Source organism: Coenobita brevimanus, chromosome 53 (assembly GCF_032717465.1).
Source record: "Coenobita brevimanus isolate Jiangsu-jjx chromosome 53, ASM3271746v2, whole genome shotgun sequence".
In the NCBI taxonomy this organism is placed as follows: Eukaryota; Metazoa; Arthropoda; class Malacostraca; order Decapoda; family Coenobitidae; genus Coenobita; species Coenobita brevimanus.
The window spans coordinates 40,213,494-40,285,582 of NC_137006.1; the positions used below are offsets into that span (position 1 = coordinate 40,213,494).

General features: G+C 41.0%; 1 protein-coding gene across 1 annotated transcript; it reads left to right on the top strand.

Moving 5' to 3' along the window:
* Positions 1–12,107: 12,107 nt before the first annotated feature.
* Positions 12,108–56,654, top strand: LOC145400802 (uncharacterized). Its single transcript, XM_080273238.1, has 5 exons — positions 12,108–12,218; positions 23,354–23,432; positions 25,048–25,107; positions 55,190–55,269; positions 56,491–56,654. The coding sequence occupies exons 1-5, from the start codon at positions 12,149–12,151 to the stop codon at positions 56,652–56,654; spliced, it is 453 nt and encodes a 150-aa protein (XP_080129364.1). The 5' UTR covers positions 12,108–12,148.
* The last annotated feature ends 15,435 nt before the right edge of the window (positions 56,655–72,089 follow it).

The following is a 72,089-nucleotide window of genomic DNA, read 5'->3' on the forward strand; positions in this document are numbered from 1 at the left end:
AATCAAGCCGCTGCCTACCAGTGTAACGGGGGTGGGTGTGACGACGGGTCGTTTTCTCTTTCGTGCCGACTGTCACCAGAATACCAAGGAAAAGCACAACCCTCACCCTTAACTCCCGTTATTGCATGCATAAGAAAAAAGGGTAATATAACAGCTAATTACTTTAAATTATATCTTATAAAAGTCTAGGTTGTAATCTTATAAGTACACACTTTCTCCTGCCTACTTAGTACCACCACTACTGAATAATACTAAGAATACTCAAGACACGGGTGAGTGGGGGTGCGTGAGGCAGGGCTGAGGTAGGTGTGGCAAGGTAGCTATAAGGCATGGTTGTAATGGGGTGTATAAAAGCCCGCGTTGCTGAGACACAAAGCGGGGTACCTATCTTTGGCTCAGTGGTAACGTGTGCGCGTATGAAGCGTGAAGGCCCTGAGCTCAAATCCCGGCCAGACCAGTGATTAATTTGTAAAGTTTCAGTTTATTACAGCGGTGTGGAATGTGAGGCGAGGGCCTTGAGGGCAATGATGTTGTTGATAAAAGCCTTACATCCCGAGAGGGAGCTGTCTGGTGTTGTCCGCACCGTCCCCAGTATATTCTGCTGCCTTGTCCCCATGGTGGCCTCCAATGCGCTACGCTACCACGTGTGTTCGAAACTGACCAAATTAATCACCAAGTGGAGAAAAGAGTTGATGTAATGGGGTGTATAAAGGCCCGCGTTGCTTAATGGCAAAGCGGGGATTCTCTCTTTGGCCCAATGGTAACGTGAGCGCGTATGAAGCATGTGGGCCTGATATCAAATCCTGGCCAGACCAGTGATTAATTTTTTAAGTTTCAGTTTGGTTATTACATGGTGTCTCCACCGTAAGATCTCCTAGGGTCTCTTTACCGAGATCATAGTAGCACCTTCCATAGGCATTTCTTCCTCCAGCACCTAACTGTGTCGTGTTTAGGAGGGAAAAATAACCTACGGATCCATTGGAAGTATAAATGTGAGATGGATCCTGCCCAGCTCTATTCCGTGTCGTGTTATAAACAAAGGCGAGGGCAACCCGCAACATGGATGAGACGAGGGAATATTCCGTTTACCAACTTTTTCCTTAGATAATTTGCCAGTATGAAGTTAATATGAGAAGAAGGGTTATCGATTACGATTGTCAATAATTCTTTTTTACAAGGATTTTAGGGAATTGAGGGGAAAATGGAACGTGATGTCATACTGGAAGAAGAGTGACGTCAGGTTCGCGGGTGTTTGAGTTAAGGATGGTGGGCAGTTTGAATCCAATCTCACGCCCATTACATTCATGGAGCCTTGATATTGCAGCAGGTACAAATATTTTTGTGCCCAATTTTTAGGCGATAAGAGAGTGAAGGGAAATGTCGTAATCAGAACTTACCAATGACCTCTACAGAGTGTTGTCACCATTACAAGGTGTACACCCACCCTTTGTGGTTCTGTAGGTAAAATGACTACCCCGGGCAATACCTAACAGGAGGTACTGCAAGTGTGGTGACCTGGAAGCTTGTAGTGGCCTCGTATGCCAGGTTATTGGGTGAATAACCCGCTACAGGCTCAAAGGCCTGCTACAGAGATAAGCACCATGGCTAAGCGCCTCATGGAGTATGTTCCCACCCCTACCTTTGTATCATTACCTAATTCCTCGGCATTGCAACAGTTTACCTTCCAAATTCCAGGAAAGGTAGGTTCTCTGTTATTGAATTGCATTTTCTGTTATGCATTATTAGGGCACAAAGAAAAGCAATTCACCCAGTCACCAGGCAGTTCGGCTAGCCCGAGCTGCCTGCAACCCCCACCTAGCTGCCATTTGCCTCCCTGTGTCCACGACAATTGTCAGGAGAATCCTTCTGGTGGAGTCCATGGGGACCTAGCCCTGCGTATCGATGCTGAATGTCCCACTAGTGTCACCATCCAGCACTATGACACCGACGATGGCGTGGGACACACCTATGGCAAGCACCCCACCCACACCCACAGCTGTGATGTGGCCGTCGCCCGTATTCGCCTGGGGTATCACTCCCCAGGGGAAATCAATCACCGGACGACCGACCGCCAACAGGCCATGTAAACTCTGCCACAGTCCAATGGATGAAGCATTATCCCATCATATCGTTAACTGTTCAGTTCCTTCAGACTCCCTGGACTCTTGTTTTCTTCTTTGTGCACCTACTTCATCACACATCTTGATGCACTCGAAGACATTTTCACCCTTCACCCCGACTTCCTTTCATTGTAATGCTCTGGCACTAGGACAATGATCGGATATTTAGGTGTGTGTGTGTGTGTGTGTGTGTGTTGTGTGTGTGTGTGTGGGTGTGTGTTCTTACCTTACCTAATTGTTCTTACCTAATTGTATCTTTACAGGAATGAGTCAAGCTCGTACTGTCCGGTGTCTTAAACCAAATTTATCGTACATATCCTTAAATTTGTGAATTGTTTTGGCACACACTGTTTCATTCGGTAGTGCATTCCATTGATTAATTGCTCTGTTTGAGAAACTGAATTTCCTTACGTCTTTATCACCTCTCTTCTTGTGCAGTTTTTTGCGGTGTCCTCTTGCTGATGCTTCTCCATATGTTAAGTAATCATTTATGTCTATTTTCTCCTTCCCTGATATGCACTTATATAGCATTATCATGTCACCTCCTTTTCCTTCTCTCCTGCAGTGTTGGTAGATTCAGTTTATTTAGTCTTTCTTCGTAGCTTAGGTCCCTTAAGCTTGGTATCCATCTTGTAGCGGCCCTTTGAACTTTTTCAATCTTGTCTATGTGCTTTTTGAGATGAGGACTCCAGACTACTGATGCATATTCCAGGGTTGGTCAAATGAATGATGTTATTATCCTTCTTAGCATGTCTTCATTTATGTATGTGAATGCTATTCTCATATTTGCAAGCAGTGTATACATGTTCCGTACCTTCTCGCTGATGTGGTCAGCCGGAGATAGACTGTTATTTATAATCACACCTAGGTCTTTCTCTCTTTCTGATGTGTATAGGGTTTTATTTCCTAACTTATAATCCCAATCAGGTCTTTTTCCACTTTTACCAAACTTGATTACATGACACTTGTCCACATTGAATTCCATTTGCCATGTACTACTCCATTCATGAAGTTTATTTAATTCTTCTTGTAGCTCTTTACAAGAGTCTGTGTTAGTAATTCTCCTTTGTATTTTTGCATCATCTGCAAACATATTCAGATAGCTCTCATTTCCAGTGTTACTGTTTATATCATTTATATACACTAAAAACATGATTGGTGCCAGCACTGAACCCTGTGGTACTCCACTAGTCACTTCTTTCCATGATGAGTAGTTTCCTCTTAGTACTGTTCTCATTTCTCTTTTTATGAGAAAGTCTTGCATCCAACAAAACAGTTTGCCTCGAATTCCTCCTTGATGGTACAGTTTCCATAAAAGTCTTTGGTGTGGTACTGTGTCAAAAGCTTTCTTGAAATCTACATAGATACTGTCCATCCATCCTTCCCTTTCCTGTATTGTGTTTGTTACTCTGTCATAGTAGCTCAACAGATTAGTAACACATGATTTTCCTTTTCTGAAACCAAACTGTCTTTCTGTTATCATACTGTGTTCTTCTACATGATTTACCCAAGCTTTTCTTATAAGCTTTTCTAATACCTTGCTTACAACACTGGTCAGTGATACTGGTCGGTAGTTGAGTGGATTTTGTCTATTTCCTTTCTTGAATAAGGGGACAATATTTGCTTTTTTTCCAAATATCAGGTAGTTTACCTTGACTCAAGGATTTCTTGAAAATTAAAAATAATGGTTTACTTAACTCCTTTGCACATTCTCGTAGTACCCAACATGAAATTTCATCAGGACCACTTGTTTTTCCTCTGTCTAATCTACATAACTCCTCTTGGATTACTTTTACTGCTATTTGTGTATCTGGTAGTATGTGTGGACATGCATGTTCCACATAGTCCCTCTCAAAATTTTTTTCTTCTGTAAAAACTAATTGGAAATTCTTATTTAGTGCTTCACAAATATCTTTCTCTTTCATCAGGACCACTTGTTTTTCCTCTGTCTAATCTACTTAACTCCTCTTGTATTACTTTTACTGCTATTTGTGTATCTGGTAGTATGTGTGGACATGCATGTTCCACATAGTCCCTCTCAAAATTTTTTTCTTCTGTAAAAACTAATTGGAAATTCTTATTTAGTGCTTCACAAATATCTTTCTCTTTCATCAGGACCACTTGTTTTTCCTCTGTCTAATCTACTTAACTCCTCTTGTATTACTTTTACTGCTATTTGTGTATCTGGTAGTATTTGTGGACATGCATGTTCCACATAGTCCCTCTCAAAATTTTTTTCTTCTGTAAAAACTAATTGGAAATTCTTATTTAGTGCTTCACAAATATCTTTCTCTTGTGTATAAGTGATTCCCTCGTCCGTAATTGATTGTATCATATCTTTTACTTTGGTTTTGCTTCTGATATAGCTGTAAAACAGCTTTGGTTGATCACTACTTTTATTTATTATATCCTTCTCAAACTGTTTTTGGGCTTCCCTCATTCTTGTATAATCGTTTCTTGCCTGTTTGTAATTATTATACGCCCTTTCACTATTGTCTTCTGTATCTATTCCACAACAAATCTCTTCTTTCTTTTGATTTTTTACATTCTGTATTGAACCATTTCTGTATTTTCTTATCTGCTTCTTTGTGCTGTGGGATGTACTTCTGGACTCCTATTTCATAAAATTCACAGAATTTTTTCTATACAGCATTTAAATATTGTCCTCTAAGCTCATTTTCCCAATCAACTTCTAAGAAATACTTCTTTAGGTCTTGATAATTTCCCTTTTTATAGTTTAGGCTCTTTTTGTAACTGTCATTGCTGTTTACTATGTCATATGCTATCCTGAAGTTGTAATTTAGTACTGCATGATCGCTTTTGCGGAGTGGAGGGTGATATATTAAACTGTCAATATCATTTTCTTGCCTAGTAAATATTAGATCTAGCACTGAAGGTACATCAAGTCCTCTTTTCCTGGTGGTTTCCCTCACATGTTGCGTTAGGAAGAACTCTTGTACGAGATCTAGGAGCTTTTGGTCCCAACAGCTCTCTTGGCTAATTATGTCTAGAGTATTCCAATTTATATTTGTATTGAAATCCCCAGTTAGTATAATTCTTTCTGATTTCTCTTCCATTTTATGTAGTAATGATCTTAAACTCTGAATTGTACTCTCTGCCAGGTCCTCATATTCATCTCTTTCCCATGTGTTTGATCTGGGTGGCATGTACAAATTGGCTACAATTACTTTACCTTCAGATGTGTTGATCTCTACTGCAATCAGTCCTACTTGTGATGGTATATCTAGTTTTATTTCATTGACTTTTAGATTTTTCTTAGTTAATGTTATAATTCCTCCTCCTTTTTTTAAATTTCTCTCTCTTCTCCATATATTGTATTCCTCTAAATTTAGTATGTCATTGGATATCCTTGGTGTTAATTTTGTTTCAATTAGGCATATTATATGTGGTTCATTTTCTCTGACATAATCATTCATCTCTAGTAATTTAGATACCATTCCATCCACATTTGAGTACATCAACTTTATCATCTTGTTTATATACTTGTCATGACATGGTTCTACTACCTTCCTCCTTTTTATTCCATCCTGTTTGTGTACCACTTTCGTACCTGCAATCTTATTACTTTGTAAAAAAATTTCTTCTTCTCCTCTTTTGATCTTCCCTCATTTTTTGTTTTTGCTTCCTCCCTTTTCTCTTTCAGTAATTCCAGTTCCTCTTGTGTTAGGCATCTTTTTATCCATACATTTTTGAACTCCTCTTTTTCCATAAGATTCTTTGCATTTTTTAGTATCTCTTCCACAGTGTTTACACTCTGGAAAGTCACCTTTAGAGGTCTTGTCTTGCTTTTCTCGTATTTCCCTAACCTTTTGTGTTCCTCTATGTCTTTACTACAGATTTCCTTTGATACTTCTTTCAGTAAGCTCATTACATTTGCCATCTCCTTTTTGTCTCTTGTGATCTTGTTTTTTACTTCTTCCTCTTCTATACCAGTGATTACTATAGATTTGTTTATATCTACTGAATCTCTGACTAACTTTGGATTGTTTTGGATTATTTTTTTCACTTCCTTTTTAATGCTTTTTTCCTCCACCCTTGTTTCTAAGTCTTTCTTTACTTTCACCATTTCAGCATACGTGGTTTCCACATCATTTTTGTAGCTTTGCACAGTTTCATTCATCTGTGTTATCTTCTCCTCAATATCACTGCTATGGTCTATAAGACTGCTTACTTGCCTAATTGTCTCTGTGTCATTTTTGAGCTCTTCCATAACACTCTCGTGATTGACTAGTGTACGTGCCATTTCACTCATTTTCTTCCTAAGTGTACTCAGTTCCACTGTTAGTTCACTGATGGTTGTGTCTTTCTTATTGGCCTCCCTTCCTAGTTTTTCTATTTCTTCCTTTTGCAAGTGCATCTGCTTCTTTATTTCATCAATTTCATTTTTGAAAGCCATTTCTAGTTTGTTTACACGTTCAACCAGTCTATTGTGAGTCTCCACTTCAACCAGTTCTTGGCAGAAATCATCATTTTGCTTTTTACCTTTATCCCTTTTCTTTTCCAAATTTGCTTTACTAAAGTATGTATCCATTTTGCAATACTAAAAGTGCATAATATGTACTTACAATCCCCGTGTTGTTGTAGTCTAACAAACCTCAGATGACTCAGCGTATTCTTTCGTCTTGGTTCTCTTTCATATTTCAGGAGGTTGGTAGCAGCTGTACCGGTAGTAGTAGCAGCAGCAACTCGAGTCCAATGTCACAGGCCCAGTGGTAGCAGCAGCACCAACCGGCAACTGCATCACCAACCAACCCCAGCGACAGCAGCAGCAGTGACAGCAACAGCCCTAGTAGCAGCACCACCACCTCCAACCACTTTTTGTTGGCTTCATAGGGCTGCAGTTGAAGCTGTTTTATGGTCCTGAAGGGCACAGATCTTAATAAGCCATGGTTTCCTTATGCTGATCTTCTGCTTATAAAGACTCCAGCATCCATGCGTCGGCCTTGTTCACCCGATGCCAACTCTCCGTGCTGCTCGATTTCTTGCGCCCTGTCTGTTCAGTCACTTATCCCTGGTGTCACGCTGATGTCCCAGCTTATTTTTGGTGTACCTTTCAAGATGAAGAGATGGCAGTTTTGGGCACTGTTAAAGAGGAGAGCATAGGTAAAGCCTTTCCATGCACCAGCACTTCACTCTGTGAGGGACAACAGCCAAATGATCATGTGTGTGTGTGTGTGTGTGTGTTTGTGTGTGTGTGTGTGTGTGTGTGTGTGTGTGTGTGTGTGTGTGTGTGTGTGTGTGTGTGTGTGTGTGTGTGTGTGTGTGTGTGTGTGTGTGTGTGTGTGTTTGTCCACGCACACGCGCACACATCAGGTGCATGTGCATGTAGTGTCCTAGTGCTGGGATTTTGAATCAAGAGGTAATTTTATAATGCATATCGTTTCTCTCTCTCTCTCTCTCTCTCTCTCTCTCTCTCTCTCTCTCTCTCTCTCTCTCTCTCTCTCTCTCTCTCTATCTATCTATCTATCTATCTATCTATCTATCTCTATCTATCTATCTACCCACCTGTGTATTTGACTATGTATATGTATCTACTTAGGGTGTATATGTGTATATATGTCTCCCTGTCTATGTATATATGAATATATCATATATATGTGCATGTTGGATATGTATATGTATGCACGCCTGTACACATACCCGCATCTTAATACGTACCTATCCTGTACATGCAGTATGTCTGTTGCTAATGTGCATGAATATATACATATATGTATAGATATATACGTATATGTATGTGTGCATATGTGCCTCTCTCAGCATATGTATGTATATACGTGTGTATCTATGTACCACTTCACTCATGTCAAAATATGTATTGATAATTACTGTGCCATGAATGTATCATTGTATGCCTTTGTTCATTATTGTGCTTGTATTGATAATTCCTTCCGCACCTTCTATGTCCTGTGATACTGATTTTGTTTTCCCCATCCACCTCTCCCTGCTTGGCCTTCAGGGACAGTGTTCCCCAGAGTGTTGGGGCTTCTACTGAATGGTAAATAAAGAACCTAAAAAAAAAAAAAATCCTTTCTTCGTGTGTGTGTGTGTGTGTGTGTGTGTGTGTGTGTGTGTGTGTGTGTGTGTGTGTGTGTTGTCCATACACGCAGGGCCGGATTTACCAATAGGCCAAGTAGGCCATAGGCTTCGGGCCCACAGGTATCTGGAGGCCCACTGAAACTAATTTATCGCGCAGTGTGCCAGCGTAAAACATGTTTCAAGTGTACACCGAGGATTTCATTATGTAATATACCCACAAACATAAGGGCCCCTGTACAATAAGTATAGGCCCGCAGTGCGCTGTAATCACTACCATTTCCTCCATACTAAAAACACTATAAAGATCATAGCACCAAGTCCTCTCTCTCTCTCTCTCTCTCTCTCTCTCTCTCTCTCTCTCTCTCTCTCTCTCTAAGCGTCCATTGAGGGGGACGCCAATACAATGCTTCAAGATAGCCACGGGATTCGACAATGTAAACGTAGATAATATTTTCACATTTGCCCCTGATATGCTTACAGAGGATATAGTTTAAAATGATAAAGGCATCGAATTCACCTAGACACTTCCAAAAATTTGCACACCAGTGATGACATCAGTGAATGGAATATGCTTCCGGAATGTGTTGTTAAAAGCACATCCATAAATACGTTCAGGAGCGGGCTAGATAATTATTTGTCTGCTGTCGGTGTTGACTGAGGAAAATTAGCATCTCAGACAAGGAGCTCTGCCTGGGCCAACCTGGGAGGCAGGAGGTTAGATTGTCCACCTGTAACAGTAGCCCATACCCTAGGAACACGAAGCCGTGTTTGTGGGATTCGTGTTTCTTTGTTCGCCTTGTACATATAATAAAACTAGAGGGACACTCAGTGGAGCGCACCTCTCCGACAAGGGCAACATAATTTCCAAACCACTATAGTCGTGGCGCACGACTCTCAGGTTGTCATTATCATACCCTGGCATCCTACCATTCAAAAGTGCCTCCGATTTCGTATCATATTATACAGGAATCATGTGATTGTACACGAATATATTATACACGAATATTATTATACACGAACATATACATAAATCACATGCGTCTCATATTATACACGAAAACAGACGCACTTTTGAATGATATGTTGCCAGGGCATGATAACAACAACCTCAGAGTCGCGCGCCGCAACTTATAATAGGTTAGGTTTTCTCGGTTGGGTTGGTGGGATATTCTCCCCACAACATGGTGGGGAACGGGCAAACAAAGAGCCCGTCAGAGAGTGGCGAAAAAAGCTCCATATACAGGAGCAAAGCAGGGACGAAGACGTGCAGACAGGGCAAGGGCGGCAGAGGAAGGGAACGTGGCGGCGATGGAACAACCCGATGATCGAGGAGGCAAGGGGGAGAGCGGTAGACAGCACGGCGCCGATGGAGAGGGCGCCGGCTTGCTCAGGTCGAACCCCCAAACGACTCGGATGGAATGCGGCTGGCTGCTCGGATGTTAAACAGAGGGCAGAGAGGGACGAGAGCGATGGACAAAACGGCGCCGATGGTAAGGGCGCCGAAGCTCAGGTGGAAAGTCCCAAACTCTGCCCTCAACCCCCATCGGACTCGCTCCAGCTCTCCACAGCAGCAGGTGGTGGCGTGGAGGGTAGGCCCGGTCCCGGTGGTCACGTAGGGCACAACCCTGGCCAAGGTAGTGTCGGAGGAATGGCGGTCGGCCATGGAAAGGGCGGACGGCCTACATCTCCTGGTGGGCTGACCAGGGCACTCCCAATGATGGAGAGGACAGGCCCGCCCCTTGGCTGGTGCGGCTGCTGTGGAGAGCTGGTCCCGCCGGGAACAGCGGTGGAGGTGTTGCCTCGGCGAGAGGTGGACTGCGAGTGAGGTTTTCTCATCACTGATTAGGATTTCGCAAAAACTGTTTCCCGGATCCATAATCTGTAATACGATCCGGATCTGTCCCGAAAGTTAATCAATTGGTTCCTGGGACGTGGGCTATCTTCCCACCAAATTTAGTCCAAAGCTCTCTTAGTTTTAGAAGAGTCCTGCTAACAATCAATTAAACAATCAAACAAACAAACTGAGATGAAAATATGCTATCCAGGTCGGAGAGACGAAAACATAAGTAAATATAAAATTTAGAAGATGCACGTCTGGAGTAAGTTTATATACGGAACACGTAAGAATAAAAAAAAAAATGCATGTTCAGAGCGAAGAAAGTTTGTATTTTTACGAAGCATTTTCCTATATACAGATTTTATTTTTTCAAGTCCTACAAGGTGCTGTTTCCATCTTTTTCCTGTAGCGTACTGTCGGAGGCTGTTGGGTGTGGTGGAGAGATTCTGTTGTAATATCCCCTTGTTATACTCTTGTGACCAAAGTACTTCTCTCTCTCTCTCTCTCTCTCTCTCTCTCTCTCTATCTATCTATCTATCTAACTATCTATCTTACACACACACACACACACACACACATACTAAATACGAATAACTTTCTGATAATTATCACAATGTCAGTGTGGCATACATACATATTAGAGAGAGAGAGAGAGAGAGGGAGGGAGGGAGGGAGGGAGAGAGGCGCTGTTAGATGTAAGGAAACATCGGTCTACTGCATGGGACAGCCCAGCAAGGGCGGGTACTTGCCGAGGGTTGGTGGGTCTGCTCGGCCAGTCAGACTGGGGTTGATCAACAACAACAACTACGAGTACGTCATTTGTATTTCATTCTTCTGGCTACCACCAGACGGTTTTATACATCCTGTGAGGAACTTTTAGAACTGGAGAGATTCAGGGTAGCCTTCACTAACCCACTGAATCCTTGGACGTCTTTTTCATTATAGTTTTACTTTCTTAAATTATTATTATTATTATTATTATTATTATTATATTTTGAGCAAGATAGGGTTTCCTAATTGGAGAGGTTAGATATGGCCTTAGCAGATCCCATGTTGGTGTTGTTTGTAGCACAGTGTCAGTGTGGCACAGTGTCAGTGTGGCACAGTGTCAGTGTGGCACAGTGTCATTGTGGCACAGTGTCGGTGTGGCACAGTGTCAGTGTGGCACAGTGTCAGCGTGGCACAGTGTCAGTGTGGCTCAGTGTTGATGTGGCACAGTGTCAGTGTGGCACAGTGTCGGTGTGGCACAGTGTCAGTGTGGCACAGTGTCGGTGTGGCACAGTGTCAGTGTGGCACAGTGTCGGTGTGGCACAGTGTCAATGTAGCACAGTGTCGGTGTGGCACAGTCTCGGTGTGGCACAGAATCAGTGTGGCACAGAGTCAGTGTAGCACAGTGTCAGTGTGGCACAGTGTCGGTGTGGCACAACATCAGTAGCGCTGTGTTGGCGTGGCATAATGTTGGTGTGGCACAGTGTCGGCGTGGCATAGTGTTGGTGTGGCACAGTGTTGATATGGTACAGTGTCACTGCAGCACAGTGCTGTTGTAGCCCTGTTTTAGTGAAGCGTAATGTTGGTGTGGCATAGTGTCACTGTAACACAATGTTGGTGTGGCAAAGTATCAGTGTGGCAGAGTGTCAGTGTGGCACAGCGTCGGTGTGATACGTGGCAAAGTGACCAAACTACACAATGTCAGCGTGATACAGTCTTGCTGTGGTTTGTCGTACAGTGTCAGTGTGTCACATGTCTGTGTGGTACAGTGTCAGTGTGACACAGTGTTGGTGTGGTGTGTGTTACAGTGTGGCACAGAATCGGTGTGGCATAGTGTTGGTGTGGTGTGTTATAGTGCTGAGTGACGTGACACAGTGTCGTATGGAATGATATAGTGCAGGATGCTGTGTGGCAGAGTTTCGTGTGTTAAATGAAATTTTCTGTGATGTCATGCTCGTGGTCCCGGATGTGGCATTATTGATACTCTGAACAATGACAACACAATAGAACAAAAGCGTGCCAGCAAAGCCATAGTCTTGTACACCTATTTATTCTCATCCGTCAGTCGCATATCCTTTAGTGTGCGGTTGGTAGCCGGACCAACAGCTGCTCCTCCCTAACAGCGCTCAGAATATAGAGATCTATGATGAAGTTCCAGGCAAGAGTAATAATAACACTTTCCTTTCTTGTGATAGCCTCAGTTCTCTGTCAAGGTAAGTATTTATGTTTTTTAAGAATTCCAAAAGACTGTTAATGTGTGTCTTTTAGGTACGGTAGTACAACCCAAACATATATATAGTCTCTATTGATATAATCAATCTCTTGGCTCATACCATTCATCAGTCCAATGAACAACATGGAGAATCCAATGCAGTAGCTTTTGATATTTCTAAGGCTTTTGACACAGTATGGCAACGTTCCCTGCTATCCAAACTCCCTTGCTACAGCCTATCATTTTTTGTTCCATCGATTTCCTCATATCTCAGTGAAGGAAATTTAAGAGATAAAGTAAATGATGTATAATCAGTTTCAACTCGATTAATGGCGGCGTGCCACAAGGACCAGTTCTGACTCCAACCTTATTGCTAATATATAATAAAGACATCTTGCCTATCACCCACAGTCACATGCATTCATATGCAGATATATGAAGGCTTTACAGTAGCTTCTTCACACTTAAACACTCATTCATAAAGTTTGATATCTCTAACTCAAAACTCAGTGTGGGAGTTTCCTAAATCAATACTTTTTTAAGATAAATGAATGGAGCCAAAGAACCTTGTCTCATTTAATGCTAGGAAAACCAGATAAATATAATTTACTAATAGACAGACAATTCCGTGATTCCTATATTACCTTCAGTGCAATCGATATTCCTACTTCTAAACGTACTGAAATTTTCTGTATTTCGCTTAACAATATCCTCAGTTGGACTTCTCATATTACATCACTTGCTAAAACCGCTTCACTGAAGCTTTAATTACTGTACAAAACCCGCAACTTCTTCACTGACGAGCAGTTGGCTGTAATGTGCAAGACTCATGTGCACTCTCAGCTCGAATATTGCTCACCCTTGTGGAGTGGATGTGAGAAGGCTTCACTAAAACAACTGGACAAAATTCAAAACAAAGCTATATAAGAAAAACTGATAACCATGCAGTTACAAATGGACTACCTCCCCTACAAGTAAGAAGGAATGTTGCCTCCATTGCATTATTTTACAGATACTTTTATGGCAAATGCTCAGATGAAATTGTATCTATTGTGCCACCTCTTCAAGCCTTTCCCCGTGCTACACGGGCATCTGGTAACGCTCATAACTATACTGTCACACTGTCATATTGCAGAACTTTTGCCTATCGGAGTTCTTTTATTCCCCGAGCTACTTCTTTTCGGAACTTGCTTCCCCAGAATTGTTTGCCTCCAAACTTCAACTTTCAGCTGTTCAAGTCCAACTGCTACAGATTTTTTTATGAATAGAAGACACCTGTAATCTGGTGTATGGATTAATTTTACAGTCAGTCTGTTTTTCTTCTCATCTTCCGTTAAAAAAAAAAAAAAAAAAACAGTAGTCAGTGATCTCGAAACACGAGGAGTATAGTATGCTTGTTATCGTGTCTAATCAACGGCGAGTGCTTTAGGTGCGATCGCCCCCACTCAGTACAGTCGTGGAAAGAAAATGATAGAAAGAAAGAAAAAAAAAACTAATATCTCACCACTTCTACATCTCACTTTCATTTGCTGGCTGATATTCCTCACCCGAGACTCCTGATTTGATTCTCTGTCCATAGCTAATCACCTTTCATATGATACATCTGGTAGAAAGGTGACTGACATGCCTTAAATATGACGTAGACGCAGTAGAATAGTAGGCGATCTTCCGACAGCCTGTACACTCCCCGCTGTGTGTACCCAGGAGCTGTCAGTTGGAGATACTTTTCCTGAACGGAGCAATTAGGTATCTGTCGGAGGTAACGAGTAGGTTTTACATATTAATCGACCGCTCGTTGAACACGCATATTTGTTGACTGCGTACAGCCATGAGCAATAGTAGTTCGACGATATTCCTCTGTCAGCATTGTGTGTTTGGCCTTCCATATTTCTCTGTCCTCCCCAGATGACAGAGAGTATCCTTCCTTTCTATTCCGTTTTGTTGCGTGATTCCTGTTGATAGCACACAAAATGGTTCACGTACCACCTTCCATTAAAACAGTTGGCAGAAAAGTGTCGGCGAACTTTTGCAATCGTTCTATCTGTGTCCTGTTGCCAAAACCATCACCGGGTATAATGTTCAACCAGGATTGCCATTAGAAATGCAAGTCAAGATAGTCCACGAATTCCCTGCATGATATACTTAAGAGTATATTGGTCCATTCTTCCACTGGTGTGTTTTGATCCATCCAGGTGTTAAGAGATCGGCTGTTTTGGATATCAGCCATGCGCAGACCCATTCACAGCATTCATGGTGCACTTTGTCTAAGTCAGGTCCCGTGAGATTAGTTTTCGTATATTTCAGTCAGGTCCACTTTGGTCCATCGGGGCCATCTAACCTCGCCAGTCCCATCACCTAGTTTGTATTTTATTCTTTCTGCCACTACTCGATTTTCATTTAGCTTTTTTTTTGGGATTATATTGTTGAAGAGTTTAGTTGAGGCTTTATCTAACCCTCTGTAGTTTATATATATATATATATATATATATATATATATATATATATATATATATATATATATATATATATATATATATATATATTGTTACGGAACAGAGAAAGATAACGTACACTTTAAGTGAGAATGCTAAAAATCACTACTGTCCCGTAAAGTTCCAGGTTCAAAACAAAAGAGTTAGGTAAAATTACAAGTTAAAGTTTAATCCTCAAACTAACAACAAAACATTCAGGACTCATAAGGATAATGTAATGGCAAAAACAGGTTAAATATATGGTTAACTGCAATAGCCTCTATTAACACGAAATTAGCAAGAATAAATTTATCTAAGTCAGCCCTGATAAAATGAGATACCAGATAATACTCAGTGAATGCCAGATAAATATTTACAGATACAAACTATTATAAAAAATGACTGCCATAAAGAACCCCACACGAATTACAAAAACTTCACTAGGCCTACAAATTAAACTTATGCTATACAGTACAAGAAAAAAATGCAACAACAGTTATACTCAAATTACACACAGCTGCTAGATGGTTGGAGATTTCTTGAGCACTCACAATAATAATATCTGTACAGGGGAGGACAGAGATGTGAACAAAATGAGGAGCAGATCTAAGTGGCAATGATGCAGAGACTGAGCTCATTATATAGGGGCTGGCAGAGCTTGATACAACTTGTAAGAGGGACGCGCCAATGAAGCCATGGGGACAGAGAGCTGAAAATCCCGCAAAGTATAACAGAGAGAACGACTTACTCTACTATAACGGTAGAAGGGGGGGACTGAGGCAGAACACGCTCGTGATCAAACATGCAGCAACTGTGCGTTAAAATTACACAAAGGATGATGAAATCATAGGCTATGTAACACCTCCCCACAAAGGAAAAAGAAATTTACAAAGGAAATTTCTTATTACTCTAAAACAATCTGTCTAAAGTCTAGATAAGCAATCTGCAATAACATTTTCTTTCCCCTTGACATGTTGTATGTCTAATGAATACTCCTGAAGAAGTAGACTCCATCTTGTCAATCTCTGATTTTTATCTTTAAACTTACTAAGGAATTTCAGTGGGTTATGATCGGTATAAATGACTATGGGGTCAAAACCAGAACACAAATAAAATGAAAAATGCTGTAAACCCAAAATCAAGGCCAAAAGCTCTTTTCTCAATAGTTGAGTAGTTCTTTTGAGGTGGAGTGAACTTCTTACTGTAATAAGATACAGGATGTTCAATACTCTGATCATCCTCTTGCAGCAAAACAGCCCCAGCTCCTGTATCACTTGCATCAACAGCCATCTTAAAAGGCTTAGCAAAATTTGGAGTAGCGAGCACTGGCTGACTTAATAGAATAGCTTTAAGTTTGTTGAAAGAGGATTCACAGTTATCGGTCCAGACAAATTCAACTCCCTTTTTCAGTAGGTCTGTAAGTGGTGATACAAGAATAGAAAAGTTAAGAACAAATCTCCTGTAATAACCTACCATTCCCAAAAATCTTTGTAGCTCTTTCCTACTTTTAGGTCTGGGAAGATCACTTATAACCTGAACCTTAGCTCCTGGTGGTGCAACATGTCCATCACCAATTACATACCCAAGGTACTGAACTTTAGCTTGACCAAACTCACACTTTGACAAATTAGCTACAAGATTAGCATGAACTAAACGGTCAAGAAATTTACTGACATGGCATAGGTGATCTTTCCAGTTGTCACTGAAGATTAATACATCATCAATATAAACAACACACCCTGCCAAACCCTCTGTTACAACATTCATGAGCTTCTGAAATGTGGCTGGTGCATTCTTCATACCATACGGCATTACAGAACATGCAAAAGCCTTTCCTAGTATTACAAAACATGAGATCTCCCTAGCACGTTCAGTCATAGGTACTTGCCAGTATCACTTTAACAAATCAAACTTACTTATGTACCTAGCCTTTCCGATCTTGTCTATGCAATCTTCCACACGAGGGAGAGGGTAAGTGTCTGTTTTGGTTATCTGATTAACACGTCTGTAGTCGATGCAAAGCCGCTGTGACCCACCTGGCTTAGGGACTAGAGTGACAGGAGAACTCCACTCGCTCTGACAGGGCTCAATCATCTTGTGGTCCAACAGGTAGCCAAGCTCCTTCTGGATGAGAGGAACTTTCACTGGGTTCACACGGTAAGGAGGCAATTTAATTGGCTTTGCGTCTCCAACATCGACATCATGCATCAACACAGTGGTTCTTCCTGGAGTGGCACGGAACACTTGCGGGTACTCCTGCAGTAATGCCGAAAACTCCTACCTTTCCTTGGGTGGTAGATGAGAAAGCTTAGTCTGGAGATCATTCATGATATCAGGATTCTTCCCCAAACTATCACTCAGGCTCATACTGCATGGGAGAGCTTCACTTGCAGACTCGGGTGGAACAGCTACAGTGCAGACTGGATTATTTTCGTCCCGCCTGTGATATAACTTTAGCATGTTGATGTGACATAGTTGCTTGCTCTTTCTACGATCTGGTGTGGCGATGACATAGCTGACATCACTGAGTTTCTTCTCCACGAAATAAGGGCCACTAAACTTGGCTTGAAGAGGTTGCCCATGAACTGGTAGCAGAATCAAAACCTGATCTCCTGGCTGAAAGTGGCGTAACCTGGACTTCTTATCATACCAAGTCTTCATCTTCTCCTGAGCAGCTCCTAAATTCTCTCTCGCCAGCTGTAAAGCAGTGGACAGCCGTTCTTTGAAATTCATCACATACTCCAGCAGGTTGACGTCATCTTCCTCCGACAGCCAGCATTCCTGGAGTAGCTTAAGGGGTCCTCTTACTTCATGGCCAAACAGTAGTTCAAAAGGTGAGAAGCCCAGTGATTCATTTGGAGATTCTCTTGCAGCAAACACAACGAATGGAAGACCTTTATCCCAGTCTTTCTGATGTTCCAAACAGTATTTCTTGAGCATCGATTTGAGTGTTTGATGATATCTCTCCAACGCTCCTTGGGTCTGGGGATGGAAAGCTGAAGACGTGATCTGGGTGATGCCCAACTCTTTCAGAGACTGCTTGAAAACGTTTGACATGAAATTACTTCCCCGGTCTGACTGTACCTCCTTGGGCAGACCAAACTTTGTGAAGAACCCTAGCATTTCCTTAACCACGTTCTTTGCTGAGATATTTCTAAGTGGAATGGCTTCAGGATAACGAGTAGCCATATCAATCATGGTCAACACATAAGAAAATCCTGAAGAAGTCTTAGGAAGAGGGCCCACAATATCCACCAACACACGGGTGAAAGGCGCCTCAAAAGGAGGAATGGGAACTAGAGGTGCAACCTTTTCGGTCTGATTACACTTCCCCACAACTTGACAGGTGTGACAAGGCTTACAATACCAGGAAACATCCCTGAAGATACCTGGCCAGTAGAAGTGTTTCAAAATGCGTGCCACAGTCTTCCTCACTCCAAGGTGTCCTGCCAAACTGGAATCATGAGCCACTCTAATGATATCCTGCCTACAAACACGAGGGATGACAACTTGATGTACAACCTCCCATTCACAGTCGGCTGATGCTGTTGGGGGTCTCCACTTCCTCATAAGTACTCCTGACTTTACATAATAACAAGTAGAAGCACCAGCTGACCCTTCCTCACTGCAAGCAGAGTTAGCTAGACCTTTCAACTCAGGGTCAGCAACCTGCAACTCAACCAACTCTTGACGAGACAAATTATCAACACTACGGGGTACTGCCTCATCTGGTGAGTGGTCCAAATTAGCAAGAAAAGTGTTAGCTAGGATAACATCATCATCATCATTATCCTCTAAATCACCAGTAACTTTAGACTTAGCCCTAGTGACAGCACATGCAGGGAACACATCAGGGACATCACAATCCTGGGACGCAGCCACTGGCTCACTAGACAACTGAGGAGCTGGACACACTTGACTTCCACCAATATCATTTCCAAGTAAGAAAGTTACACCTGACATTGGGAGTGTCTCAACCAACCCAACCATAACAGAACCATTAACAAAACCAGACTCTAAATTAACTCTGCACAGAGGAACAGAGAAGTAATTATTCCCTACACCTTGTAAGATTACAGTTTCATCAGAGGAATTAAAATTAGAGCCTAGAACACTGGTCAGCATAAGGGATTGGCAAGCACCTGTATCACGATATATTTTAACTGATTTCCTGTCATTACTGTCCAGAGGACTGACAAAACCATCAGACAGGAAATTAGCACATGAACTCTTGAGAGTGTCACCCACGTTACTGCTCAAAAGAGGAGCTCCATCATGAGAATTTAAGTTACCCCTCAAAGCAGGTTCAGTTAACTCAGTTAAAGAATTCTGGGAACTCTCAAGAGTGGACACTAGACCAATTGACTGAATATTTAAAGACTCCTTTTTGTTCACATCACGCGGTCTCCTGAAACATCTCTCCGTAGTATGACCAAGCTTATTACAATAAGTACATTTACTTTTCTGAAATCTAGAGGTGAAGCTGGTATTTACTTCCTGAGAAACATCATCCTTATTCTCTTTCCTGTTACCTGTACTCTGAGTAGAGGCAACGTACTTACTCTCAGCTTTCCCTTTTTCTCTAGAATATCTCTTGTGAGTGAGAACATACTCATCAGCTAAAACTGCAGCATCAGACAAATTATCTATTCTTTTCTCATCAAGATATAGGCTTACATCTTTATAAATACACCTTTTGAAATCCTCCAGCAAAATCATCTGCTTAAATTTACCAAAATCAGAATCCACATTCTTAGAATTTAACCACTGCTCTAACAGATCTTCTTTGATTTTTGCATACTCAACATGGGATTGCTTATCTTGCTTATAAGTTGTCCTAAATTTTACTCTATAAGCTTCACGAACAAGCTCATAGGCCTTAAGAATCAAGCTCTTAACTACATCATAATTATCAGACTGATCCTGAGGCAAAGATGCATAAGTTACTTGAGCTTTACCGGTGAGAACAGTTTGAAGGAGTACTGGCCAATACTCCTTAGGCCAATTAAAACCTGTAGCTACCCTCTCAAACAACTGAAAATACTTTGTTAAATCAGATTCATTAAAAGGAGGGACAAGTTTAACATTTCTAGCCACATCAAAATCATCAGAGCTAGATGATCCAGTTCCACCTTGTTTCATGCGATACTCATGGTCTGCCTGAATCCTAGCAATTTCAACTTGTGCCTCAGCCTCCTTAGCTTTTGCCTGAAATTCAGCCTCCTTAGCCTGTGCTTGAAATTCAGCTTCCTTCACACGAGACTCCGCCTCCTTAGCCTTAGCCTCCTGCAGAGCTAGCTGTAACTTAGATAATTCAATCTGCGTTTGCTCATTTGGAGGAGTTACATTAAACAAGCTTTTATTAATCATGCCAACAATTTGATCTTTAGAATGATGAGAGTGAACTGCAATTCCCAATTGTTGAGCAACAAGCTTAAGTTCATTCTTTGTTCTGTTTTCTATATCACACACTGTTTGCACATTTGACAAAAAATCTTTGGCTTCATCAAGTGTAGAAATAGTAGCCATCATGAATATATCACAGTCACAAAATATCAAACAATATCCTTATGATAATATCCCGAATATCCTGATATGAGGTCGCCAAATTTATGTTACGGAACAGAGAAAGATAACGTACACTTTATGTGAGAATGCTAAAAATCACTACTGTCCCGTAAAGTTCCAGGTTCAAAACAAAAGAGTTAGGTAAAATTACAAGTTAAAGTTTAATGCTCAAACTAACAACAAAACATTCAGGACTCATAAGGATAATGTAATGGCAAAAACAGGTTAAATATATGGTTAACTGCAATAGCCTCTATTAACACGAAATTAGCAAGAATAAATTTATCTAAGTCAGCCCTGATAAAATGAGATACCAGATAATACTCAGTGAATGCCAGATAAATAATTACAGATACAAACTATTATCAAAAATGGCTGACATAAAGAACCCCACACGAATTACAAAAACTTCACTAGGCCTACAAATTAAACTTATGCTATACAGTACAAGAAAAAAATGCAACAACAGTTATACTCAAATTACCCACAGCTGCTAGATGGTTGGAGATTTCTTGAGCACTCACAATAATAATATCTGTACAGGGGAGGACAGAGATGTGAACAAAATGAGGAGCAGATCTAAGTGGCAATGATGCAGAGACTGAGCTCATTATATAGGGGCTGGCAGAGCTTGATACAACTTGTAAGAGGGACGCGCAAATGAAGCCATGGGGACAGAGAGCTGAAAATCCCGCAAAGTATAACAGAGAGAACGACTTACTCTACTATAACGGTAGAAGGGGGGGACTGAGGCAGAACACGCTCGTGATCAAACATGCAGCAACTGTGCGTTAAAATTACACAAAGGATGATGAAATCATAGGCTATGTAACAATATATATATATATATATATATATATATATATATATATATATATATATATATATATATATTTGATGGCAGCAAGAATGAAACATGAAAGCACGTTATTTGATTGAAAGGATTATTGTTCAGTGAAGTCCTACGCGTCCAACTTTGATAAATTCACTTTCATTTAAGGCCAGTTAGGACCACTTATCACTAATTAGGACCACTTAGCACTAATTAGAACCATTTAGTACTAATTAGGACTATTTAATACTAATTAGGTCCATTTAGAGTCATCAGTTCCACTTCAAGACCGATCTGGCCCATAAGATCCATTTCAGGTCAGTTTTTGGAGATTCAGGTCTAGTTAGGCCCATCCAGGTCCAGTTAGGTCCACCCAGGTCTAGTTAGTTAGGTCCATCCAGTTCCAGGTAGTTAGGTCCGTCCAAGACCAGTTAGTAAGGTCCATCCAGGTCCAGTTAGTAAGGTCCATCCAGGTCCACTTAGGTCCATCCAGGTCCAGGTAGTTAGGTCCATACAGGTCCGGTTAGTTAGGTCCATCCAGGTCCAGTTAGTTAGGTCCATCCAGGTCCACTTAGGTCCATCCAGGTCCAGTTACTTAGGTCCATCCAGGTCCAGTTAGTTAGGTCCATCCAGGTCCAGTTAGTTAGGTCCATCCAGGTCCAGTTAGTAAGGTCCATCCAGGTTCAGTTAGTTAGGTCCATCCAGGTCCAGTTAGTTAGGGACATCCAGGTCCAACTAGTTAGGGCCATCCAGGTCCACTTAGGTCCATCCAGGTCCAGTTAGTTAGGTCCATCCAGGTCCAAGTAGTTAGGTCCATCCAGGTCCAGTTAGTAAGGTCTATCCAAGTCCAGTTAGTTAGGTCCATCCAGGTCCAGTTAGTAAGGTCCATCCAGGTCCAGTTAGTAAGGTCCATCTAGGTCCAGTTAGTAAGGTCCATCCAGGTCCAGTTAGTAAGGTCCATCCAGGTCCAGCTAGTTAGGGCCATCCAGGTCCAGTTAAGTCATTCCAGGGTATTTACATCCAACCAGGTCGTTCACATACACATTTCTTTCAGGGATGTTAAGACCCAGTTAGGTTCATCGGGGTTCAGTTATTCCGTCTCAGGTTCACGTAAACCCACTCGTGTTGTTTCCTTTCACTCAGGCTCAGTCAGGTTGGCTTAGATCTGTTCAGTTCAGTTTGGTCCACTTAGTTCCACTCAGGTCTAATTTGGTCCAGTCACGTCATTTAGATTTATCCTGATTGTTCACGTCTATCCTCGTGCCAAAGGAGATTTGTAACACCTCTTCCTTAGCGATTTATTCCCCATAATCCACTTCAGCAATTTCATCTGTGCTTATTTATTTCGTTTTAATATTAAGCATTACACCAATAAATTATAAGAGCGTACTGAGGTGCAATGTTCTGAATAAATCACTGAGGAAGAGGTGTCACGAAGGCTCTAAAGCCACTCAGAATACGACCCCATTCAGATCAAATTACGGCCGTCCTATTCGTGAATATATCTTACTTATTAAGGTATTATTAATTTTCATATCACCGTTTTTTCTTTTTCTATTTTTTTATATCCATCAATCCAGTGATGTTCTTTATAATTTGTTTTTGTTACCTCCATACTGTTCTACTCGACATGATTACTGAAAGACTTGATTGAGACTTACCTAACTCCTCTAGGTTGAAAAGTCTCTCCCAAGCAAGATACCATTGTCTGGAGGCGACAGGAATAAAATCGAGGAATACGTCATCACACTGAAGGCGTCACATGAACTTTACTATCGAACCTTATTGTTAAATTACTTATTAAAGGGCCAGACCTAACATAACCTTGTCCGATCCATCATTACCATTATTTTTTATTTTTTTTTACTTTAACCTGACCTAAAATTGCCACCATCTTCAATGCTGTGTTGTAATTATAGAATAACACTAGAATATGATACTGACAAGAAGAAAGTGCTTTGTAAACGATGTAGAGTAGTAATATTGGCTTTTTGCCACTGGACTCTGTGAAATAGGTAAAAAAAAGGACAAAAATCTGTGCAAAGTTAAGATGAAATGAGTATAGATCTAACCTTCCTTACACTAATGAAACCTTGCAAGGCCTAACCTCATCAAACTTAACCCCTTCTGTTATGTAACCTGAATATATTGCCTCACCAAACCAAACCTAACCGAACCTAACCAACTCTAACCTAGTCTAACTTTACGTGGTCTATACCCTCCTATTACGTGAGCTGATCTGACCTGACCTGACCTCTCCCACAGGCCAACCAGGTCCGGGGGAGCCCTGTGAGGAATCTAGTGACCCTGTCTCCTGGACCCTTCCTGATGGCTCCTGTTGTAGGTAAGGTGGTGTTAATGTGGTGTTGTGGTGGTGTAAGTGTTGTGGTGTTGTGGTGTCAGGGTGGTTGTGTGAGTGTCGTGTTGAGGTGTTGTGATGTCAGGGTGGTTGTGTAAGTGTCGTGTTGTGGCGATGTGATGTGGGCAGTGTGACGGTTGGGTGACGTCACTGTTGTGGTTTGTTGGTGGTAACGTGGTGGTGTCAGTGTAGTGATGTGGAGGTATAGGTGTGTTGGTGGTGTGGGTGCCAGTGTGATGATGTGGTGATATCAGCGTCGTGGTGTTAGTGAATTTGCCTTCTTTGCCAGTATAAAAATTCCATGTATTTTCATATTCCGTATGAAAGTTTTGCTCACTCTTCTACGTCAGTTTGGCTGAGAGGAATTATTATCAGTTACATTCTGCTCTGCAAACAGCCTCTTCACGAAATCATTTCCGTATTATGTCCTCTTTGCAATCCTTCGAAGAAGGTGTGAGTGGATGAATGTTTCAAACAATGGTATTTTTGTATTTTTGTGTAAATGTTTTGACTGCGTCTCATTTGTGTTGCCACTAATCGCTAGTGACCTCAGTGGATAGCATAAATTATTCAGTTTACATTGCAGCCACTGAAGAAGATTTGTATAATGTTAGAGACGAACATATGAGTCATTTATAATCAGCTTAAAATCTCACTGCCACATTAATGTCCCTCGTTAGTGACAGCATTGCCATTACCACTAATTACCAACCCGCTAATGTGTTTTGACTCCCTGGCCTCCCGGTGCAGAGGATAAATTTTCAATTAATGTTTCACTTCCCTCTTCTAGTCATCCAACGCTGAGAGAGATCTTGTATGTTTCTTTGCCAATAGATACTTCTTAATGATGAGTCAAAGAGGAAGGTGACCGACATGCTTTATATTAAGTGTGCAGTTGATGGAGTAATAATTATAATAAACCAAGTTTTGTCCCTGACTAAGCAGTATATTCGTGAAGATGTTCATGAAGTGTCCTTTGCTCCTTAGAGAACTCTTGTATTTCGGTTTGAACGATGTATTCTGAACATTACTTTTTAACTCCTTCAGTACGATGACGTCGTTTCCATTTTATTCTTGCTCTCACAGACTATTATATTAAAATCAAACGAGACTTTTCGGACTGGAAGATCTGGATATACCCTTCAATAACCACTTCGCCATATGGGTGCTGTCCCGATAATCTGGCAGTACGAATATATATATATATATATATATATATATATATATATATATATATATATATATATATATATATATATATGAAAGGGGCCTCCATGCCCTTGGATATTATTGATGCAAATTATAGCGTACAAGGGAATACTGAGGAGCAATAAGCAAAATATATCGCTCAGATAGAAATGCCACGATGTCCCTTTTGCCAACAGCAACACAACCCATATATATATATATATATATATATATATATATATATATATATATATATATATATATATATATATATATATATATATATATATATATATATATATATATATATATATATATATATATATATATATATATATATATATATATATATATATATATATATACAGTATATAGTCCCCAACCTGGTACAACTCTTGGCCTCCCTGTACAGATGTGAAGACGATGAGGTCGCATGTCAGCTGTCCACCTCTCCGGTACTCTCCTCCATCCGGTACGTCACTCGGTATTGCCACAGTATAACTTACGGTAACATTCCTTTCGTTACTAAGATTTGTGTTGTAGGAAAGACAAGGAAAGGTAAGTATAGAGGCTTTCTACGTCCCTCGTCCCTCATGTAAAAATAAATCCCACGAGGGGAAGATTATCGCATTTTACTCTCTGTATCTCAACCAGTCACGTGGTAATTTCATCTCTCACAGCTTCGTACCTGAGTAAAAACACATCTGTAACTCTATGTCTCAATCAAACCGTTTTAGCACATCAGAAATCTTAACTATCTCATTCTTTCTTACCATTAGACGATTTTATATAGCCAGGAGTGACCATTCATCATCTTAGGCCACGTCCACTCCAAAATCTTTCTAGTACAGGCGGGGACGAGCGAGAACTACGTTGGATTAAAATTTTGCAGAACTCCCGCCCTTGCCAGCAAGCATTTGTTATGGACATGACCTAAGAGTTAAGACTACCTGTTGATAAAATATTTTTTACCATAAGTGTACTAGACTCCAGATAAAGAAGCACCCACCAGTTACGTAGCCAAGGTAGCGTATATTCTCACTGTTCTTTGTGTGCTGGTTAAACGGTAGAGCATGATACCCACACAAACTTGCTGACGATATTAAGAGTCTGTGGTACAATTACAGTAGTTGAGAAGCGCCATTCTTTTGCACTTGCAGGTCTTCGTATTCTGGAGTCAGTGTGCAGGTCTATGTATTTTGGATTCCACTTGTAGGTCTATGTTTTCGGAATTCTACCTGCACGTCTGTGTATTTTGGATTCCACTTGTAAGTGTATGGATTTGGGAGTCCTCTTGCAGGTATAAGTATTTAGAATTCCACTTGTAAGTCTACGTATTGTTGTGTACGCATCCCCACACTGTCACAGACTCCAACAGCAGTAGTTCAGTACAGGAAGAACGTTGCCCAGTGAGTTGTTCTTATGGTCAGCCTTTCGGTGTACAGCACACAAGATTAGCTGAGGCGAAACTGAACACTGGCTTCTTAAAGTTCATTGTCTATATTTTCCAAATAATTCCACTTAATGCTTTCCAACTTCACTGTTCTCACTAGTACTGGTGCTATACAAACTTTACTAACGGCTATTACACTTAATGCTTGACAACACTTCGCTTTTATTACACGTAATACTTGACAACACTTCACTGTTATTACACTTAATGCTTGGCAACAGTGTTTTCACAAGTACCGAAAATATAGGCTGCAAACTGACACTGCACTACCCTCAACTGAACAGAAAACCAACTGAACTTGTTCTAGTCTCTTATCCATCGATTCGTAAGCTTGCATTGTTCGAGAATGATCTACTCCACAGTTCTGGTGTGTTCTAGTGAGAGAGTACAGTTACCAACTCGGAGACAACCAAAACATGCAAGAGTTTTCTTACATTACATAACAATGTAAATTATTTACCATACAAACTAATCACATAATTTAACAATCACGTAAATAAAACATTATTGAGAAAAACAGCATAAAAACTAATGTATAAATTACGAAATAACTACTCTCACAAACAGCAGGCAATCTTGCAACTCTGACTAGTACCGAAACCTACGATACGGGAAACGCCGAGAAGCTTCTCGAGCACCTAACTGGCAAATCCCGCTTCTTAACGGTGTTCTGGACACCACTTGCAGGCCTGTGTATTTTGGATTCCACTTGGCAGTTCTATGTATTTTGGATTCCACAAGGAATATATAAGTTTGTTTTCATCACGTCTTTGTTAATTTATCTGTACAACTGAGAATTTGTATAGAAGTCGATTACTGTGTGTAGTATTCCTGAAGACGATTGTGACTGAAGAAAACTTGTCTGCCTTAATAACCCCCGGACAGTTGATAGGCATTACTCTAAACCTCGTATTCTGGTTGGTTAGGGAACCTTCCTTACACCTCTTCGTTACCGATTTATTTTTGGACATGGCTGGCTGATATCACTGAGTACGTTTTTATGCAGAGTATGGTTATATTAGAAATTTTTGAGACTGGAGAGGACGGCAAGGTATAATAAGCAAAATATATTGTCTAAGAGGAGGTGTTGGAGACCTTCCTTATCCGACAACGATACGGACCTAAGTCTTCTAACTGATATTTGTATATTTATTATGAATACTGCAACTGTAATGACGAATTCTACATATAACCCCATTAATGCTTTAAACAATTGCTCTTGATGCCTCCGGACAATTTTACTCGGCTTTGGAAACCTCTCGTACTGAAAGCATTAGCACAAGCCTGTAATGAAACCTCCCCAGTTGGAATAGTTATAGTCCATTTGATTGAGCTGTGCACTTGAGATGTATAGGGGATGTAGGGTGTGTTTGATTCGCGACTGCTGATTGGCCGCCAATGATGTCATTGACATAAATGCAGACATTTACTGTCGTGCAACATGGACGTAGGTGTACGCCGTGAGTGGATACTAGTGCAACATGCGGACGTGGGTGTACACCGTGGGTGGATCATTTACTTCAAACGTTACTCATCGTTTTATAAAACTTCACAATCAACATTAATTTTCTTTGATAACAGTAAACTTTTAAAGCTAATTTTGACCTCTTTAGCGTCGGAAATTATTCCATATTTGAACTGGCCGCTTGCTGTATATTGCAAGCAATTGAAATATATAAATATATGTGTTTAGATAAGAAGAGCTGTAGATTTACATCATCGGCGACCAATCAGCAGCCGCGAATCAAACACACCCTACTCTCCCCATAGCCTACATTTCAGCTGCACAGCTCAATCCAATAATGTATAGTTGCTGGGCTGAATTAACTTACCCATAGGTGACAGGAACATATCGAAGAAGAAGTATTCATAGTCAAGGGTTTACTTTCGAATAATACTTAGCTCCTCCCAATATTCGTCAGCCTTAAAATATGCTATTGCTCTTTAAAAATTACAGCAAGAAATACCTGTATCTCATTCGTTAAAAGATCACATAAATGTACTATATAATTCAGTATCTCCACATACATTAGATGGCCAATGATACTTTAACACTATCTGTGTAAGTCTTGGGGACAATGATATGGTGATAACCCGAAATTATTATTATTATTATTTTTTTTTTTTAGGCCTATCGACCATCAGGTCCAAAGCCCGTGGTCATTAATGTGATGTATTGTGATAGACTGTGGCAGATATTTTGCTGTACATTGTGGTACAAAATTGTGATGAACGATTGTAGTGGACATTGTGATTGAAAATTATAGAGGGCAATTGTACCTGACACTGTGATTGACGATTACAAAAGACATTGTTTGAGGTGTTGTGAAGGTCGAATGTATGAGACAATATGCCGGAAAATATGACAAATTGTGACTGATCGTTTCGTTTGTATCGTTTATAAAGGCTCCATCATGCTTTCATGCTTCGGCCTTGGTCACCTAATGGCGGCTATCCACGCTGCCCGACCTCTGGCAGCCTCCCTTTTCAGCCCTTTAGGGAGATTCTGATGTAGATAGTAGGGTAACATGAGACTGGAGGAAACAGCTGGGTCGTGGAGAGCTCATTCAGTGCAATTAAAGGATAGTTATGTGATCAGCCTTCCCCATATCAGACTTAAGAATCATACTTAGCATTCACTGGATAAATGAGGCATAACGTGATACACTGGTGGGAAGGCATATTATCTTTGTTCGATGTAAATACTCTAAATTTGTTTTTGATAAGCTGGCATGACAGACCCGGGGAGAAGCTTGCTAATTGGCCTTATCTCGTGGTGGTTAGCCTTTTTTTTTTTTTTTTTTTTAATGCATTCAGAATTAGATCATTAAACAATAATTTCCCTTGCTATCAAAATAAATAATTTAATATGTTAAATAAATAGCCAATACTCTCTTCAGACTCAAAATGATCCAAAGGTATACGTGGCATGTGATCAGACGGGTGGGTGGTGAACTGAATGAACTGACGGCAGTGATTGACTCTGTGTGTGTGGATGATAGGATGAGAAGGTGTGTAATGGATGAAGGAGCTTCTAGAAGTTGGGGGAGATGACTTTCTGACCACCACTTGGTGGTGGTAAGAGTCAAGGTTCAAATGAAATGGAGGAGGAGGAGTGACTCCTAAGTCTAGATCATTTATACATATAATAAATAATAAGGGACCGAGTAGTGAACCCTGGGGTACACCGCTAGTTACTAATCCCCAATCCGACTTAGTTCCATTTATTAATACTCTCTGCTTTCGCCCTTTCAGCCAGGATTCTATCCATTTTAAGATATCGCCGTCTATACCGTGTGCTCGAACCTTTCTAACTAACCTTTCATGTGAGACCCGATCAAAGCTTTATTAAAGTCCAGATAAATAATATTGTAAGCTTTATCGCTATCTACTGCCTCATAGACCTCCGAGTAGAATGGCAACAAGTTTGTGAGGCAGGATCGTCCTTACCTGAATAAGTGCTGACTTTCATTTATATGATTAAATCTTTCTAAATGTTCTCTAATCTTACTGCCAAAATTGACTAACATTTTTCCTACTATTGACGCTAAACTTATCGGACAATAATTCGACGCAGCTGATTTATCACCCTTTTTAAAGATGGGCACTACGTTTGGGGTCTTCCACGCCTCTGGAACTTCTTCTGAAACTAAAGAGTCATTAAATATCGTTAAAAGTGGCTGACATAATTCTTCTTTGGTTTCTTTTATAATTTTTACAGATATATATCGTCTGGACCTGGCGATTTTTGAGGTTTTAACTTATTAATTTCTTTCAATACGTCATCCTTACTAATGTTTATTTTACTAAGATTATTTTCCGTATTCTCATGGTAAATATTTGCTGCTTGAGGGACCAGGTCTAGATTTTCCTTGGTGAATACTGATATAAAATAATTATTCAGGATGGAGCACATTTCTTTATCTTCACTGGTAATGTCACCTGATTCTGTTCTGAGTGGTCCTATCCTATCTTTACTTTTCGTGCGGTACATTTGATAAAAACTCTTGGGGTTTTCTTTCCATTCACTAGCAACGTTAAATTCATAACTTCTATTTGCTTTCCTTATTTCCCTCTTTACTTCTCTATTTAAAACTGCGTACCGGTTACGTAAGTGTTCCTCTCCACGTTTTATTTTTCTATATATTCCTTTCCTTTGGCCTATGAGAGATTTTAATCTATTGTTTAACCATGTTGGTTCTGAAGTATTCGTTCTAAACGGTTTTGAAGGGACATATGTATCTTAGCCTCAGTGTATTATATTTACCAACTCGTTATATTTCTCACTGGCCGAACGTCTGCTTGGTACTGGACCTGAGTCAATCCTCATCACAAGAGCTACACTTCCACCTGGAACCTGACCCTCCCTATAGACCTGGGGCACATTCCAACCTATTTCCTGCCCCTCACCTATAACCTGGGGTTCCCCACTGCACCGGCACTCCCTAAAATAGCTATTCTCCCTATGGAATACCGTTATAAAATAAGCTCTTAATCCATCAAAATCTCCTACAAGATGATTAGGAACTGTGGAGGTATTTTCAGTGGAATAGACATCCCAAATAAATCTGAACTTAATTTCTTCATGATAACTATTACCACGTCGTCCACCAACCTCTATATCACTAATGACATTTTCTTTGTTAGCTAAAACTAAATCTAGTATATAATTACCTCTGGTGAGTTCCATGATATACTGATAAAGGAAATTATCCTGTACTACCTCTAGAAATTCCTCTGACTCTGCATCCTCTGTCTGATTTCCCCAATCTATCCTTGGCAAATTAAGGTCCCCTACAATTATTACTAAGCTGGACTGTGACGCTTTCCTAATTTCCTCCCAAAGGTATTTACTAACTGCTCTACTTAATTTTGGAGATCTATAAATAGCTCCTCAGACTAATTTCTCCCTATTGTTACTAATTTCAACCCAAAAAGTAATGCTAGTATAAGTAGCTGGGGAATGGTTGAGAAAATGAGGGATGTGAGAAGAAAGGAAGAAATCAGTTAGATGGAAGTTGTCGAGCAATTAACCCCCTGGGGGTAGGGGTTTTTTTCAAGAATACTCCCCCAGTATCCCTGCTTGTCGTAAAAGGCGACTAAAAGGGTTGGCGGAGGGTTAGTGCCCCTCTCCGGAAAACAACTAACTAAAAAAACAAACAAGAAGCCTCGGACAAGGACTGACCAAACGTTGACGACCAAGGACCGGACAAAGGACATTGCAATTGGAACTTGGAATGTAAGGGGAGCAAATGATGAGGTGAAAGAGAGAGAGATTGTCCAGGTGCTTGAGGATGCGAAAGTGGATGTATGTGGAATAACTGAAACAAAATGGAGAGGAGAAAGTGTGAGAGAATGGGAGTATGGATGGGGTATATGTGCAGGAGTAGGTGAGAATGAGAGGGCAAAGGAAGGAGTATGTATAGTTGTGAGTAAAAGATGGAAGAGGAGCATAAGACAGTATGGATCAGTTGGATCAAGGATTGTGTGGGTAAAGTTGAAAGTTGGAATACAAATGTGGGCGATTGTGTGTGTGTATGCGCCAACGCAAGATCGTGCTAGAAGAGTGAGAGAAGAGTTCTGGACAAATGTGAAAGTGTGCATGGAAAAATTTGGAAGGAATGAGAGAGTGTTTTTGATTGGTGATATGAATAGTAAAGTTGGGAATGTGAAGGTGGATGGAATAGTTGGTGAGTGGGGTGTGCCTGCTGAGGTAGATGAGAATGGGAGTGCGTTAGTGGACATTTGTGCTGGGAGGGGGTTGGTGATAGCTAATACCCTCTTCAGGCATAAAATGATCCACAGGTATACATGGCGAGTGATGAGAAGGGTGGGTGGTGAACTGAGGGAAAGGAAGGCAATGATTGATTATGTGTGTGTGGATGAAAGGATGAGAAGATGTATATTGGATGCAAGAGTTTATAGAGGTTGGGGGAGTGGACTTTCTGACCACTGCTTGGTGGTGGCCAGAATTAAAGTTCAAGTAAGATGGAGGAATAGAAGAAGGGAAAGACGAGAGGAAGGAGTAGTTGTAAGGAGAGTGGAAAGGTTACAAGAGGATGAGAAAAAGGCAGAGTATAAGAGAGAAGTGGAGGAACGATTGGGCAAATATGAATTGGAGCAGATGGGGGACGTGGAAGGTGTATGTAGAATATTTACAGAAGAAATATGTGCAGCATGTGATGTGGTGTGTGGAAGGAAGAGAAGACGGAGGGGGGTGCAAGGAACAGCGTGGTGGACTGAAGAGGTGAAACGGGCTGTGGCACAAAAGAAGAAAGCATACAATGAATGGATGAGAAATAGGGGCGTGGAAGAAGTTGAGAGGCGGAAGAAAGAGTTATATGTAGAAAGAAAGAGAGAGGTGAAAAGATTAGTAAGAGAGAGTAAGAAGAGAGTGGATGAGGAATTTGGAAGGAATTTGAGTGTAAAGTGGAGGGACTGTAAGAAAATGTTCTGGAAAGAGGTGAAAAGAGTAAGACAGGGTGGAAGTGAAGTTAGCAGGGGGGTGAAAGATAAAAATGGTAGATTACTAGTGGAGAAGGGAGAAAAAGTGAGCAGATGGAGAGAACACTTTAAGGAATTGTTGAACGTGGAGGATGGAAGTAATGCGAGTATAAGTGGCTGGGGAATGGCTGGGAGAAGAAGGGAGGTGAGAGGACAGGAAGAAATCAGTAGGATAGAAGTTGTGGAAGCAATGAAGAAAGTTAAATCAGGGAAAGCCCCAGGAATTGATGGAGTGTGTGGTGAAATGCTGAAGCATGGGGGAGAGATAGTAGTAGAATGGATGTGGAAGATGTGCAGATTGGCCTGGGAGGAAGGTAGAGTCCCGGAGGATTGGAAGTCAGGTATAATTATTCCCTTGTACAAAGGAAAAGGGGAAAAAGAAGTGTGTGGTAATCATAGGGGCATTTGTCTTCTTAGTATAATAGGAAAAGTGTATGGTAGGATACTTATTGACAGAGTTAGAGAAAGAACAGAGAAATTAGTTGGAGAAGAACAGGGAGGTTTTAGGAAGGGAAGAGGTTGTGTAGACCAGATATTCATTCTCAGATCTTTAGTGGAAAAGTTTCTAAAGAAGGGAAAGAAGTTGTATGCGGCTTTCATGGATTTGGAGAAAGCATATGACAGGGTGGATAGACTAGGATTGTGGAAAGTGTTAAAAATATATGGAGTACATGGGAAGTTGTTGAATGCTGTGAAGAGTATGTACGATGGTGCGAAGGCTGCAGTGCGTGTGGATGGTGAACTAAGTGAATTTTTCTCTTTGAAAGTTGGGTTGAAACAGGGATGTGTCATGTCTCCATGGTTGTTCAATCTGTACATGGATGGGGTAATAAAAGAGGTACAAGGTAGGGTAGTGGATGTTGGAGTGGCCCTGGTGAGAGAGGATAGTGTTTGGAAACTCCCTGTACTGTTGTTTGCAGATGATACTGTGTTGTTGAGTGAAGACGAAGGGGAGCTGCAAGGCTTGGTGGATGAGTTTGAGAGAGTGTGTAAGAAACGGAATCTAAAGGTCAATGTAGGGAAGAGTAAAGTGATGGTCTTTGAGAGAGGTGAAGTCAGTGAATGTACAGCGAGGTTGGATGGTGAGGAATTGGAAAATGTGAGTACGTTTAAGTACTTGGGTAGTGTGATGAGTAAGGATGGAGGTTTGGAGGGTGAAGTGCTTGAAAGGGTACAGCAGGGAAGAAAGGTTGCTGGTTCTTTGAAAGCAGTGATAAGAAACAGGGAAGTGAGCATGGAAGTGAAAAAGTTACTACAAGACAGTATTGTGGTACCAACTCTAACGTACGGAAGTGAAGCTTGGACGTTGTTGGAAGGACACAATTCAAGAGTGAGAGCAGTGGAAATGAGTTATTTAAGAGGAGCCTGTGGAGTCACATGGAGAGACAGGCTGACGAATGAGGATATAAAGGAGCGTTGTGGTGTTGATGTGGATGTGATAGGAAGCGTTATGAGGAGCACACTGAGGTGGTTTGGCCATGTGGAGAGGATGGAGGGTGAAAGACTGACGAAGAGAGTGTATGTGCGTGAGGTGGAGGGGGAAAGAGGGAGGGGGAGGCCGAGGATGAGATGGAGAGATGGGTGGAGAGGTATATGAGAGAGGGGGGTGTGAGTTGGGAGCAGGGGAGTGAAATGGCGGGGGACAGGGCGACTTGGAGGCGATTTGTTTGTGGCCACCCCAAACGGGATTGAGGCGTCTGGCAATAGATAGATAGATTGATAGAAAATGGGGAAAGCCCCAGGAACTGATGGAGTGTGTGGTGAAATGCTGAAGCATGGGGGAGAGATACAGTAGTAGTAGAACGGATGTAGATGTGCGGATTGGCCTGGGAAGAAGGTAAGGTAAAGTTCCGGAGATATAATTTTTCCCCTTGTACAGAGGAAAAGGGGATAATGGAATGTGTTGTAATCTTAGGAGTATTTGTCATCTTAGTGTAATAGGAAAAGTATATGGTAAGATATTTATTGACAGAGTTAGGGAAATAACAGAGGAATTAGTTGGAGAAGAACAGGGAGGTTTTAGGAAAGGAAAAGGTTGTGTAGATCAGATATTCATTCTTAGGTCTTTAATGGGAAAGTTTCTAGAGAAGGGAAAGAAGTTGTATGCGGCCTTCATGGATTTGGAGAAAGCATATGACAGGGTGGATAGACAAGGATTGTGGAGAGTATTATGAATAATTATGGAGTAGACAGGAAGTTGCTGAATGCCGTGAAGAGTTTGTGTGAGGGTGCTGTGAGTGCGTGTGGATAGTGAAGTGTGTGAATTTCTCTATATGAAGGTTGGATTGAAACAGGGATGTGTCATGTCTCCATGGTTTTCAGTCTGTATCTGGATGGGGTTATAAAAGAGATACAACGTAGGGCAGTGGATGTTGGAGCGGCCCTAATGAGAGAGGGCAGTGTTTAGAAGCTCCCTGTACTGTTGTTTGCAGATGACTCTGTGTTGTTAAGCGAAGACGAAGGGGAGCTGCAAGGCTTGGTGAATGAGTTTGGAAGAGTGTATAAGAAACGGAATCTAAAGGCGAATATAGGGAAGAGTAAAGTTATGGTCTTCGACAGACATGAAGTCACTGAATGTTCAGTGAGGTTGGATGAGGAGGAAATGGAAAATGTGAGTGCATTTAACTACACACTTAGGTAGTGTGATGAGTAAGGATGGAATTTTAGAGGATGAAGTGCTTGAAAGGGTACAGCAAGGATAAAAGGTTGCTGGCTCTCTGAAAGCAGTGATAATAAACAGGGAAGTGAGCATGGAAGTGAAAAAGCCACTGCATTACTATAGTGATACCAATTCTAAGGTATGGAAGTGAAGCTTTGACCTTGTTGGAGGGACACAAGTCAAGAGTGAGAGCAGTGGAAATGAGTTATCTGAGAAGAGCATGTGGAGTCACATGGAGAGACAGACTGACAAATGAGGAAGTGAAGGAGCATTGTGGTGTGGATGTGGATGTGATAAGAAGCGTTAGGCGAAACACACTGAGGTGGTTTGGCCATGAGGAGAGGATGGAGAACGAGAGACTGACGAGGAGAATGTGAGTGAGGTGGAAAGGGGGGATAAAGAGGGGAAGGCCAAGGATGAAATGGAGAGATGGAGTGGAGAGGTATATGGGAGAGGGTGTGTGAGCTGGGAGTACGACAGTGAAATGGCGGGGGACAAGGCGACATGGAGACAATTTGCTTGTAGCCACCCCTTACGGGATTAAGGCACCTGGCAATAGATAGAGAAATAGCAGATTAAAAAGTCCTTGCTCAGTCTGGTCCGTGGGTAGAGGAGGATAGGGGGACAAGGAAAACAAGACAGCACTCCAAGTGCAACACCCAAGCCCAGCATCTGATCTCTGGGCTGAATTATGCCTTTGTCTTGTGACCCTGACCTTCGATAGATTCGTCTTTGGCTCCAAAGACTTCGTCCTTGCCTAACCCTTTTCACTGCCAACAACTTTGGTCCAGATCATATCAGACTGTTTAAGTTGACCTTCCCCAGTGACCTTGATCATTGACCTTTCCCGAGGACCATGACCATTGACTGATTGTTCTCAGAATCAAATTACTTAAGTCTGATTTTAACCTGAACCTTCCACAAAGGTCATTCCTTATCGGTTAAAACTGTTTAAGATGACCTTGCCATGTGACTTTAACCTATAACATGTTGTTCTGAAAAATAATATGCAAATTGGGTGATCCTCAACTCATCCACCACGCTTGATCCATATAAAATGAATATTCATTTATTTTGTTCACACACAGAAGTGAGTCGAAATTTGTCCTTTTCCTGTCTCCTTGGCCTTTGACAAAGTGTAATCCTTTCATTCTAGCCTGACCCTCAACACTTCCATCAACTTAGTTCAAATCAAAACAAAACTGCTTGAGCTGAACCTGCCCTGTGACCTTAGCCTTTGACCTTTCTCTGTGACATTGACCTTTGGTTGATTTTTCTCAACTGAATCCTATTATTCTTCCATTATCCCCAACCGTTCCACGATGATTGGTCTAAACTTGAGAAAAACTTTAAGTTGACTTTGTCCTGTGACTGTGACCTATGACCCACTGTTCTCAAAATCGATATGTATACTCCTTGGCTAACCCTCAACAATTCCACCAAGTTTGGTGCAAACATGTCAAATAATCTGAGTTATTTTATTAACACACACACACACACACACACACACACACACACACACACACACACACACACACACACACACACACACGTCGCTAAAAAAGTAACACCCGCTCTCGCTTCGCGACCACAGGTACACTAATCTCTCTGCCTCAGTCCTTACTTCTTTATCTCTTTTGTAACCCACCTGCATCATCCCGTAAGCCATGGCAGCTTGATTACTTACACTACAACACAGACCTTGACAGTGTGAGTAATATTGTGAAGGTGCCATTACAGCGTAAGGTTGTTAATTTTGTAGGCTGGATTTTAAATGATCACTTAACGCTAAACAAATATATCTTACTGACTGCGGAAAGGTTACTAAGATAGATGACCAATATGGGTTTTAGATTTCAGGAGGGAGGGTGTGCAGACCGCTCCTCCCTCCTGATAAAATAGGTTAAAATATGGTGATGCAAATAGTTTATTACAAATATCGACTGACCACAGTAAGGTTTGGCATCACTAAATCAGAGAATATATAACCTGAGCGTAGTATTAACAATTTTAGTTAACTGTTTGATTTTTCTGTTGAAATGCACTGATTAGCGATTATGGGAAATATAAGTGTGAAATTACAGCATCGAAAAACAAGGCTTAAAATCTTTAATACATGTTTCTCCAACGTTTGTGATGTTCTATCTTGTTAATTCTGACTTTTAGTGTACACCCCTACTTTCTACCCCATTTTTGTGTTCATTTCTCCTACTATTCGAGGTGCTGTGAAACTGCGTCGAAAATTCTGTAATTCTAGGTAAACACTCCCTCTCATTACCCCTGTGTTGTGGTGCTGACGAGAGGTCTACAAACGGTCGCGGTGTGCACCTTGGGTGGAGTGAAGCAACAGCAGTGCTCACTCAGGGGCCAAACCCCTTCATATTTCCTTACCCTTCGCTGTAAGGAAGGACTCAGGCCCGAACCTGGTGAGGTACTGTCTACTACAAGGAGGCACCGGTTCCCTAAACAATGCATTCGTATATGCTGAACTGTACCTGTAGGATGACCCCACAAAAGAGGTTCCTTACCTGTGGTCGACAAGTCTGATTGGCAGACAGACTGGGGTTAAGCAATAATAACAGCAACAACCCCATTGTTGGGTTTGAAACCTTTCTGGACTAAACGTGAAGCAAGACAAAATGGGAAATGCAGACTCAAAGAAATACGAAGAATTAAACTCCGTGTTGGCTGTCAACATTACTTTTTTCGACATTATACGATCAGTGTTTCCCAAACTTTTTTGGCCGCGACCCTGAACACAGATTTTTTTTTTTTTTTTTCTTTTTTTTTTTTTTTTTTTTGCCTGGCGACCCTCAGGGAGGAAACATAATTTCAGTGTTTTACATTTACCGATGCTTTATTATTCACAATTATTTCCTTGTTGCAGTGTCTAAGTGACGCTTTACATTCCAAAATTATGATGTAAGTACGAGTATATTTGCACTATTTTGTAATTTTAACTTTTTTTTCAGTCTCCATTATTTTTTAGAAACCATCCCACGACTCACAGAAGCATCCTTGCGACCCTCAGTTGGGTCGCGACCATGGGTTTGGGAACCACTGCTATAAATCATAACACCAGCCTACCTTTGTTTTCGATGAATGGAAGGAATGTCTGTCAAAGAGCCTACATCTGATGAGTATAGAGCATGGATCACGACTGGTAGTTCTGGTGCTTTGAAATGCCACACAGAAGGACCTCGTATTTCATTCACATAATATTCTTAAATCTATATATAAGCAGTATGAATTACTACCAAATGCAAACACATATTCTGGTTACTTAGAAAACCAAAGAACTACTAGAAATGACAGTTGTTCTGAGCATGAAGGGTCTAAAAATTAGCTCGAAAATAAATATGGAGACTTTCTTTTTTACAGACATGATCAGACTTTTCCAGCAAAAACTGGAGATAATATACCTGAGGCAGGCGGTTCAGACACTGTCAGTCAATGACTGCAAAATCAAGTGAAAAATAAGCATGGGTTGGAGGACTTCTGGTGAACTAAGTAAGTGCATGAAGGATAAGCTATTGACTATGTCAGAGGAGACTATAGTATATTATTAGTGTGTCCTTCCTTTTCTAACTTACGGATCGGAAACGTGAAGTCTTATAAAATCCTTAGAACGTAAACTTGGGATTGTGGAGAGGAATGGAGGAATTGCATTAAAATATCACACAGAAAAAGAAAGGTTTCTCAATGAATAAATCGAAGACTGTGGGGGATATAATCCCTTCAATTAAAAAGTAGAAATATGACACTGTGACAGTCCAATCATCAGCGCTACCAGATGCCAGTGTAGCACGGGAGAAGGCATGGAAAGGCGGCACGATGGATGCAACTTTGAGCATTTGCCATAAAAGTATCTGTAAAATAATGCAAGGGAGGTGACATTCTCTCTTACTCGTAGGGGAGGTAGTTCATTTGTAATAACAGGGTTATTAATAATTCTGACAGCTCTTTTCTAAATTTTGTCTAGTTGCTTTAGCGCAACATCTCCACGGCCATTGCACAAGGAGAGCAATATTCCAGTTGAGAGCACACATGACTCTTTTAAATTATAGCTAGCTGCTCGTCAGAGAAGAATTAAGGACTCTGGACAATAATCCAAGCTCCTCTGAAGCAGTTTTAGCAAGTGATCTAACATGAGAGGTCCAGCTTAGGGCATTGTTAAGTGAAACACCCATGAATTTCAACACTTTGAGAGATAGGAATTTTAGTATCACTGAAGGTACAATAGGAATCTGGCAATATCTGTCCATTACTAAACTGTATATACTTGGTTTTACTAGCATTAAATGAGACAGTGTTTATTTTGTCCCCATTCAGTGATCTTTGATAAGCCTTGATTTATGGAGATTGTTGACTGAGCTGTGAGTTAGAGATACTGGACTTTGTGAGTGGTTGCTTAGGTGTGAATAAACTGTGAAATGTTGAATCATCTGTATATGAATGGATTGGATTATGGGTGACAGATAAGAGATCATTAATATGAATTAAGAATAGGGTCGGAGACAGAACTGATCCTTGTGGCACGCTGACATAATCAAGTGGAAACTGGAAGACAGATCGTCTACTTTAACTCTTATCTTTTTGTCACTAAGATGTGAAGAAATCAGAGGAACAATAGATGTTAGACCATAGCAAGGGAGTTTGGACAGCAGGGAACAGTGCCACACTGTCAAAAGCTTTAGAAATATCAAGAGCTACTGCATGAGTTTCTCCATGTTGGTCAGTGTAGTGATGGATGGTATGAGTCAGGAGATTGAGCATATCAACAGTGGATCTTTCGTGGCAAAAACCATCCTATCACTAATTACTGTAAGTAGTTGAATTCAAGATGTTTAACAGTGTGCTTATTAATTACTATCTCAAATACTTTACTAAGAGAAGATGCAATAACTACTGGTCTGTAATCAGAGGGATCAGAGGAACTTCCTTTCTTCGGAACTGGGTGGAAATTGGCTTCTTACCATGAATTAGGAAATGAAGAAGTATGTATACATAGTCTGAATAATTTAGCTAGAATAGGAGCAAGTTCTGGGGAACTATCTATCTATCTATCTATAGCCCGACGCCCTAATCCCGCAAAGGGTGGCCGCAGACAAAACGCCTCCAAGTCGCTCTGTCACCACCATTTGAATACCCTTCCTCCAACTCACTCCCCCCTCCCTCATATACCTCTCAACTCCATCCCTCCACCTCATCCTCGTTCTTCCCCTCCCTCTCCCTCCCTCCACCTTACCTACATACACCCTCTTAGTCAGTCTTTCATTCTCCATTCTCTCTTCATGTCCAAACCATCTCAGTGTATTTCTCCTAATCTCCTCAACCACATCCACATCCACCCCACAACGTTCCTTCACTTCTTCATTCGTCAACCTGTCCGTCCATGTCACTCCACATGCTCCTCTCAAGTAGCTCATTTCCACTGCTCTCACTCTTGACTTGTTCCCCTCTTGCAAGGTCCATGCCTCTCTTCCATACCTCAGGATAGGGGTCACAATACTATCGTGCAGTGACTTCTTAACTTCCATACTCACCTCCCTATTTCTCATCACTGCTTTCAGTGAACCAACAACCTTCCTTCCCTGCTGTACCCTTTCACGCACTTCATCCTCCAAAGTTCCATCCTTACTCATCACACTACCCAAGTACTTGAATGTACTCACATTCTCCATATCCTCGCCATCCAATCTCACCGTGCATTCTGTGACTTCATTCCTCTCAAACACCATAACTTTACTCTTGTTTACATTAACTTTCAGATTCCTTTTCCTACTTACTGTCCCAAATTCATTCACCAAACCTTGCAACTCCCATTCATCTTCATTCAGCAATACCGTATCAGCAGCAAACAACAACACCGGAATCTTCCAAATCTCACCCTCATTCATTAGAGCCACCCCCACATCCACTGCTCTACCTTGCATCTCCTTTACAACCCCATCCAGGTATATATTAAACAGCCATGGAGGCATCACACAACCCTGTTTCAGTCCCACACTGAGATAAGAGAACTCACTCACCTCACCATCCACTCGCACTGTAGCCCTAGCTCCTTCGTACATACTCTTCACAGCACTCAACAATTTCCCCTACACTCCATATATTCTCAGTACCTTCCACATACCTTGTCTGTCTATTCTGTCATAAGCTTTCTCCAAGTCCATGAAGGCAGCATACACTTTCTTTCCCTTCTCTAGATACTTCACTAAACATCTTAGAACAAAAATCTGATCTACACCCTTTTCCCTTCCTAAATCCCCCTTGTTCTTCTCCAACTAGCTCCTCTGTTATGTGCCTAACCCCATCAATGAGTATTCTACCATATATTTTTCCAGTCACACTAAGAAGGCAAATACCCCTATGGTTACCACATACTTCTCTCTCCCCTTTTCCTTTGTATAAAGGAACAGTTATACCTGACTTCCAGTCCTCCGGAACCCTTCCCTCTTCCCAAGCCAATCTACCTAACTTCGATATCCATTCCACTACAATCTCACCCCCATATTTCAGCATTTCACCACACACTCCATCAATTTCTGGGGCCTTTCCCATCTTGATCTTTTTCATTCCTTCCACTGTTTCCGCCCTACTAATCTCTTCCTCCCTCCTCTCATCTCTCCTTCTCGCAGCCATTCCCCAACCACTTATACTCGCACGGCTTTCACTCTCTACATTCAACAAATCCTCGAAGTGCTCCTTCCATCTCCTCAATTTCTCTCTCTTCTCCACCAACAATCTATTATTCCTATCTTTCACTTCCCTACTATTTCCCCTTTCACACTGCCTTACTTTCATTACCTCCATCCAAAACAATTTCTTACGCTCCCTCCATTTCACACTCAGATTCCTCCCAAACTCTTCATCCACTTTCTTCTTACTCTCCTTCACCAATCTCTTCATCTCCCTTCTCCTGCTCACATATACCTCTCTCTTCTCTCTCTCATCTTCTCCCCTACCTCTACTCGCTAGCCATTCACTATATGCCTTCTTCTTTTGTTCCACAGCTCGTTTCACCTCATCATTCCACCATGCTGTTCCTTGCACACCCGTGCATCTCCTCCTCACTCCACAAACCACCTCACACGCTGCGCCTATCTCTTCCGTGAATATCTTACATACGTCTTCCACCCCTTCCATTTGCTCTAACTCATACCTTCCCAATCTTTCTTCCACTATGCTCTTATACTCTGCCGTTTTCTGACTGTCTTGCAGTTTCTCCACTCTTCTCACAGGAGCTGTTTCCTCCTGTCTTTCCCTTAGTCTCTTCAACCATTTTCTTTGCAGCCTTACCTTGGCCATCACTAAATGATGGTCCGAGATTCCATTCCCTCACCCTCTCCACACTCTTGCATCCACCACTTGTCTTCTCATTCGCTCATCCACACACACATAGTCTATCATTGCCTTTCGTTCAACAAGCTCTCCATCCATGCTCCTCATAACTCTCCATATATACCTGTGGATCATCTTATGCCAAAAGTAAGTGTTGGCTATTGCCAACCCCTTACCAGCACAGATGTCCAACAATGCACTACCATTCCCATCTACTTCAGCTGGCACACCCCACTGACCAACCACTCCATCCACTCGTACATTCCCGACTTTGCCATTCACGTCTCCAATCAAAAACACTCTCACTCGTCTCAAACTTGTCCATACATATTTCAACACTCGCCCAAAACTCATCTTTCACTCTTGCCACTCGGTCCTCTGTCGGCGCATACGCACACACAATCGCCCACGCATGTATACCTACTTTCATCCTCACCCATACAATCCTTGCACCCACTGTTCCATACTCTCATATATTCTCCTTCCACTTCTTGCTTATCACCAGACATACTCCCTCTCTTGCCCTGTCATTCTCATTAACTCCTGCACATACAGGTATTCCTAAACCGTATTCCCATTCTCTCACCCTTTCACCTTTCCGTTCAGTTTCAGTCAATCCACATCTATCCATTCTTGCATTCTCAAGCACCTGCACAATCTCTCTCTCTCTTTCACTTCATCATTCACTCCTCTCACATTCCATGTCCCCACGCTCAGAATGTCCTATGTCCGTTCCTTAGTCAAAGTATGGTTGACACTTTTTCAAAACAATTGGAGGAATTCCATCTGGACCCGGAGCTTTGTTGGTTGGTAAATTGTCTAGGATGGATTTTACATATCTAGTCTGTATCGGAAGTGGAGCATTTTGGGGGGAGTCAAGTTGTGGTACTGGAACGTTATGGGTGACTTCTTCTAAAGTAGAATTGTTGGCAACTGTATTGGCAAGGATGTTCATTTTACCATGCAGGTCATTTAAAACGTTAACATCTGAAGATTATAGTGGGGGAATGGGTGACGATTTGTAAAAGTTATATATATATATATATATATATATATATATATATATATATATATATATATATATATATATATATATATATATTGAGAGAGAAGGTGACTCACAGTGCGATGTTGCAGTGAATGGAGAGAGACTGGAATTGGTGAGAGTTCAAGTACCTGGGTACAGTGATAGAAAAGATAGGAAAGTGTGCAAAAGAAGTTGAAAGTAGAGTGACATAAGGAAGAAAGGTAGCTGGTGCAATGAAGGCCTTGATGAGAAAAAGTGGCTTGAGTGTTGCAGCTGCACGAGGGTTACATAAAGGAGTGTTAGTGCCAACTTTAACATATGGATGTGAGACTATGGTGTGGCATGAAAATGAAGAGTCAAGAGTAAAAGCAGTGGAGATGGGACTGCTGAGGAATGTATGTGGAGTACAGAGGGTGGATAGGATACGAAACAATGTGATTCGTGAAAGATGTGGAGTGAGGAAGTCGGTGGACACCAGAATCGAGGAGAGTGTACTGAGATGGTATGGTCATGTGGAGAGAATGGATAACAATAGAGTGGTGAAAAAGATGAATCTGAGCGAATTTGAAGAAGGGAGGAGGCTAGGTAGGCCAAGTAGAAGATGGAGAGATATGGTGGATGAGTGTGTAAGGAAGAGAGGTTTGGAAGTCGGTGAGGCTAGGGCACTGACAAGAGATCGAGCTGGCTGGATGAAAGTTGTGAGAAGTGCATGATCAGGGATTTTGGCACCCTTTTTTAACGTGGCAGCGTCCGGACTGACTCAATCGGATACGTTTGTGTGAAGCTTCGCAATGTGGTGAATGTTTCTGGCGTATCCGATAGAGCCAGGATTCCGGGAGATTGAATGATGAGTGAATGGAGGTCCAAATGATGATGATGATGATGATGATGATGATGATACATCTATCTGTATCGATATCTATATCTATCTATATCTATCTATCTATCTATCTACCTGTCTATCTATCTATCTATCTATCTATCTATAAATTTCTTAAATTCTATCTCATGTGAAATTAAATTGATGCAGTCACATCTTCTAGTGCAAATAAAAAACAATCATTTGAATTTAAAAATGATGCACATTTTACGAGTTAAAAGTAAGTACCTCCTATAACTTGCAATTAAAATTACTAGTACCCTAAAAATGTTTACATTTACAAACCTGTCCCACCACATACGTAGACATAGTCACAGTAGTCAGTACATACAGTACAGTAGTCTCCTACAGAGTATACAGAGCTCAGATATACAGGTACAGTGCTGCACGACGGACGTGTCACGTCTCATGTTTATGGAATACTCTCTCTCTCTCTCTCTCTCTCTCTCTCTCTCTCTCTCTCTCTCTCTCTCTCTCTCTCTCTCTCCCCTCAGTATATCAAAATAATATATGTATCATGTAATTTCTCTCTCTCTCTCTCTCTCTCTCTCTCTCTCTCTCTCTCTCTCTCTCTCTCTCTCTCTCTCTGTTTTCATTATATCAAAGTAACATCTATATGATGTAATTTCAATTATTATGCATCTAAACAGTCAACTACAATTACAGATACAATTACTTTATGAATTTAAAGCTCAATTACAATTACTGATAAATAAAATTCATTAACTACAATTACAGTTACAATTACCAGAAAAATGTGTAATTAATTACATTTCAATTAAATTATAATTACTCCAAGCTTGGCCCCAAGTAGCCTAATTGTACTCCTCGACTTCTTCAAGAATTTCTTAGCTTATTCTGATGCCTCTCTTTGATGTATTTGGATTAAACATTGTTTTACTTCGATTCATCTTTAGTCCTACTTTGAGAATTTCGCTTTTTAGTTCATTTAACATTTCTTGCAATGTCTCTGCTATTTCTAATATTAGAACAACGTCATCTGCAATCTTATATGGTTCAGGTTTTCTCCATCAATGTTTTCTCCTTTGTTTAGTTTAGGTTTTCCCCATCTATGTTTACTCCTCTGTTCTCCAACTCTAGCTTTCTGAAAGTACTGTCTAGGCATGCTGTAAATATCTGTGGTGAATTTGTCTCTCCCTGATGCACGCCATTCTCAATCTTCATTTTTTCTGAGTCTTTAAGTAATTACCTGTAGCAGCCCCTTCTTTATAGATGTTTTCGAGCAGTTTTACAACATTCCCATTTACTCTTCGTTCCCGCAATAAGTTTATAGTTGTTATGTGTTCCACTGAGTCGAAAGCCATTTCGTAATCAACATAACCTAAACACACTGGATTATTCTGTATTTTTTTTTTTTCCATTAGCTGATTCGTTGTGTGCAGATCAGTAGTCCACTACCCGCCTCGGAATCCTGCCTGTTCACGAGGTTGATTTTCCTCCAATTTTCTTGCTATTTTATTCGTAACGACTTTAGTGGAGAGTTTGTAAATATCTGGTTATAGGCTAATGAGTCAACAGCTATTAAGATCTTCTGTGTCGCCTTTCTTCCAGAGCAAAATAACCATTGCATTACACCATGTTTTGGGAATTTTGTTCTTTATTCACTGAGTAAACACGAGGGCGAGCCTGTTTTGTCCTTGAGCTCCTGCATAAGACAGTAACTCTTTTACCATCCCATTTTTTCCTGTGGCCTTCCCTCTTTTCGTACTTTTAAGAGAAATGTTTACATCGTCTGGCGTTACCTCTGGTATTTCACTTGTGTCAGCTGAAAAGTTAGCTATTGGTACTATTGTCTTTGATGCATAAAGTTCTTTGTAAAATTCTTCAAATCTCTTCACCATACTAGCTCTGCATTTAATGACATCACCGTTCTTGCCGTTCAGTGATGTAATTTGTTGCTTTCCTAGTGCTATTTTACTTCAGACCTGTTTCAGACTTTTTTCTTTTTTGATGGCTTCTTTTATCTGATACATGTTTCTCATCCTTGTTTTCATCTCTCCGTCTCTTTATTAATAAACTTATTTAATTCCAGTCTTTGTACTTCATCTTTGTTTTTGTTTTCATTTCATTTCTCATTTTCATTAGCTCAAAGATCATTTTTTTAATTCTTGTCGACTTTGGTTGTACAGTATTAGCTTTCCCTTCTATCTCCACCGACTCTCTTAGCAATTGTTAGTCTTTCATTCATCATATCATTGTCACACTCAGCAAAACTCAGGGCATGAAGTTTGTTCGTTATTTCTAACTAAAAGGCTGCCTTGTTTTTGCATTCTTTTATCTGGCATATCTTTTATTTTAAATCAGCTTCTTTCTTTCACTTCTGAAATAGAATCAAGCTGTGCAACCCACTATTCTATGGTCACTTCCTATTTTGACTTCGTTATCACTGTGATATTTATGGTCATGTTATGCTAATCTTCTATAATGAAGTTCATTTCATTCTTTATTTTTCATTTAGACTTCTCTAAGCCCATTTTTTCCCCGTTCTCTTGTGAAAAAAATGTGTTCATTATCCTCATGTTATCCATTTCAGCAAAATTTACCACCATATCACCTTTGTCATTTCTTTCTCCCACTCCATATTTTCCCATACATGCTTCTCCATTTTTCAGTTGGCCAACTTTTGTATTGAAGTCTCCCATGAGCATAATATACTTGGTCTTTTCTTCTCCCACAATCTGGGAGATGTCGCCACAGAATGTTTCCATTTTTTCATCCACATTCACATGTTAATTAGAAAATAAAGGAAGTATATAATTTTCAGATAAAAAATGGCTAAAAATAATAAAGGACTAGGAACAGAGGTGTACATAGAAAACCAAGTTTAACAGGTCAAGGCTTAAATTGGTATAACTTTTGTTGATATACAAAATTAATTCATTTAGAGCCTTATAGAATAGATCATACAATGTTCATTTTAATTATATAACTTTGCATGAATGATTTCTTATAATAAGAATATTTTCTGAACAATAATTATTAGATACACATATCTTATAAATATTTGAAGTCTTTATACCAAATTAAGAAATAAATCTGTATGCTTTGAGGTAGAAAACTGGTTAATTATGTTAAGATGCCATTATGTGGTAAAAAAAACTAGCTATGAATTTCGCAATTTAATACAAAAAGAATGAAAAAACAGTTTCCCATCTGTAAATTTTAGGATTATACTTACTAATGACTTTAAGATATGGAATTTTTTCAGTCACAAAGAGAGCGTACCTAGTCCTCTATGTTCAGATGTTGTTGGGTATATTGGATGTATGAATCGTTCATTAAAATAAGAATATCTGAACATATGAGAAAGAGCTACAGAACAGGACAATATTTGCAGCAGACAACACTTTCAGCTACCAGAGACCATTCATCAACTCACGACCACTCTTTCTCTTATAATGCTTTTCAGGTGGTAACTAAATTCAGCAATTCATGTGATGCAATACTAGGAGAAAAATTAATAATAGAAAAGTATAGACCTGAAATTAACGTGGCTGATAATACACAATGGATTTTTTGTTCGAACATATGAGTTGTTTTGGTTTGTTTGCTTCTGTCTGAGGTGTCTGAGTTAAGTGTTCGAACATATAGGTTGTTTTGGTTTGTTTGCTTCTGTCTGAGGTGTCTGAGTTAAGTGTTCGAACATATAGGTTGTTTTGGTTTGTTTCCTTCTGTCTGAGATCTCTGAGTTAAGTGTTCGAACATATAGGTTGATTTGGTTTTGTTTTAGTTCTGGATCTGAGTAAGTTACTTCGGTCTACTATGATTTGTTCTTGGCATTTCTCTTTGAACTTTTATATTGGGGGTGGGACTGTTTTTCTTTACTTGGTTTCATAAATTCAATAATGTCCTTCTTTGTAGGCTTATCATGTCACTGTTAACAATATAGACAACTTCAGTACCTGATGATGGCCTGAGGAGGGCCGAAAATTCCTAATTGATTATGTATGGGAGAGTATTTACCACATCCGTTTGATACCTTCTCTGGAAGTTCCCATGTCCAAGATCGCCTGCATAATATTACAGTATCTCTTACCTGGTATATATATATATATATATATATATATATATATATATATATATATATATATATATATATATATATATATATATATATATATAATGGAGTGGTAGGTCGTGGCGACCAACATCCACTCACTTGATGTAGTGCTGCCTACTCCTTCCTAAGCCTTTATCATTCTTTTTCTATGCCTGCCCTCCTCTCGTCCTATTTCTCCCATCGTTCCTGTTACTTCTTATTGCTTTTCTTTCCTTTACAGGTGGCTTTACATTGAGTGACAAGCCAAATTGTTTCCTGTAACCCAAGAAACCATTTACAACGCTGGGTGGTACTGGTAACCATATAACCAAACCATACGTGATCCCTACATGTCAACAAGTGGGTTGTTGGAGGGTTAGTGCCCCACCCTGTAAAACAGATAACTCAAAGTAAAATGGCCACCCCTTACGGGATTATGGCGTCTGGCAAGAGAGAGAGAGAGAGAGAGAGAGAGAGAGTTTAGATAAATGTACAGTATATACATTTATAGATATATATATGTTTATAGATAAATTTATATAGATTTATAGATACAAAAATATAGATTTGTAGACAGATAATTATAGATTTATAGGTAAATGTATATTGATTTATAGATAGATGAATAGACAGATAGACAGATCGAGGGAGGAAGTAGACTGTAGCACCATACGAGCAGGGCGGTACTCCTAAGGTAGATGGTAAGCTGATGACTGGGAGAGTGAGAACTCCCGTTTCATCTGCCCTTCAGACTAGCTCCTGACCATCCCCTTTGGCTGAACTTTTTCAAGTGTTTCAGTAACACAGAGAGCAAGCTAGCATGCTCTCGAATACAAGTTCCTCTTAATGTCAGCACCAAACTACGTGCATGTTAGATACTACACTTCCTAGTCAAAATTCGGCAAAAAGGAGTCTTATGATCAAGCCTCGGAGTCCCCAGGGAGGGGGACAATAAATGCCCCCACCATCAGCCCCTCTCCCTAGGACGACTCAACGAGATGCCTGGAACCATTGTCTGACTCACGTCTTTATTTCTGCAACATTCACGGCCTTTCCTCTAACTTTATCTTTGTTGAGCACCACTATTCCTCTAAACCTCACCTTCTCTTCCAAACAGAGACTCAGATGTCTCACACGACTGATAGCAAACCCTTTTCCGTATCCTCCTACTATCTCCATACTCATTTCAAAGCCAGAGGTGGTTATTTTTTATATGTACGCAACGACATATCTTGCTCTCATGTTCCTGAACCTAAATCTTGTGAATTCTCTACACTCTGGCTTCAGCTTTCCTGTCATTCTCTGACTAAATATATGTGTGCTGTTTACTTATCCCCTGATTCAACTAACTATAAAAAGTTCTTCGACTCTTACTTCTACGATGGAACACTTCCTATCCGTTTCTCCTTTCTCTGAAATCTTCATTCTAAGAGATTTCAATGTTCACCACCACCTTTGGCTCTCCTGTCCTTTCACAGATCCACCTGGTGAACAAGGCTACATCTTTTCTATCCTTAATGACCTACAGCAGCTTGCACTGCACTCTATCCGTATCCCTGACTGCTTTGGAGAGAGTTCCAACATACTTGACCTCTTCCTTACAACTAATCCTTTTGATTACGCTGTTAATCTTCCCTCTCTTTTGATCTCTGATCACAACCTTATCACCTTAACCTGTCCCACCGTTCCAGTAAGGCCTGTGGACCCTTCAAAGAAACAGCGGCTGTGGCACTTAGAAGCTGCTGATTGGGAGGCCCTCAGGCAGTACTTCTTTGCTTTCCCTTGAATGATTATTGCTTCCATGGCCCGGAACTATCTGAGTGTGCCTCTCACATTACAGAGGTTATTCTCTCGGACACTGACGCATATATTCCTTTCTCATATCCTTTAACTAATGCAAAAAAAAAAAAAAAAAAAAAAACTTGGTTTGATCACTGTCCACAACAAGGAGAAGGCCTTCAAATACCGGAGCCAACCCACTCCTGAATCTCATTTCTTTTATGTTTTTGCTTGGAATCGTGCTAAGTCTGTTCTTCACTCTGCTAAAAATAATTTCATCCGTAATAAATGGTCTCAACTCTCCAACTCGAATTCTTCCCGCTCCTTCTGTCATCATGCCAAAAACCTTTCTAAGATCTTTACACATCACCCTTCCCTCCTCTCTTCCACTCTGATGGCTCTGCAGCTGTTTCTTCTACTGATAAAGTAGATCTTTTCAGTCGGACTTTCTCCTCCAGTTCCACTTTAGACGGTTCAAGTGCTGTTCCTCCAACATTTCCCCCTTCTGACTTCCTCATGGCTGACATTAAAATTCAACTGTTGTATTTTCTGCCATCAGTGGCCTCAATACTAACAAGGCATATGGGCCCGATGGGGTCCCTCCTGTTGTCCTCAAGAACTGTGCTTCTGTGCTTACACCCTGCTTAGGTAAACTCATTCGCCCTTGTCTTTGAACTTGTTTCTTTCCTTCTTGCTGGAAGTTTGCTCTCATTCGGCCAGTCCTAAAGAAGGGTGACCATTCCCAGCTCTCTTACTATCGCCCAAGTCCTGTGTCTCAAAAGTTTTCAAGTCTCTTCTTAACAGAAAAATTTTAAAGCATCTTTCCTATCATAACCTTTCTGATCGTCAGAATGGGTTCCATCAGGGTTGCTTCACTGGCGATCTTCTCACCTACCTTTTAGACTCCTGGTCATTCTCCTTTCAAGACTTTGATGAAAGCTTTACCATTCCACTTGACATCTCAAAAGTTTTCGATCGAGTCTGGCATAAATCTTTAATTTCCAAACTGCCCTCTTACAGTTTCTATCCTTCTGACTGTGCCTTCATCTCTAGCTTCCTTTCTGGACGTTCTATAGCTGCTGGTGTAGACGGCCACCGTTCTTCTCTTAGAGCCATCAACAGTGGTGTTCCTTAGGGCTCTGTTCTATCACCAGCTCTCTTCCTTTTCTTCGTCATTGACCTTCTAAGGTGTACTGTGCATTTAATCCTATCTACTCATACACTGATGATTCCACTCTTCACCTTTCCATTCGCTTCAACAAACAAGAGACGAGGCTATGACACACCTAATGTCTGACTTGGCTCGTATCACTGACTTGGGTAAAAGTAGTCTTGTTGTTTTAAATGCTTCAAAAACTCAGTTCTTATACCTATCAACCCGACAAAATCTTCCACATGAGTACCAGCGAAGTTTTGGTAATATCCAGCTCAGTCCTGCATCATCTTTAAACATGCCTGGGGTTTCATTCTCTCGGGACTTATCTTGGAATGGTCATATTACATCTCTTGTAAAGTCTGCTTCCAAGAGATTAGGTTTGCTAAGCCGACTGCATACCTTCTTTACCTTTGCACGGTTGTTGACTTTATACACGGGTTTTATTCGTCCCTGCGTAGAATACAACTCTCAAGAGAGGGGAGGCTCAACTCATACAGCATTTCTTAACAAGGTGGAGTCAAAGGCTTTTTGTCTCATTAACTCTCCTCCTCTATTGGTTCCCTTCAACCTTCGCCTCTTCGCTGTGCTGTTGCATTTTTATCTCCTTTTTATCTCTAATTCAATGGTCACTGCTCCTCTGAACTATCTGTTTGTATCTCTCCACCACTATGAAGGTTGCGTAGCACCCATCTAGCAACAAAATCTCATCTCTTTTCTGTCCAGCTCTCTGATGAAAGAGTTAACTCTTACTCCCAGTCCTTAATGTATATGCAACAGGTCAACTCTGGAACTGTCTCCTCCTGTCTGCACATCCTGCTTCCTATGATCTTCCTTCAAATGCAATGTGTGGACGCATCTCATATTAAACTGATCTTGAATTTGGCTCTCTGTTGTATTGTTTTTGCTTTTTCTTGGAGGGAAAAGTTTGCGAGCTCCTGGCCTTTGATTTCTTCTTTCTTGCATTTAAAAAATATTGACATACACACACACATGTATCTCTCTCTCTCTCTCTCTCTCTCTCTCTCTCTCTCTCTCTCTCTCTCTCTCTCTCTCTATATATATATATATATATATATATATATATATATATATATATATATGGAGCATCTGTGGTACTGTGGTAGATATATATATATATATATATATATATATATATATATATATATATATATATATATATATATATATATATATATATATGGAGTGGTACTGTGGTATATATATATATATATATATATATATATATATATATATATATATATATATATATATATATATCTGCTGTTTGCTGATGATACAGTACTGTTGAGTGAAGATGAATGGGAGTTGCAAGGTTTGGTGAATGAATTTGGGACAGTGTGTAGGAGGAGGAATCTGAAAATTAATGTAAACAAAAGTAAAGTTATGGTGTTTGAGAGGAATGAAGTAACACAGTGTGCAGTGAGGTTGAATGGTGAGGATATGGAGAATGTGAGTGCATTCAAGTACTTGGGTAGTGTAATGAGTAAGGATGGAACTTTGGGGGATGAAGTGCGTGAAAGGGTACAGCAGTGAAGGAAGGTCGTTGGTACACTGAAAGCAGTGATGAGAAATATGGAGGTGAGTATGGAAGTTAAGAAGTCACTTTATGATAGTATTGTGATCCCTACCCTGACGTATGGAAGTGAGGCATGGACCTTGCAAGAGGGGAACAAGTCAAGAGTGAGAGCAGTGGAAATGAGTTACTTGAGAGGAGCATGTGGAGTGACGTGGAGGGACACGTTGACGAATGAAGAAGTGAAGGAACGCTGCGGGGTGGACGTGGATGTGGTTGAGAAGATTAGGAGAAATACACTGAGGTGGTTTGGACATGTGAAGAGAATGGAGAATGAAAGACTGACTAAGAGGGTGTATGTAGGTGAGGTGGAGGGAGGGAGAGGGAGAGGTAGACCGAGGATGAGGTGGAGGGATGGAGTTGAGAGGTATATGAGGGAGGGGGGGGTGAGTTGGGGGAAGGGTAGTCAAATGGCGGGTGACAGCGACTTGGAGGCGTTTTGTCTGTGGCCACCCTCTGCGGGATTAGGGCGTCGGGCTCTATAGATATATGTATATATATAGATATATATATATATATATAGATAGATATATACTGTATATAAATATATATATATATATATATATATATATATATATACTGTATATAATCTCATCAGCCGTTTGAGTGTCCACAGCAGGACCGGCCTATCCCGACCGAAGTGGGAACGATACAGCCAATGTATCTCTACCAAGTGGCTTAGGCTGTCTGGTAGAGATTGTATGTAGGGTGAGAAGTGCTTGTAAGTGTAATTGTAGTGCTGGAGTGGCTTTGGATGTGTGTGTAGCCTGTGAACTAAGTGTAATTGGCCCGTGCAACCCGACTGGGTGCAAGCATACTTTATAGTATGCGACACTGATTCAGCCACAGCACCCCTTGTGTCTGGCAAAGTAGTACATGGCCAGAAGAACGCTCCCAAAGTTTATTACCCTGGCGGGGTGCGAACCCTCGTTCTTCAGTGTACGAAACGCACACTTTACCACTGTACCACAGAGGCTCCATATATATATATATATATATATATATATATATATATATATATATACAGTATTTATATAGGACCGGTCTATCCCTATCAAAGCAGGGACGATACACCCAATGTATCTCTACCCAATGGCTTAGGCTGTCTGGTAGAGACTGTATATAGGGTGACAAGTGCTTGTGAGTGTAATTGTATTGATCGAGTGGCTTCGGACTTGTGTGTAGTCTGTGAACCAAGTGTAATCAGCCTCCCTTAAGCCGACTGGGTGCAAGCATTCTATAGTCGTGGCGCACGACTCTGAGGTTGTCATTATCGTATCATGGCAACCTATCATTCAATATGTGCTTCCGATTTCGTATCATATTATACACGAATCATATTATTATGCACGAATATATTATACACGAATATTATTATACACGAACATATTATACAAGAATCACATGAGTCTAATATTACACACGAAATCAGACGCACTTTTGAATGGTAGGTTGCTAGGGCACGATAACAACAACCTCAGAGTCCTGCACTGCGCCTATAGTATGCAACACTGGTTTAACCACAGCACCCTTAATGTCCGCCAAAGAGGTCGGTGGCTCTGTGAATGCTTCCCAAAGTTTTTACAACTCTGGCGGGAGGCGAACCCCCGTCCACCAGCGTGCGAGATGTACACTCTACCAGTGTACCACAGAGGCTCCATATATATAGATAGATATATAGATAGATATATATATAGATATAGATAGATAGATAGATAGATATAGATAGATAGATAGATTGATATATATATATATATATATATATATATATATATATATATATATATATATATGCACACACACAATCAGAATACCATTTTTTCCAAACACGCCAGGTATGAGAACCCAAGTAGAGGGATTATCGGCAGGCCACTCCTCAATACTCGCTACGTCTTGCTACACACAGATAAGTAAATACACAGACAGACAAATACATGGACCAAAAAAACAATTTTCTCCAATAGTACAGCTTAGAGAGCCCAAGCAAAGGGATGCATGAAGGTCTACCTCATACAATGCTGTGTCAGGCAACAAACAGGTATAGATACAAAAAGATGTCTACACTGACAGTCAATGGCATAATTTTCTTATACTTCAGGTGTGAGAACTCAACCACAGGGATAAACGACGGCCCAGCCAAGAGCAGGAAGAAAAGGCAACGGCCAGACGGAGGCAGAGGTAGAGGAAGAGGCAGAGACGGAGACAGGGGCAGAGGCTGGGGACGGTGGGGTTGCAGGAGAGGCTGGGGACGGTGGGGTTGCTGGAGAGACTGGGAATGGCCATTCTGGTGGTGGATCATAATTATAACGACCAATGGAACCACCACTGAAACAACCAATGGAACCACTACTGAAACAACCATTGCAACCACTACTGAAACAACCAATGGAACCATCACTGAAACAACCAATGAAACCATCACTGAAACAACCAATGGAACAACCACTACTGAAACAACCGATGGAACAACCACTACTGAAACAACCAATGGAACAACCACTACTGAAACAACCGATGGAACAACCACTACTGAAACAACCGATGGAACAACCACTACTGAAACAACCGATGGAACAACCACCACTGAAACAACCGATGGAACAACCATTACTGAAACAACCGATGGAACAACCACTACTGAAACAACCGATGGAACAACCACTACTGAAACAACCGATTGAACAACCACTGAAACAACCAATGCAACCACTACTGAAACAACCAATGGAACAACCACTACTTAAACAACCGATGGAACAACCACTGAAACGAACAATTAAACTTACTCTGGAACAAGCAATTGAAACAACTCTGGAACAAATAATGGAAACAACCCTGGAACAAACAACGGAAACAACCCTGGAACAAACAACGGAAACAGTGACAACTAGAATGGCACTCAGTAAAGCACATTCCTCCGCCAGGAACCAGGTGTAGCCTCATTTGTTAGTGTACGGCAGCTGGAAAAAGAGTACACCCCTACAAAAGCATATTTAAATCCTCTAGATCAGGAATTTTATATGGATCCGCGCCAAACTGTACACATTCGCCGATACCAACATCCTAAATATCCCTGACTTTTTTCGTCAAGATCCATCCAATATTCACTGAAAAATTTACGAAAATGTCGAGAAACGCCCTATCTTGAAATGTTAAAGAAAGTGAAAAATATTCCTGGATCCTCACCTTAATCCTGATCTGCACCAATATATAAAGGAGTCTATTCTGGGCCAAGGCCCATTCTTCTACTAACTTACGTGGAAATCCGTCCTGTAGTTTTTGGGTGATCTTGCTCATAAACCATCCAACCAACCAAAACAAACGGACAGGAGTGAAAACATAACCTCCTTGGCGGAGGTGATAATGGTGTGGCCCCTGGACTGGTTGGTGGGTAAACAGGTAGTGTGGGCGGTGGGAGTGGGGGTAAGGATGAGACTGTGATGGAGAACTCCGGCAGTTCAGGCGGAGGGGACCCACCTATCAGGCTGTCACGGTCTTCTGTCGCTGACGATTTATGGCTGACCACCACCACCCGCTGCATTAACCAGTCCCTTCATGGCTAACCATCAACACCCACTGCATTAACCAGTCCCTTCATGGCTGACCACCACAACCCACTGCATTAACCAGTCCTTTCATGGCTGACCACCACCACCATCCACTGCATTAACCAGACCTCTCCCGGCTGAGACCCGCCTCCCACTACGCAAAAAAAAAAAAAAAAAAAAAAAAAAGAAAAGAAAGAAAGAAAAAGAAAGAGATCCTTCACGACTGAGACCCAGCATCCACTACACTAACTCTTCATGGCTCATACCCACCACCCACTGCACTTAACGAACCCATCACGGTTGAGGCCCGCCACCCAGTACATTAACCCGTCACTGTTGAGGCCCGCCACCCACTGCACCAACTCTTCACGGATGAAGCCCACCACCCTCTACACTTACCACCTGGCCTTTGAGAGTTGTCATACCTGCAACAGTATATCATTTACTAGTTGTCAGACCTGGTGCCAGACCCACCATTCTACAAGCAACATAATACCATATATCTCGTAGTACGAAAGACAGTCAGTTCCTTGGATATAAAGTCAACATATTGTCTACCGTTATAGTTCAGTTTTATCTTACTAATGGGGTCCAGAACGCATAGTAATCACGATGTCTTGTGTGATGATATTCGGTAGTTGTAAAACAGATGGTATGACTAAAACAGAAATCTGGCCATCATACACATTTACTGTTAATGGTGACAATAAACATGTGATGCTTATTTGTGTTTTGCATATCTGTTGACCACATTATGACCTGTTGCTATTGCTTAACCCCAGTGTGTCTGATCGAGCAGATCCGTCAACCACAGGTAAGAAACTGCTTCTATGGAGCCGTTCTACAATACGCACACGGTGCAAGAAACCGGCACCTCTATGTAGCAGACACGCCTTGCCAGGGTCCTTCCCACGGTGAGGTGCAGTGAAGTATGAGTAGGTTTGGCCCATGGGTGAACGTCGCAGCTGCTCCACCTAGGGTTACAGAGCCACCACGTGCAGGCTCCTCTCCAGCGCCATTAAGTTGTCTGTAACTTCTCAGTACTTGGATGGTTGGCTATATTCTTAACAAGGATATTAGGCTACATTATAGGCCTTACTGACTGTGTTTTATATATGGTATTTTACACCAAACATGATATGGACTTTATTTTGTCATTATGTGTCTGATGATCTAACATAGAGTTCTGCAGCTTTGTTTTATGCTTCCTTTAGCAAATCAGTAACACATAAATCAATACAAAAACACAGAAACGAAACTTCCACATTAATTCCCGGGCCATTCCTCGCTGTGACGAGATCCTGTCAATCACATGGGAACATCGGCTCACCGCAGGGGACGGCCCTGCAGGGGCGGTTGCTTGCCTGTGGTTGCTGGGTCTGGTCGTTCAGATAGACTTGGGTAGCACAACAACAACACAGCATGCATTTCAGATAATAAATTTTCTAGGAATATCTTAAGCGTATGCATCACTTTAATGGTAACTGTCGATTCCCCACCACCCACGCCACTATCGAACTCCTACTATGGATTGATAGTAGTCTAATCAATACAGGTAATTCACTGGGTAGGATAATGTGTCTTACTGTTTCAACGAAATTCATTAAAAAAGAACAAATGGCAGCTACACGTAACCCAGAGAGCAGGCTAGCATGCTCTCGAATACAAGTTCCTCTTACTGTGAACACCAAACTACATGCATGTTAGATACTAGACTTCCTAGTCAAAATACAGCAAAGTGGAGTCTTCTGATCAAGCCTCGGAGTCCCCAGGGAGAGGGGCAATAAATGCCCCAGCAATCCGCCCCTCTCCCGAAGATGACCCAACGAGATGCCTGGAACCACGGTCTGACTCACTTCTTTATTTCTAAAACATTCACGGCCGTTCCTCTAACTTTATCTTTGTTGAGCACCACTTCTCCTCCTCCAAACCTCACCTTCTCTTCCAAATAGAGACTCAGATGTCTCACACGATTGATAGCAAACCCTTTTCGGTATCCTCCTACTGTCTCTATACTCATTTCAAAGCCAGAGGTGGCTGTTTTGTATATGTACGCAACGACGTATCTTGCTCCCATGTTCCTGAACCTAAACCTTGTGAATTTTCTACTCTCTGGCTTCAGCTTTCCTGTCATTCTCTGAGTAAATATATCTGTGCTGTTTACTTATCCCCTGATTCAACTAACTATAAAAAGTTCTTCGACTCTCTTACTTCTACGATGGAACACATCCTATCCGTTTCTCCTTTCTCTGAAATCTCCATTCTAGGAGATTTCAGTGTTCACCACCACCTTTGGCTCTCCTGTCCTTTCACTGATTCACCTGGTGAACAAGGCTACATCTTTTCTATCCTTAATGACCTAGAGCAGCTGGTACTCCACCCTACCCGTATCCCTGACCACCTTGAACAGAGTTCCATCATACTTGACCTCTTCCATACAACTAATCCTTTTGCTTACACTGTTAATCTTCCCTCTCTGTTGATCTCCGATCACAACCTTATCATTTTAACCTGTCCCACCATACCAGTAAGGCCTGTGGACCCTTCAAAGAAACAGCGGCTGTGGCACTTAGGAGCTGCTGATTGGGAGGCCCTCAGGCAGTACGTCTTTCCTTTCCCTTGAATGATTATTGCTTCCATGGCCCGGAACCATCTGAGTGTGTCTCTCACATTAGAGAGGTTATTCTCTCGGACACTACCGCATACATTCCCTTCTCGTATCCTTTGACTAATGAAAAAAAAAAAAAATAGAAACGAAAAAAGAAAAAAGAAAACTTGGTTTGATCACTCGTGTTTTACTGCTGTCCACAACAAGGAGAAGGCCTAAAAAAGTTACCGGAGCCAACCCACTCCTGAATCTCATCTCTTTTATGTTTTTGCCAGGAATCGTGCTAAGTCTGCTCTACACTCTGCTAAAAATAATTTCATCCTGCCTGGGTAAACTCTTTTGCCTTTGTCTGTCAACTTGTACCTTTCCTTCTTGCAGGAAGGGTGGCCATTACAAACCCTCTAACCATTGCCCAATTGCTTTAATAACCTGTGTCTCAAAAGTTTTCAAGTCTATTCTTAAAAAAATAATAATAATAATGCATCATTCCTGTCACAACCTTCTTTCTAATCGTCAGTTTGGGTTCCGTTAGGGATGCTCCACTGGCGATCTTCTCACCTACCTTTTATACTCCTGGTCATCTTCCTTTCGGGACTTTGGCGAAAGCTTTGCCATTGCACTTGACATCTGAAAGGCTTTCGATTAGTCTGGCATATATAGTCAATTTCCAAATTGCCCTCTTACGGTTTCTATCCTTCTTCTATCTGTGCCTTCTCCCTAACTTCCTTTCTGGATGTTCTGTAGCTGCTGTTGTAGATGGACACCGTTCTTCTAGATCTATCAACAGTGATGTTCCTTAAGGCTCTGTCTATCACGAATTCTCTTCCATTTGTTCGTCAATGACCTTCTAAACTGTACTGTGCATCTTACCCTATCCACTCATACACTGATGGCTTCACTCTTCATCTTTCCTTTCTCTTCCAGCAGTTACTTCAACAAACAAGGGATGAGGCTATGACACACCTAATGTCTGACATGGCTTGTATCACTGACTTGGGTAAAAGTAGTCTAGTTGTTTTGAATGCATCAAAAACTCAGTTCTAGTACCTATCAACTCGACAAAATCTTCCACATGATTTCTAGATGTTTGATAACACCCAGGTCAATCCTGCATCATCTTTAAACATACCTGGGGTTTATTTTTCTCGGGATTTATCTTGGAATAATCATATTACATCTATTGTAAAATCTGCTTCCAAGAGATTAGGTGTGCTAAGCCGACTGCATACTTTCTTTACCTCTGCATGCTTGTTGACTTTATACACGGGTTTTATTCACCCCTGTGTAGAGTACAACTCTCATGTACGGCGAGGCTCCCCACATACAGCATTTCTTAACAAGGTGGAGTCAAAAGCTTTTTGTCTCATTAACTCTCCTCCTCTTACTGGCTCCCTTCACCCTCTGACTCTTCACTACACTGTTGCATCTTTATCTCCTTTTTATCGCTAATTCGATGGTTATTGCTCCTCTGATCTATTTGTTTGGATCCCTCCAACACAATGACGGTCACCTAGCACCCGTCTGGCAAAAAACTCTCATCTCTTTTCTGTCCATCGTTCTGATGCAAGAATTAGCTGTTGCTCCAAGTCCTTCATATATACCACAGGTCATCTCTAGAAATGACTCCCTCTGTCTATATTTCCTGCATCCTATGATCTTCAGTCTTTCAAATGCAGTGTGTTGAGGCATTTTGAAATGAATGGATCTTGAACTTGGCTCTCTTTCGTATTGTTTTTTTTTTTTTTTTTTTTAAGGTATGGTTTGCGAGCTCCCGGCCTTAGTAGCTTCTTCCTTGCTTTTAAAAAAAAGACACACACACACACACACACACACACACACACACAAATATATATATATATATATATATATATATATATATATATATATATATATATATATATATATATAGCATCATCATCATCAGCCATTACAAGTCCACTGCTGAACAAAGGTCTCCTCCAACCTTGTCCACGAATTCCTTGACTGAGCCAATCTTTGCCACGTTTTCCCTGAAAATTTCTTTATCTCATCCCTCCACCTCCTGTCTGGCCTTTTTCTGCTACGCTTACAATCTCTTGGTGTCCAGTCAGTCAACCTTTTGCCTCATCGGTTATCCCTTATTCTTGCTACATGGCCTGCCCACGTCCATTTCTGTTCTTTTATAACTTCTATGATATCTTTGACTTTAGTCTGCTCTCTCACCCAAGTTGATCTTTTACTGTCTCTTAAAGATATTTCCAACATTGACCTTTCCATTGCTCTCTGAGAACGAATTAATTTAATTTCCATCGATTTTGTCAGTTCCCAAGTCTCACAACCATACGGCATAGCTGGAAATATACATTCATTATATACTTTTCCTTTCATACATATTGGCAAGCTACTTTTCATAAACTTTCCATCCAATTGTAATGCGTCTTTTTATTTCACTATCATTATCTTTCGTTAATTTTAGTATTTGTCCCAGGTAATTGTACTCCTCGACTTCCTCAAGAATTTCTCCACTTATTCTTATGGCGCTCTTTGGTGTTTGAGGATTAAACATTAGTTTTACCCCGGTTCATCTTTAGCCCTACTTTGCGACTTTCTCTGTCCAGGTCATTTAACATTTTTTGCAATGTCTCTGCTGTTTCTGAGATTAGGACAATATCATCTGCAAATCTTAATTGGTTTTGCTTCTCTCCATCTATGTTCACTCCTTTGTTTTCCCAGTCTGTCTATCTATCTATATACCTAGGCTGCTTTCCCCAAGAAAAGGGAGGTAGCCAAGACAGGACGACACACTCCCAATTTACTCATCCATTCATACACAATCATTCGCATCTTAGCCCCAAAGGGAAGAAGGGACAGATCCTCACGTACCACACCGCACGAGGGTCAACTGCACAGTGCAATCAGTGACATCTGCAGCAGGGCCCTACACCAAAGCTGGTTTACCCCTGCCACATCATAATAGACCCATCCCCTTACCCGCACCTGACCTGATCATCTGATCGGACAAATGCGGGAGAGTATCCCCTCAGGGCTGTCATCATTTATTCATTCACAATTTCTCTCCATTTATTTCTGTCACGCACAGCCACTCTTCCTTGCTCAACAGACATCCCTCTCGCATCCAATGCTCTCTTCACACTGTCCATCCATCTTATTCGTGGTCTCCCTCTCAGCCTTACACCTCTCACATCAGATCTAGTTATCTTTTTCACCAATCGCTCATTATCCAGTCTCTCCATATGCACAAATCATCGCAACACCCTCTACTCAACTCGATCAGCCATCTCCCGAAGAACTCCAGTTCTCCTTTGCACTTCATTATTTCTCACTCATTCCATATGCGTCACTCCACACATACTCCTCAGACACCTCATCCCCACTACATTCAAACCTTTCCTCTGTGCTACACTCATATTCCATGTTCCAGACCCATATGATGCAGTCGGTGCCACAACACCCTCATACAGCCTTCTCTTTACATCCATTCTAAGCGAACGACACCTAAACACTTTTTTCATTCCTCCCAGCACCTTTCCTACTTCATTCATTCTAAACTTCACTTCTGCATCTATTCTTCCATCCACAGCAACATCTGACCCTAAATACTTAAAACACTCTACCTCCTCAAGCAACTCACCATTCAAAACTATATATATCCTCCTACCATCTACTGACCTCGCACTCTTCATCACTTTACTCTTATTCTCATTTACTTTCAATTTCCTCCTTTCACACACCCTTCCAAACTCCTCTACCAACTGTCTCAATCTCTCCTCTGAATCAGCCACCAGTGCAGTATCATCCGCAGACAGCAGCTGCTTCAGATTCCACTCTCTACCATCAACATTTACCAGACTCAGACCTCCACCTAAAACTCTTGCATTCACCTCCATTATAACACCATCCATATAAATATTAAACAACCAAGGCGACATCACACATCCCTGCCGCAGCCCCACTCTCATGGGAAACCAATCAGAATTTCCCACTCTTACACACGCCATACTATTTACATAAAAACTTTTCATCCCTTTTAGTAACATACCATCAAGTCCATACAATCTCAAAACAGTCCACAAAGCCTCCCTATCTACTCCATTATAAGCTTTCTCTAAATCCATGAATGCACAAAACACATCCTTGCTTCTTGCTAAATACTTTTCACACACTTGTCTCACAGCAAACACGTGATCCACGTATCCCATCCGTCTCCTAAAGCCACACTGCTCATCACCAATCACTCCCTCTGTACTCTCTCTAACTCTTTTAATTAACACTCTACCATACACCTTACCTCCAACACTCAACAGATTTATATCCTAAAGCTAGTACATTCATACTTACCACCCTTGCCTTTATACAACGGGACCACACAAGCACTTGCCCAGTCAACTGGCACCATACCTTCCACAAAGCACACATTCAACAGTCTTACTAACCAGTCAACAAAAGTCGCTCCACCACCCTTCAGGCATTCCACAGCACACCCATCCACACCTGCAGCTTTCCCTGTTTTCATCTCCTTTACTGCTTCCTGCACTTTCTCCTTTGTGATCAAAGAATCATTCAACTCTCCCAAAACATTTATTCCTTGCACCCTTCTATCTGCCACAATCTCAGCCACCCTTTCCTCCTCTACATTTAACAATCTTTCAAAATACTTTGCCCATCTCTTCCTTACTGCATCCATCTCAATTAACATCCTTCCATCCTCTGCTTTTACTCGCTCTTCCTTCCCAGACTCTCCCTTTTGCACCTTTTCACCCCCTTCCAAAACATTTTCTTAGTTGAAATTCTCAGTCAACCGCATACCCCATCTCTCATCTGCTGCCACTTTAGCATCACGCACAGCCCTTCTCGCCCTATTCCTCTTTTCCTTATATCTCTCATATAACACTTCCTCCTTCCTCTTCAGCCACACTTCATATGCACGTCTCTTCTCAGCCACGGCCATACTTACTTCCTCGTACCACCATTCACTTCCTTTTCTTACACCACCACCCACACATCTCACACCACACACCTCTTCCGCATGCACCACCACAGCACTCTTAAACAACTGCCATTCCTCCTCCACACTGCCATTTTCCTGATCTTTCACTGCGTTCCACTCATCTTTCAGTTTCTCCTGATACTCTATCATTTTCCCTCTTTTATCCAACTCACTCACATTCAAAACCTCCCTGCCACACCTAACTCTCCTAGCTCTCACCCATCTCTTACCTACTCTTAACTTTCCCTCCACCAGGTAGTGGTCATATATACCTCTACCCTCCCCTCTCAGAACTCTCACATCCAACAATCTTCCTATTACATTCCTAGACACAACCACATAGTCCATCAATGCTCTATCAACAACCCTTCCACCCTCCAATCTCACTCATGTATACTTGTAAATATCTTTCTTCTCAAACAAGGTATTTCCAATCATCATCTCTCGCTCAACAAACATCCCTATCAATCGTTCCCCATTTTCATTTCTTCCAAGCACACCATGCATACCAAATACACCTTCAACTGCTACATTTCCCACTCGAGCATTCAGATCTCCCATCATTACCACATTCACATTCGCTCCAAAACTCTGCAGACACTCATCAACATCATTCCAGAAAATCTCCCTCTCTTCATCCCTTTCACTACCAGGCCCATATGCACTCACAAACACCCGCAACTCACATTCAGATTTCGCTTTCACCCACATCAGTCTCAATGACACCTCCTTCCATTCAATCACACTGCTATACTTCTGGACTCACTAACAAGGCCACACCTTCTTTAGCCCCTTCCACTGTCAACACCTGACAATCTTCCATTCACACTTTCAAACATAAACTCACCTTTCCCTTTCATCTTCGTTTCACTCAGAGCTAACACATGCAACTTTCTTCTCACAAACATTCTCCCAATCTCCTCCCTTTTAGCCTCAATCGTACTACATCCACGCACATTCATAGACCCAATCTTCAGGGTACGGGGATAACTGAGTCCCCCATCCCATTCTAGCTTTCTGATAATACTTTCTAGGCATGCTGTAAATAACTTTGGTGAAATTGTATCTCCCTGACGCACGCCCTTCTCAATTTTAATGTTCTCAGAGTTCTTATGTAATTTAACTGTGGCAGTTCCCTCTTTATATATGTTTTCAAGCAGTTTTACAATGTTCTCACCCACTCCTTGTTCTCGCAATGAATTTATAATTGCTATGTGCTCCACTGAGTCGAAAGCCTTTCCGTAATCAACAAAACCTAGCCACAGTGGTTTATTATATTCTGTAGTTTTCTCAATGAGCTGATTCATTGTGTGTAGATGATCAGTAGTCGAGTACCCACTTCGGAATCCAGTCTGTTCACGAGGTTGGTTTTCCTCCAAATTTGTAGTTATTCTGTTTGTAATGACTTTAGTGAAGAGTTTGTAAATGACTGATAGCAAGCTAATCGGTCGATTGTTACTTAGGTCTTTTGAATCACCTTTTATATATATATATATATATATATATATTGTTACGGAACATATATATATATATATATATATATATATATATATATATATATATATATATATATATATATATATATATATATATATATATATATATATATATATATATATATTGTTAAGGAACAGAGAAAGATAATGTACACTTTAAGTGAGAATACTAAAAATCACTACTGGCCCGTAAAGGTCCAGGTTCAAAACAAAGAGTTAGGTAAAATTACAAGTTAAAGTTTAATGCTCAAACTAACAACAAAACATTCAGGACTCATAAGGATAATGTAATGGCAAAAAACAGGTTAAATATATGACTAACTGCAATAGCCTCTATTAACACGAAATTAGCATGAGTAAATTTATCTAAGTCAGCCCTGTTAAAATGAGATACCAGATAATACTCAGTGAATGCAAGATAAATTATTACAGATACAAAATATTAATAATGATGGCTGACAATAAGAACCTTTACATAAATTACGAAAACCTTACTAGGCCTAAGAATTAACCTTATGCTACACAGTACAAGAAAAAATGCAACAACAGTTATACTCAAATTACACACAGCTGCTAGATGGTTGGAGACTTCCTGAGCACTCACAATAATAACTGTACAGGGGAGAACAGAGATGTGAACAAAATGAGGAGTAGATCTAAGTGGCAATAATGTAGAGACTGAGCTCATTATATAGGGGCCAGCAGAGCTTGATACAACTTGCAAGAAGGACGCGCAAATGAAGCCATGGGGACAAAGAGTTGACAATCCCGCTCAGAACAACAGAAAGAACGACTTACTTTACTATAACGGTAGAAGGGGGGAGTGAGGTAGAACGCGCTCGTGATCAAACATGCAGCACACTGTACGTTAGAATTACACAAAGGATGATGAAATCATAGGCTATGTAACACCTCTCCACAAAGAAAAAGAAATTTACAAAGGAAATTTCTTATTATTCTAAAATAATCTGTTTAAAGTCTAGATAAGCAATCTGCAATAACATTTTCTTTCCCCTTGACATGTTGTATGTCTACTGAATACATCTGAAGAAGTAGACTCCATCTTGTCAATCTCTGATTTTTATCTTTAAACTTACTAAGGAATATCAGTGGGTTATGATCGGTATAAAAGACTATGGGGTCAAAACCAGAACACTAATAAAATGAAAAATGGTGTAAACCCAAAATCAAGGCCAAAAGCTCTTTCTCAATAGTTGAGTAGTTCTTTCGAGGTGGAGTGAACTTCTTACTGTAATAAGATACAGGGTGTTCAATACCCTGATCATCCTCTTGCAGCAAAACAGCCCCAGCTCCTGTTTCACTTGCATCAACAGCCATCTTAAAAGGCTTAGCAAAATTTGGAGTAGCGAGCACTGGCTGACTTAATAGGATAGCTTTAAGTTTGCTGAAAGAGGATTCACAGTTATCGGTCCAGACAAATTTAACTCCCTTTTTCAGTAGGTCTGTAAGTGGTGATACAAGAATAGAAAAGTTAAGAACAAATCTCCTGTAATAACCTACCATTCCCAAAAATCTTTGTAGCTCTTTCCTACTTTTAGGTCTGGGAAGATCACTTATAACCTGAACCTTAGCTCCTGGTGGTGCAACATGTCCATCACCAATTACATACCCAAGGAACTGAACTTTAGCTTGACCAAACTCACACTTTGATAAATTAGCTACAAGATTAGCATGAACCAAACGCTCAAGAAATTTACTGATATGGCATAGGTGATTTTTCCAGTTGTCACTGATGATTAATACATCACTATAAAAAACACACCCTGCCAAACCCTCTGTTACAACATTCATGAGCTTCTGAAATGTGGCTGGTGCATTCTTCATACCATATGGCATTACAGAACATGCAAAAGTCTTTCCTAGTGTTATAAAACATAGATCTCCCTAGCACGTTCAGTCATAGGTACTTGCCAGTATCCCTTTAACAAATCAAACTTACTTATGTACCTAGCCTTTCAGATCTTGTCTATGCAATCTTCCACGCGAGGGAGAGGGTAAGTGTCTGTTTTGGGTATCTGATTAACACGTCTGTAGTCAATGCAAAGCTGCTGTGACCCCCCTGGCTTAGGGACCAGAGTGACAGTAGAACTCCACTCGCTCTGGCAGGGCTCAATCATCTTGTGGTCCAACAGGTAGCCAAGCTCCTTCTGGATGAGAGGAACTTTCACTGGGTTCACACGGTAAGGAGGCAGTTTAATTGGCTTTGCGTCTCCAACATCGACATCATGCATCAACACAGTGGTTCTTCCTGGAGTGGCACGGAACACTTGCGGGTACTCCTGCAGTAATGCCGAAAACTCCTGCCTTTCCTCGGGAGGTAAATGAGAAAGCTTAGTCTGGAGATCATTCATGATATCAGGATTCTTCCTCAAACTATCACTCAGGCTCATACTGCATGGGAGAGCTTCACTTGCAGACTCGGGTGGAACAGCTACAGTGCAGACTGGATTATTTTCGTCCCGCCTATGATATAACTTTAACATGTTGATGTGACATAGTTGCTTGTTCTTTCTACGATCTGGTGTGGCGATGACATAGTTGACATCACTGAGTTTCTTCTCCACGAAATAAGGACCACTAAACTTGGCTTGAAGAGGTTGCCCATGTACTGGTAGCAGAATCAAAACCTGATCTCTTGGCTGAAAGTGGCGTAACCTAGACTTCTTATCATACCAAGTCTTCATCTTCTCCTGAGCAGCTCCTAAATTCTCTCTCGCCAGCTGTAAAGCAGTGGACAGCCGTTCTTTGAACTTCATCACATACTCCAGCAGGTTGATGTCATCTTCCTCTGACAGCCAGCATTCCTTGAGTAGCTTAAGGGGTCCTCTTACTTCATGGCCAAACAGTAGTTCAAAAGGTGAGAAGCCCAGTGATTCATTTGGAGATTCTCTTGCAGCAAACACAACGAATGGAAGACCTTTATCCCAGTCTTTCTGATGTTCCAAACAGTATTTCTTGAGCATCGATTTGAGTGTTTGATGATATCTCTCCAACGCTCCTTGGGTCTGGGGATGGTAAGCTGAAGACGTGATCTGGGTGATGCCCAACTCTTTCAGAGACTGCTTGAAAACGTTTGTCATGAAATTACTTCCCGGTCTGACTGTACCTCCTTGGGCAGACCAAACTTTGTGAAGAACCCTAGCATTTCCTTAACCACGTTCTTTGCTGAGATATTTCTAAGTGGAATGGCTTCAGGATAACGAGTAACCATATCAATCAGGGTCAACACATAAGAAAATCCTGAAGAAGTCTTAGGAAGAGGGCCCACAATACCCACCAACACACGGGTGAATGGCGCCTCAAAAGGAGGAATGGGAATAGAGGTGCAACCTTTTCGGTCTGATTACACTTCCCCACAACTTGACAGGTGTGACAAGACTTACAATACCAGGAAACATCCCTGAAGATACCTGGCCAGTAAAAGTGTTTCAAAATGCGTGCCACAGTCTTCCTCACTCCAAGGTGTCCTGCCAAACTGGAATCATGAGCCACTCTATTGATATCCTCCCTACAAACACGAGGGATGACAACTTGATGTGCAACCTCCCATTCACCGTCGGCTGATGCTGTTGGGGGTCTCCACTTCCTCATAAGTACTCCTGACTTTATATAATAACAAGTAGAAGCACCAGCTGACTCTTCCTCACTGCAAGCAGAGTTAGCTAGACCTTTCAACTCAGGGTCAGCAACCTGCAACTCAACCAACTCTTGATGAGACAAATTATCAACACTACGGGGTACTGCCTCATCTGGTGAGTGGTCCAAATTAGCAAGAAAAGTGTCAGCTAGGATAACATCATCATCATCATTATCCTCTAAATCACCAGTAACTTTAGACTTAGCCCTAGTGACAGCACATGCAGGGAACACATCAGGGACATCACAATCCTGGGTCGCAGCCACTGGCTCACTAGACAACTGAGGAGCTGGACACACTTGACTTCCACCAATATCATTTCCAAGTAAGAAAGTTACACCTGACATTGGGAGTGTCTCAACCAACCCAACCATAACGGAACCATTAACAAAACCAGACTCTAAATTCACTCTGCACAGAGGGACAGAGGAATAATTATTCCCTACACCTTGTAAGATTACAGTTTCATCAGAGGAATTAACATTAGAGCCTAGAACACTGGTCAGCATAAGGGATTGGCAAGCACTTGTATCACGATATATTTTAACTGATTTCCTGTCATTACTGTCCAGAGGACTGACAAAACCATCAGACAGGAAATTAGCACATGAGCTCTTGAGAGTGTCACCCACGTTACTGCTCAAAAGAGGAGCTCCATCATGAGAATTTGTTACCCCTCAAAGCAGGTTCAGTTAACTCGATTAAAGAATTCTGGGAACTCTCAAGGGTGGACACTAGACCAATTGACTGAATATTTAAAGACTCCTTTTTGTTCACATCACGCTGTCTCCTGAAACATTTCTCCGTAGTATGAACAAGCTTACTACAATAAGTACATTTACTTTTCCGAAATCTAGAGGTGAAGCTGGTATTTACTTCCTAAGAAACATCATCTTTATTCTCTTTCCTGTTACCTGTACTCTGAGTAGAGGCAACGTACTTACTATCAGCTTTCCTTTTTTCTTTAGAATATCTCTTGTGAGTGAGAACATATTCATCAGCTAAAACTGCAGCATCAGACAAATTATCTATTCTTTTCTCATCAAGATATAGGCTTACATCTTTATAAATACACCTCTTGAAGTCCTCCAGCAAAATCATCTGCTTAAATTCACCAAAATCAGAATCCACATTCTTAGAATTTAACCACTGCTCTAACAGACCTTCTTTGATTTTTGCATACTCAACATGGGATTGCTTATCTTGCTTGTAAGTTGTCCTAAATATTACTCTATAGGCTTCAGGAACAATCTCATAGGTCTTAAGAATCAAGCTCTTAACTACATCGTAATTATCAGATTGATCCTGAGGCAAAGATGCATAAGTTACTTGAGCTTTACCGGTGAGAACAGTTTGAAGGAGTATTGGCCAATACTGTTTGGGCCAATTAAAACCTGTAGCTACCCTCTCAAACAACTGAAAATACTTTGTTAAATCAGATTCATTAAAAGGAGGGACAAGTTTAACATTTTTAGCCACATCAAAATCATCAGAGCTAGATAATCCAGTTCCACATTGTTTCATGCGATACTCATGGTCTGCCTGAATCCTAGCAATTTCAACTTGTGCCTCAGCCTCCTTAGAACGAGCCTGAAACTCAGCCTCCTTAGCATGAGACTCCGCCTCCTTAGCACAAGCCTCCTGCAGGGCTAGCTGTAACTTAGCTAATTCAATCTGCGTTTGCTCATTTGGAGGAGTTACATTAAACAAGCTTTTATTAATCATGCCAATAATTTGATCTTTAGAATGATGAGAGCGAACAGCAATTCCCAATTGTTGAGCAACAAGCTTAAGTTCATTCTTTGTTCTGTTTTCTACATCACACACTGTTTGCACATTTGACAAAAAATCTTTGGCTTCATCAAGTGTAGTAATAGTAGACATCATGAATAAATCACAGTCACAAAATATCAAGCAATATCCTTATGATAATATCCTGAATATCCTGGCAGGGTCGCCAAATTTATGTTACGGAACAGAGAAAGATAATGTACACTTTAAGTGAGAATACTAATAATCACTACTGGCCCGTAAAGGTCCAGGTTCTAAACAAAAAGTTAGGTAAAATTACAGGTTAAAGTTTAATGCTCAAACTAACAACAAAACATTCAGGACTCATAAGGATAATGTAATGGCAAAAAACAGGTTAAATATATGACTAACTGCAATAGCCTCTATTAACACGAAATTAGCATGAGTAAATTTATCTAAGTCAGCCCTGTTAAAATGAGATACCAGATAATACTCAGTGAATGCAAGATAGAAATTATTACAGATACAAAATATTATCAATGATGGCTGACAATAAGAACCTTTACACTTAAATTACGAAAACCTTACTAGAGCCTAAGAATTAACCCTTATGCTACACAGTACAAGAAAAAATGCAACAACAGTTATCACTCAAATTACACACAGCTGCTAGATGGTTGGAGACTTCCTGAGCACTCACAATAATAACTGTACAGGGGAGGACAGAGATGTGAACATAATAGGAGGAGTGCAGATCTAAGTGGCAATAATGTAGAGACTGAGCTCATTATATAGGGGTTCGGCAGGAGCTTGATACAACTTGCAAGAAGAACGTGCAAATGAAGCCATGGGGACAAAGAGTTGACAATCCCGCTCTTGGAACAACAGAAAGAACGACTTACTCTACTATAACGGTAGAAGGGGGAGTGAGGTAGAACGCTAGCTCAAG

Coding starts and splice junctions, on each gene's coding strand:
- LOC145400802 (XM_080273238.1), top strand. CDS start 12,149: ATGATGAAGTTCCAGGCAAGAGTAATAATAACACTTTCCTTTCTTGTG. Junction 12,219..23,353: donor AGCCTCAGTTCTCTGTCAAG/GTAAGTATTTAT, acceptor CCTCTCCCACAG/GCCAACCAGGTCCGGGGGAG. Junction 25,108..55,189: donor CCGGTACTCTCCTCCATCCG/GTACGTCACTCG, acceptor CTTATACTTCAG/GTGTGAGAACTCAACCACAG.